Raw genomic sequence first — 72,089 nt, 5'->3', positions numbered from 1 at the left:
GCCAAGCCAGGCCATCCGTGAACCGAACACAAGCAACCCAGACCCAGTTTTGCTCTTGATATGGGCTCATGAGTCGGATTTATCTTGGTTCCAGTGACACAGTGTACACAGGACCCACGTCTTGGTTTACTGGACAGGGCTGATTCCCAGCCACAGTCTGCAGTGGTTCTGTGATAATTCCTAGCATAGAAATTATCCTCTCAAGGAGCTTTAGCAAAGAAGCTGTTTACATAATAAAACACTGTTCTTATCAACTGTGGCAGAGCTCGAAGCAGCTCATTTGAATATTTCCAGCTAAAATGAAGTGTCTCCGAACGAGCACAGAAAAGAAAGAAAACAGTGGCATTGTGTTCTTCGTGTATGTATAACCCTGGAACTACGTGGCTTATTTTTGAGAGCTCTGCATTACTTTTACACCATGTAAAGTGCTATATGCGTTATCATAAAGATTTATGAAGCCACGCAAGGCCACCTTGCATGGCTTTGAGCAGCCTCATAAATCAAGAGTAAGGCGATGCAGGGCAAATTGCTGCATTACTTTGCTCTGCAACTCAGAGGAATTCCATGGAGCTGCAGTGGCGTTTCCCATGCAACACCGATCAAATTTGACACTTCCCCAGATTTACAAATTTATGTATACCTGGGGAAGCTTTAAATCCATATGCCTCCCGAGGTGAGGCATAACAAAGAAGAAATAGGTTAATTTCTCCTTGCTTATTTTCTCTTTCAATGTGTGCTGCAGCACACTTGGAAATAGGAAAATACCTCATAGTATTGATTTTGTGCAGGAAGATGCCCATTCTTGCACAAAAACAACCCTGCCTGCAATAGAGGCAGCCTTACACCATGGTGCAAGGGTGCCTTCATTGGCGCTAGACTGCCAACATGGAGCCAGCCCAGGCAGAAAGGACAGGAATCCACTATATTGCTTAAGTGCAGTGCATTCCTGCCCTTTCACTTTGGTGTAGGCAGCAGGCCCGGACTATACAAACTAAAGGGGATCAGTGCCTTTCACAAATACACATACAGCACATTCACGTGTTAGCAGAAAGTAGCTGTAGGTATGAAAGTGTGGCAGAGGGCACCATGAGAAAGACATGTCAACTGAAGGAGCTGAATCTAGACTGGAGAATACATTCAAGCAATGCCACAGAGCCATACTCTACAGAGTTCACAAGTCTACATGTTCATTAGCACCACTGGCTATGGGAACAGTTGACAAGAATGTAGGATTGAAAATGTTTTTGCAAATCAGTGTGTAAATGTAAATGTCCAGTATTTGTAAAGCGCGAACAATTACCCAAAGGGGTCAAGGCGCTGGGGGCCGTCAAGAAGATTAAGCGAGCTATTGCCCAGAGTCACATGGTGCTGGGCAGACCCCTGCCGCCGGAGCCGGGAATCGAAGTGTGATCCCCAGCATTCAGAGTCAGTCGCCCTGGCCGCTGCGCTGCGCCACAACTCTTCTGTACATAATCTTCAATTTACAGCAAATACAACAGCAATAACTCCCAAAGCATCTAAAATGGGAACTGTCAGAGAATAATCATGTACAGTTAGAACAGGTAAAAAGGGCAAATATTAGTACAGATAGGAAGGGCTATCCTCTCTTTGTCCTTTTACAAATAGGGAGTTGAATGTTTTGTTCTGATTCACAAAGGCATAAGAGAATACACCTATAGTACTACTCCCATATTCATAAATTGCTTCGAAATTGGGGGCCAGTGTGTTCATAGTGTATTGATGCATTGTTTTGTACTTGCATATTCATCTTTGCTTGTTCTGAGCTCTTTGAGTAAAAGAAACTTAGAAATCTTAGTGAACAATATTGCATTGTGTTTGCAACTCCTCTGCTTGCATTCAGTTCTTCTCCTTTGTGATTAATATTCTCCAAGCCAGGCTCCTAATATACATTTTATGTGTATGTATTATTTTTGTAGCACAAACCAAGCTGCATAGAACTAGAGTGCTGTACTTTAATGAGGTTGTTAGGAGATTATACTCAATTGTGTAAATCAATTGAGAATTTCTACTTTACAATTATGCATTAATATTAGTTTTCACCTATGTAAACTACTTTGCGCTTCATATATTGGCAGACCCTATTTGGAGGAGGGGGGCCTTAGGTAAATATGGTCTACTGGGACTCTACCTTTCAGGGTTGAGGTCATTAGCCTCTGATGTCTCAGGGTCTGTTGAACTATGGCTCTGATAGCTGGGCCAAGTACAAACTCTTCAGCACTTGACTCTCAGGGGTAGCGATGGCTGGCAGTCACAGGCTTCTCAGAGGGGTAGTGTGTGAGGTGCTTGAGCTCAGAATTGAACAATCACATGAAGCATAAATGGAATGTCCAACCCAGTGCTTGTATTTTCAAGAAAGAATAGCATTTTAATAAGCACAAGAATTCAAAACTATTTATTAACAGGAACCAATTTAGGCCCAGATTTATCAATTTTATATTTACCAAGACATGGCACATGCCTGCTCTCTCACTGTGCTGGTGCACTATGTGCTGACCAGCACCAACACAGGCACCTTTGTGCCATTGTGCAAGAGTGCTCACATTGCAGGCAGGATTGCTTTTGTACAGGAAGGGATTCCTCCCTGCATAAGAACAATTTTTAGAGGCTGTCTCCTTTTTCCTTTTTTAAGTGCGCTGCAGATCGTAGCACACTTAGAAAGAGGAAACAACAATGAGAAATAAAGATATTTCTCCTCGTTCCACCTCTTTTGCTTTGAGAGTTTTAATGCATTCCCAGGTTTACTTCTCTTGTAAATCTGTGAATGCACCAAAATACATGGGTGGAAGTGTAGGAGCACCCACTCTCCAACTAAGTAATGTCTTCCCATTTTAGAATAATGCAAGGCAGCAACTTGCACTTCCGTGTGTTACTCCAGATTTACCAAGATGCGCAGGGCCTTGCAAGGTGGCCTTGCATGGTTTGGTAAACCTGACCTGAGGATTGTGTTGCTCGTGTCTTATCCTGTGTAATGCAAGAACAACACAATTATTATTTACAACTCTGAGCCTTAGTGTCTCTGGGCACTAATTAGGCAGTGGTGTGCCTCTTACCATTTCTTCCCCACTTTCCCCTGGTTCAGGCTCTCCCCAGTGTCGGGTGCCCCCACAACAGGGTATGCAGTAGTAACATTTAGTAAGTTCAGATGCAGTTTTTAATCACTTTGGAATATGAGTGCAGCCAGTGTCAGTTCAACTGTTTTTATCTTGTAATGGAAACAGTCAAGGTGGTGCAGATGTTCTGTGATTCTACCTAGGGCACTGGGGCCACCCACAAAAATGCGCCCACCCAGATTCTAAGGCGGCAGGAATATATACAGCAGTTCTGGTTGGATGCGCTTTGTAATGGACCAGAAAAGAGTATCACTGGTTTAGGGATCTCTGTGATGGGCTAATGGCAGAGCCACCAGGTACTTGCTGGGGCCTCAATTGGGACAGGTGACAATCTGGCAGGTGCAGCCTCTTTTGTCAGGTTATGTCTTTGGAAGTACAACTTTACATGGGAGAGGTACAATGACAACCACAGCCTGACTCATTCTACACTTGGACACTCCACCTGGCAGTTCCGACCATGCACTGGCCAGGTCAGGAACTTGGCAGCTGCAGCCACGCATAGTCCTACTCAAGCTCAGCATCACAGACTCAGCTCAGCATCGGTGGTCTTGGAGTCTGAGTTACTGCCAGGAACTGGGACAAGCTGCAGGTCTAGTTCCTGCCAGGATCCAGGACAGGTTGAAGGCCGGAAGATGCTTGGTTCCAGCATATTGTGCTTCTCTGTTGGGCACCCCAAACACAGAAGATGTACTTAGCTCCTCTTGAATAGGTATTTCTTCTGTATCATTTTTTGGCTCTCCTCTAAGCAGGCAAATGGGTTCCTAGATGTGTCAGGGCAGACATAACAGGCATACAGATCCTTTGGCAAGAACCCATTCCCCAACTAGCAGGGTTATTGAAGCTAAATCAGTAGTCCAGTAATAACCAAATGTTCTAATAAAATATTCAAAGGAGCCCTGTTTCCACTCCCTTCACTTCAGTGCCCAGGCTTCCTCCAGCCTGATTTAGAAATGTGAGCAATGCACTTCCATTTTCTGGAAAAACAACCTCATCTCTATCTTGTACAAAGTCAGACCAGGGTTATCCAAACTGGATTCCACAGACTCCTGGAAAACTCACTCACGCCATCTGTACACCATGCAGGCTACATATATCAATACACTTAACATGCAATCAGTACACTAGATTAGCCTGAATGCAAGGGCCAAAAGTCAAAAGTCGGGATACCAGATACACGCAGTTAGCCACTCAGGGCATGCCTGTACACCAATCAGGGGACATTCCTTCCTAACCTACATAGACATAATATTAGGAAGAGAGAGATTAAACTATTTGTGGAGAATTACATTATTTATAGTCAAGATTCAGAGATGAGATTAGACTTTAGGTTATCAGGTTCCAATGTGGCCCTCTTAGCAACTATACTAGATTTCTCCATTGTATCATATTGTTTGACATTGTTCTAGTTCTTAGTATCATATATTGCGCTGTTCATTTTTTCTTTTATCTCCTTCTGTTTACACTGTAAATATAGTTGTTAAATGAATGATTAATAAAAGTGTTATATGAACAACTGTTAGCTCGACATTCATAATATATTGTACTGTACTCAGCCTCTCCCTATACCATTTCTTGATTTAAGCCTGGGATTACTTACCTTCATCTATCCAGAGTGTCAAGGATGCCTAAGAGAACCCTACATCTGTTGCGAAGTGTGCATCTTGAGGGCTCATTCCTACTGACACTGAGCTTTCTCTCATTCTGTGTAGTCTGTGGCCCCTGTATTCATCCACTCCTAGGAATCAGGCACAACAAAGGCAGAGAACGTATAGATTGAGCTAAGAATGTGCTATATTTATACCATATGTATGATGTGGGATATGGACAGAAACATCTTCTCCCAATGAATATTATGATAAATCATATGAACTAGATAACACTTTCTGGGGTTCTAATATAAGATAAGGAGTCTCAAACAGCTTTGCCAACAGGCTTTTTCAAGGATCCACTGTCTTAAAGAGCCTAAGTTCGGACTCCATCTTGAGCAGGCCAAGAATTAATTTTCCCTATTTTGACAGAATTATCAACATGCCTGCCTTTGATGCAGATGTCTCTCCTTATTGTTCCAAGGAACTGTAAAAGTGTCAAGTCATTCAGACAATGGCATCAATAATGTTGCACATAGGTTATGTCAGACATACTTTTCTCAGATATTATTCAGTATAAAAAGCCCGCCAATCATCCACTTGTTAGGAGAGGTCCTTCCCCTCATATTATTGTGCAAGAAACTGCCAGAAGATCTTCAGACTGTTGTGATACTGCTGCATCCCATCTGCACTGAAAGCTCATACCACACCAAATCCAGGAGGAGAGAAGCTACAGCTGATGTGTGTTTTCCTCTTGAGGGAAAACTTGCTCCCCACTGCCGATAACGACAGCATTTTACTGTAAACAGGAGAGCATTGATTCTCCATAAGAAACTCTATACATCAGTTACACAAGTTACGCCAATTCATGCTCTCCCAGTGTAGCGCATAGAAGTAGGTTTTAGGATGGTATGTTGCTGGATGACATTTTAAGTACAATAGAAATGTTCATTTTATTTTCGCTGGTCGCAACTTGCATTTGTGCTGTTGTAATATTTTTATGTTTGGTTACTTTAAATGTGCTAGTCAACAGGCTGAGACTGTTGAAATAAACACATTTTAGTTTAAGTGTCTTACTCTTAGTGCAGTTATTGGATGTGATATTTTAAAAAAATGGCCGTCTAATTTACCACTTCATCCCTGGATCCCTGTTTAGGCACTGTTAGTAACCTAAAAACAAAGACACCACTTCAACTATGTATTGAGTGGGGTTGTACGGGGCTACAAAAACCTGTCTTTCACAGTCAATTGCTGGTACTTTGTTCACTCGTGACACCTTTGGGTGTGAAAGCAAACCTTGTAGAGCTATGCCAGACTTAGTTTATGCAACACCACAGTGCATTATGCATGAGAAAATAATTGGTTTATGCCACTGATAACTGAAATGAGCATGCTACGTATGAGAGCCATACTCAGTATAAATCTATATTTTAGTCATTTGCATGTGGATCAAAGGCACATATTTCATGGAGACATATGCCTTGTGGGTATATGTGGTGTCTTAAAGAATTATTTTCTTTGAACAATAGATGTCCTCTGGAATAAGCACTGGAAGCTAATGGACAATGTTTGGAGTTAGGACTATGTTTTTGGGATTGAGGCATTGTTATGTGGCTGGTTTAGGCCCATGTAACTTAGCTAGTAATACACAACAAAATGCCAATACTGCCAAATAATTCAAAACAAATATTTCATTCCGTGCATCTGAGCGAAACTATATGCAAGAGAGAGTCTTATCATTGGGTTAATCAATCTGAATTTGTATTTTATTTACAAATTTTTTCTTTTCTGTATTTTTCTCAGAATATTTTATGTTACAAAAGGATTTTTTATGAAGCACATTACAAAAGAACAATCCATAAACAATACACATGAAAAAGCTTGCTTTTATACTTCATTCATACTGGGGACATTACAATCATACTTCACATACATTCATACAACTACCAGTCTAAGAAGTCATACACTTTTTTACATTATAATACAATTCATAGATATGAAACCAAAGTTTCTTATTCGTGATATAACTCTCTGAGATCAAAAAGATTTGTTCACTTTTCTTATGGTTTCCACGTAAAAAACGTGATCTGGGAAGGTCTGCGCGTTTCAAACTCCTTGGTTCTGGAGTTCTCGTCAGGACCATAGACTGTGAATGAGAAAGGGGGGGAACCTATGTTAGTGTGGGATCTGGGTACATGTAAACTGCTTTTGGTTCAACACCCACTTCTCTGCCTCTTACCTCTCCAAATGTGAGCTAGATGTGCCTCGTCAATTCATCACTTTTCCGCGGAGCGGGACCACCTATACAACAAGTGTACACACCTGTTTTAATCAGATTATGATGACGACTTTCAGTGTCAAAACATACTTTCAGTGTCACACATACTTAAAACCATACTCACTATTGGAGATGTGTTTTTTCTCCTTTGTTTCTGCAATAAATGGGGAACCAAGTGTGAGCGGTATAAACTCACTTTGTGTTGGACTGGCTTTCAATGATGTTGGACGGCGATTCTTACCGGTTATGTAGTTTGCGCACGCCGAGAATTTGGGTTCCGTTTTAGATTCGGCGAGCGGTTCACAACGCGCCTGGGGGAATCAAAAGGAAAAGGACGTCTCAGTGGTTGTGTGCGGGTTTAGTCTCAGTCAGAGTATCTTTTTAGTGTCCGCTGGATCGTACCTTTGATTCACGATGTGTTCCGTGTGGGTCCCATCTCACGGTCTGGAAACCAGCTTCGGCGATGTATTTACTTCCTGATTTTTGAGTCACATGACTTACTCTCGTTTAGCGGTTGTCATCTTTGCCTAGTCAATGGTGGCTAGTTAAATGTGTGAGTGACGATTTTTGAAGTATAGGCGAGCAGTGGTCATGGGCTTGGTTTAACCTTGCTGTTCCTTTTTCCTATGTAGTGACCTGGTTTCGTTGGTTTTTTAGATCGGGGGTCATTTTGAATAGGGAACCTTTATTGTAACAGAAGTCATATGGATGGTGTTTATTGCTTGAACATCTCAGAAAGTTAATTTAGTCCATTGATGGCAGTATTAAACCTGACAATCATTGATGCCTCTTTTTTAGACAATTTTGCATCTATGTCTCCTCCTCTCGGATCTTGTTCCACTTTTGTGATTATAGTCCATCGCAGGTCTTTGTCCTCATGATTTTTCAGTTGCCAATGATTGACTAATGGGGCATTAGGTACCTTACGCTTAATCCTGGATCTGTGTTGTTGAATTCTTACGCGGACCTCTTGATTTGTTTTCCCAATGTATAGGAGGTTACATGGACACCTGATCCCATAAATAACACATTTCGTTTTACAATTTGTAAATGATTCGTGTTTCCATGTTGTTCCATTGTGTTTGAAAATCGATCCTTCCTCGGTGGATTTGCAGCAATTGCATCCTCCACATTTATGGTGTCCCATAACTGGTGGTAAGTGGTACTAGTTAAGGCAGGGTTAAGGCAGGGTTTGGCCTTACTGCTTGGGAACCCATACCCAGTGGTGATTAGTTATTCATGTAACTTAGCGGCACATTTTATTGCATTGCCCTCTTTCTACACAATAACATTATTTCTGTACCTTTTGCACATATTTGTGTGCGCAACAATGTGGGATTAGTTTCTCTGAAACTACTTCTGTTTATACATCTGTCTTCTAATTATCACAATGCCTCAAACACCAAGTACAAAGCCCTTACCACAATGTATAAATGTCGTTCTATCTTCATCCACGGGGCAACAAGGCTATCTTCATATCCATAACATTGCTAATCTATACATACATTGCAAGGATGCATTTTATTAAAAATAATAAGCATCTCATAGGATTAGCAGAAGTGGTACTTCAACTGACACTGTGGTTCTCTGCATGCTGAGACTTCACCACACATCAGTCTGACGTTTCCATTAGGGGTAACAGGATGTGGGAGTGCACCTCTGACCTCTCAGGCAAGGTACGCCCCTGGCATTCTGGTAAATGCAGTCTCTTGTAGCTTGCTCCGATATTTTTCGCCAAGGTTGGCGCAGATAGTGATGATCTCTAGACACATGTTTCTGCACCTACCTTGGAGAAATACTCGAAAATATTGTAGCCAGCTACAAGAGACTGCATTTACCAGAATGCCAGGGGCGAACCTTGCCTGAGAGGTCAGCGGTGTGCTCCCACATCCTGTTGTGTATTTAAAGTACTCCCATGAGTCATTGCACTGACGAGCTCATGGATGATGCACCTGCGCACCAGTGAGAGGTACCGGACCTGATATAATGTTTGACAGCCTAGTCAGCAAACCCTAAAATAAAGACTGTAGTCTCTACTGATGACGGTTAATAAACCCGAAACACGTGTCTAGAGATCAGCACTATCTGTGCCAACCTTGGCGAAATACTGGAAAATATTGGAGCAAGCTACAAGAGACTGTATTTACCAGAATGCCAGGGGCGAACCTTGCCTAAGAGGTCAGCGGTGTGCTCCCACATCCTTCTATTTAGAGTACTCCTGTGAGTCATTAAGCTGACGAGCTCGTGGTGAAGCACCTGCTCGCCAGTGAGAGGTACCGGACCTGATATAATGTTTGGCAGGTGCACCATCCACTGGAGGACTGCACCCACCCACCAGATTAGGAGTTAAATCCTGGTCTGGCGGGGGGTGCTGTGGCAGTCTGACAGCAGCGGTCTGTTAGGCTCATAGGAGAGCCTAACATGCAGACAGCCACGGTCAGAGCGCCAACTGTGCATTATTGCACAGCGTGGCATGCGCTATGTAATGCATGCAGGAAAGGGGGCTCACTTTCAGGTGGAAAGCATGTGCCCTCCCGCATGTACCCTCAGGACCAGAGGTGGCAGGGAGCACTCTTAGGGCTTCCTTAGTGGCGTCTTTGACACCCTTTTCATGGTGGGCACCATGAAAGGGCAGTGGGGAGGCCACTCGGAATATGCTTAGTGGGGACCTCCGGCGGATTGATTCCATACGGCCGGTGAACTCAGATGGAGTTGTACACATCTCGTTGTCTCTTGAAATTCATATAAACGATGCTATCTGGGTTCCAATTGATAAGGACATAAGTGAGAATATAAGTAGTGAATATTGAAAACGAGTATGGACTGCGTGAGGTTTGCCCTAGCAGAGTTGGGGTGATAATTACCCCACTTCCTGGGATTTTCTGGAATGATTCAATTCTAGATTTTATTACATCCTTACTTAAGGATCTCCTGGTATTACTCAGACGACCTTTGTTCTGAGTAAACCCCGTGATTGTATAAGTGTCGAAACGTCGACATATGTTTTCACTTGGTTTCTAAGAGCAAAGATTGCCTCACATGTTGTAATGGAATATACACATGTTAATGCTTTGTAAAAAACATAACAAGTGAACTTTTTATAGCTTTTCGTGTTTGTGTATCTCGATATATGTTAGTCACACTTGAGTACTGCGTTGCATGCACTTGCACTGTACATTAGAATTTTACCTGCATAAAAAACGTGGTTGAAATAACATCAATAATTTCTACAGAAACCTTTTGTCAGTCTCTCTTTATATAGAATTTGTCAACATTTTTGTTGTATTACCAGAGTGTGTAAGTACCACTTGGATTATGAAACTATACATTGAATTATGGGCTTCCCTGAATTTATGTAAGAGGGTGCTGATTTTTTTCTGAAAAGAGTCCCACGGTGGACATTGTTTTTCAATACTTGGTGGGCCGCTGTGGCACCACCAGCATATTCCAAATCAAATCAAATCAATTTTTTTATTTTGTTTCGGTACTCTTTTGAGGACCACAAAATTGTTTTAAAAATATACATTTAGTTTTACATACAAATTAATACATTTTCAGTGAAATTTTCATAAACTTAAAAATTCTATAGCAAACATATTCGTTAGGTGGCTTAACACATAAAGAAATAAAATCTTTTGCATTATCAATCCTATAAGACCGATAGATGGGCTCTAAACATGTTAACCTTGCATTAACAACATTGTTGTTTGGGCATATAAAGAGCAGGTGCTCAAGATTCTGTTTGCCCCCCTGACAAAGGTTACATTGCGAGGGACTGTCTTGTCTCCAGGAAGAGGTAAAGGATAATACGGGAAGTATACCCAAGCGCAACATCATGATTGTGCGCCTTGCGCCGTGTGTAAGAGTATATTCCAAATACGGCTGTTTTTGCTTATATTCTTGAGAGTCAGCATAAGTCTTGTACATAGATAGTTTAGTACAGTGGGAATGATCAAGCTCATAACTCAATTTGGGGGAAAAGTTTTTTAGAAAGAGTTTAAGTTGTACAGGTGTCCATGATGACAGCAATTCTAAACTGATTTTTGCTAACTGAAAAGCCTCTCCCATATTTTTGGAGAAAATAAAATGAGTGGAGTCATTATTGAATGTCTCGACTTTTAACAGATATCGTAGAGTACCTTCTTTTGAATGGAGAAGGTTATAGGCCCACCTGATGATGCTTGCTACTGCTGTCGCATATGCGCTTGTGATCGTACATTCCAGTCTTAGCGCCTGTACAGGTGTAGAGTTAGAAACTTTCAGTAATTTTTTTAGTATTTTGCCTTCATTTAAGTCCATATAACTCCATTGTTTTAAGGGAATATATTCAGAGGCATATGACAGAACCGGGGGAATCTTAGCTCTGTAGATTTTTATTAATGCCGAAAAATGCCTGTTTCCAGTGGCCGTGTACAGGCGTGACATGGCCCCAGCATGTAGATCACTTTTCCTTTTTAAGTGGTTAATTTGTTTGTTGTTACTCATATTATGTGAGAAAATTCAACCAAGATAGGTATATTCCTTTGTCTGCTCCAGCGTCTCTCCCCCCAGTTTCCATTGGTACCTCACACCTTTTTTCTTTTTTGAAAATGCAACTACTTTAGTTTGATTTATATTTGGAATTAAAAAATGTTCCCTAGAGTAGTTGTATAAAATATCTAGAAGACTTTGAAGTCCAAAAGGCGTTAAATCGAACATAACTATATCGTCCGCATACAGCAGGGCATGAATGCGCTGAGTGGCAATCTTCGGAGGAGTACATAGCCCTTGTTGTAAATGGGACGGTAGGTCGCTTAAGTACAGAGAGAATAAGATCGGGGCCAAGAGACACCCTTGTTTTAAGCCGTTGGATGACCGTATTATCTTTGACAAGCCCTTATCACTCCCCATTTGAACTCGGCACCAGGTGTTACTATGCAGGTTCACTATTAGTTGTAATAGAGGCTCCGGTATACCCATCTTTCTTAATTTTGTCCACAGGGTCGGTCTATCCACTCGGTCAAAGGCAGTAGAGTAATCTATAAACGCTGCATATATTGATTGTGATTTGCCAGTTACATATTTATCTAGGATTGTTTGAAAGGTTGCTATATTGTCCGTAACTGAATGATTCGGTCGGAATCCAGCCTGAAACATGGGAATTAGTCCCAGCATGAATGCCCAAGATTTCAACCTGTCCAATATTTCTGCAGCGAAGATCTTACCGGCAGCATCCATAAGAGCTATTTGTCTGTAGTTTCCGGCTATACTCCTTTTTCCTTTTTTATATATTGGAATTATTATGCTTCCTTTCCAGGAGTTTGGAATTTTCCCAGAATCAAATATATAGTTAAATAGTGGCGAGAACATCTGGCCCCATGCTTTATGGTCAGCTTGGTAGACCTTGATAGGAATCTGATCAGGGCCGGATGCGCCCGTACTTCTTGCCTTTTTGATGTTCGTGGCAATAGACAATGCCGAAGTCTTGGTGAGTTTAGTGTCATTGATTTCCATATCTCGTTCAACGTCCTTTCTCACCATTGTATTCAGATTAGATTTATATAAGTCGCTTAAGTAGATGCCCCAGTCTTCCTCTGAAACAGGGATTGCTTCTAACTTCTTTTTGGTTCCGGTCATTTTCGCAATCAAAGACCAATATTTGCGTTGGTTACATTGCTTGACTGCTAGTTGGATGTCAATCCAATTAAAGTCCTGCTTCAATTTTTCCTGTTTAGTTTTTTCTCTTCGTATTTGGTTCTTTAGTCTGTTAATTTCCACTCTATTTACTGACGAGTAACTCAAATACTGGGCTCGAATCAACCTATTGAGTTTTTTTTATAGTTGGTTGATTCCAGTTTTTGTTCCTACTGGCACATTTTCTTTGTATTGGTCTATCCTGTTTTAATTTACTTTGTAAAGCATGCTTAAGTTCATACATTATATATTCGAAGTTCTTTATGGGGTCGTCTGAGTAGATAGTAGTTAACAGTTGAGTTTGTGAAATTAGAATATTCAAATAGTCCAGATTTTCTGCACCCCAGTAAATCCGACGCTGGACTATATTTACTTCCATTTTGGGTTTGTTGAATATTGGCTCGTTCTGAAAAGTAGTCTGTGCCAACCAGAGGGTTGTTAAATGTAGGAGTGCATGATCACTTTCCTCATTAAATTTAATGGACAGTTGAGTGATTTGTTCCTTTTCTTCATTCCCACATATGAAGTAGTCAAGAATAGAAGGAATTCCATTACCCTGCCTAGTGTATGATGCTGGTTTATCTCCGTTGGTATTTCCATTTAGTATTGTCCCATTTATACTAGGAAGGAATGATAATAATGAGCTTCCTCTTTTGTCTGATTTAGCTCCTTTTGGAAATTGCGGGAGTGACATTTCCAAAGATTCCTCCTTAAATAATAGAGCCCATTTCCTAATTTCACTGTTTGAGATTTTAGCGTTTAAGTCACCCATTATGATATATGGCAAATGAAGTTGATCTTCGAGGATGTGAGTAATGATCTCCAATAGGTGGTCAAATAATGGGTCATATTTTTTACTGGGCGGAGCATAAATGTTAAAAAGTAGTATTTTCTTATGAATAGCTGATGATTGTGTTTTAAATAATACTTTGATACATTGCAGGTTATCTGAATGTGTGTCAATTATTTCTTGCGCTCAAGAATATTCTTCTTTCAACAAGATTGCCAAACCTCCCTTCGCATGACCCCTTTTGGATTTATTTGCTGAAGTTTCATAGACATAATATCCTTTTTGTGTAAAGGGAGCGGTTGACCATGTTTCCTGCAGGGCAAGAATATCTGGAAGATCTTTAGTTGCATCTTTCATTTTTTTGGCGGTTTTCCCGGCCAAATTCCATGACAATAGCTTCAAGCCTTTGCTAAACCAGATGTTTTTGAGGTTTATCCATTTTTTTGCTGTTTAAAGCTTCTGATAGCCATGCCCAAGATTTTAGAGAATTCACTGTGTTACTTAGACCTGTGTCCCGGGACCATACTGACCTTTCACCATGCATTACTTGTATTTTTAGTGTGTCTTTTCTCATAGTGTTTGATACAGATTCTCCCCATTTTGAACTGAAATTGTCATTTGTATGAGATTGTCTAATTGCAGCGTTATTTTGTAAATTTATTTTGCGTTCTGATATTGAGATTACGTCATAGCCATTCTTGTGTAGAATTTCCTTCTCTCTTATAATTATTCCAGGGAGAACTGGGGAAAAGAATGACACTTGTACTAATTTGTCATTTTCTTTTTTCGGAAAGCGTACTAGGTCAATTTCTTTACTTGTCAGAGAGTTCAGGGATGGTATTTCTTGTAATAGATTAATTATTCTACCACGGTTGAACGGCATATTGTCTGTGGGAAAGAGTTCTTCTATTATTATGTGTTTTGATAGAGTTCCATCCCACTGCTGTAGTTTATAGTCTTGTAGTTCTTTTGTATCCTTGGTTTTTTGCACTGTTGTTCTTTTTACTATGGTCGGACAGTATTCTTCTGCTTTTGGGTTCAAAGATTTCACCAGCGGTGTTATTTGAGTTGCTGGAGAGTTCACAAAGTTTGAGAAAGTATGTTTTTGAAATTTAAGCTTATTCCCTTTTTTCTTCTGAATTCTTCTCAGAGGCTTTCTTCTCTTTTGCTTTCCCCTTTTTTCTTCCTGGTCGTTATTATTTTTGGTCTTTCCCGTTTGATTTGGTTCCTGTCCATCGATAACTCTCGTTAAATCTACTTTATTGTCACGAGCTATCGGACCTGGACCAGTGTCGATTTCTTTATTTGAAAAAATGGGATAGTGTTTAATGTTATTTTCGGTGATGTTTTCTATGTCTTCTCTGAACAGTTTCTTGAGAGAGTAGGTTATAGGAGATTTTTCCTTTTTTCTTAATTCCTTAGTTTTAGTCTCAATTATTATCACGTCAGATGTTTGTGAACTTGCATCTTGTTTTTTTGGAGACCTAGTTCCTTTTTTTCGGCCATCTTCAGTTTGTGACATGTTGGCTGTTACGGGTTTTTTTGTTGTAACATTAGTGAGGTCTTTTTTCTTTTTTTCTTCCACCAAGAATTTGAGAATACCTATTTGGACATCAAGGGTGTCATCAGAATTAGCTAGAATTTGACCCATGTGGGTAAGAACTGATTCCAGAATGTCCTGTAAGGAAAAAAGTGCTTTTGACAGGGGGGAAACAGTGATTGCCGGAGTTAAATTGGAAAAATAGGGGTCAGTGAGGTTAGTTTGATTAGAATACAGATTGGGTGATTTTTCTGGGGAACTGGTAAGTGGCTGCTTTTGACTTAACGGAATTTCTAATTTTTCTTCTTCCATCTTCGTGATGTTACTTGCAGAGACCTCCAGACTTAGTACGCTATCCTGGTGTTTTATAGGTGTTATTTGTGACGTCTCTAAGATCGATTTATGGTGCTCTTCAGAGAAGGAGATCTTTGCCAAGTTGCTCTCTATATTAGTTGATCCTTGGTTATAAATGCTTAGTTCAGAGGGTAATAGCAACTGATGTTCCGTCTTATTTATTGAGAGATTTAACTTTTTTTCTTCTTCTGATGTAAAAAGAAATGAATGCTTTTTCGTAGAAAGGGTAGAAAAATATTTAGTTATTGCCGGAGTACAGGAAATTTGTCCGGGTTTCATCGATTTGTCTGTGGATTTTCTGATAGCTGCGTCAGTACCCATGCGCTTCATATAGATTGTTCGTGAGCGTAGTTTTTTTAAGGCCATCATAAGGAGGCTAGAGATCAGTGGATGATATTAGTGATTACTACTGATTCTATGTAGATTTTGTTTTTAGTTCTGTATCTTATTTGAAAGATGTTTAGTATTATTTAAATTGTTCTTAGGTGAAATGTGAAGGATATAAATGGACAGGGTCTTCGGCTTTAGTCAACTCCTAGAGAAATGCGTAAATTAGTATACAGTCTCACCTGAACAGAGTAACGGCCGTTTCTTTTTTCCAAGTAGACCGGTACTCCTAGGTGAGGTGAAAGTGGGGAGGCCCGTCCCGTCCTCGGTCGTCCCCGGATGGCCACAGACGGCCCGCCCTTTGCCCGGGCTTAGCTCCGCGCTTGGTCCCGCGCGCGTCCCGCGTCGCGGGGGGCTAGATGTTATTTATATACGTTTCGCCGGTGGGCGTGTCCGTGGGCGTGTCGCCTGGGGGAAGAGGAACCAGCTGATCCAAGCTGGGATTGCTGGTCCTCGCAGTCCCCCGGGCTGAGTGTGTTGTTGTTGCGCCCTGGCCTCGACCCTAAGGACTCAAGCTGGGAGCGTGGGACAGAGCGTGCCGACTGCAGCTCTCGCTCACACCAGCGAGTCCAGGGGAGGCGGCACCACGGAGCGCTGAGAGATGATCGATTGCACAGGACTAGCAGCGCAGGAGACAATCAGCATAGGGCAGTTCCCTCGCACAACAAAGCTTAGAACAGAACAGCAAGTCCAGGTGAGTGGCGCCCGCGAAGCGGGTGTCACGAAGTTGAATGCCTGCTTTGCCGGTGGGCGTGTCTGTGGGCGTGTCGCCTGGGGGAAGAGGAACCAGCTGATCCAAGCTGGGATTGCTGGTCCTCGCAGTCCCCCGGGCTGAGTGTGTTGTTGTTGCGCCCTGGCCTCGACCCTAAGGACTCAAGCTGGGAGCGTGGGACAGAGCGTGCCGACTGCAGCTCTCGCTCACACCAGCGAGTCCAGGGGAGGCGGCACCACGGAGCGCTGAGAGATGATCGATTGCACAGGACTAGCAGCGCAGGAAACAATCAGCATAGGGCAGTTCCCTCGCACAACAAAGCTTAGAACAGAACAGCAAGTCCAGGTGAGTGGCATATTCCTGCCTCTGACCGCTGCTCGACCACCGCAGGATCCTGGATCCCCAGTGGGTACAGCAGTTCAGAAATGGTCTGACCACTGCACTCAGAATACTGCGAGCAGGCTAGCAGTGTGGTGGTGGCTCAACCATCATTGTGAGCACAGTGTACCATAGGACCGCCGTACTTGTAAAAGGGCCCTTCGATTTTGCTTTCTGAGTTCATCCACCTGACTGACAACGCAGACAAGAATAGGACATGATGCTCTTAAAATAACGTTAGTTTATTTGTTCAAAACAAATTGTTACCTGAAATGCATCTCAGTCAGATATTACTCTGTAGGTTGTGGTCCAAATGGCTTTCTCCCTTGGGTTGGCACATTGATAAATTCCTCATTGTATAGATGGTCTAGAAAGCCTGTGTTTTGGAATACTGATCTAGAAAATGTATCATAATGACCATGTACCACGAGTGAAACTATGATCAATCTTCGTCCTGATGTAAAATTAGATACGTAATATTACACCATCATGGTGTATACTATAGGTGAGAGAACTGTTCATAGGGGTGGAAGCGGAAGTGGTTGCTACAAGACATGATGCTCACATGAGCATTCACATACCTTCACATTTGTGGGTATTCACAAATCTTTGTAAGGCTCATTTCTATCATATACATAATCAGACATTTACTGCTTCCAAGGGCATGAGTACATCTATTACTGGGTAGGAATTGAGAGGGAACACTTCATGAACGCAGGATTCTCTGGAAGAAAATGTTTTTATTATGGTGTTTTAAAAAAAGTTTTATTGTGCAAACGTACAAATTTGAAGAGCTTCCTCATGTGTAAATGTACACCTGTTAGATTTATGTATGTGAAAAAGTTTGCGTGAGAGGAATTTGCACTTCACTAAGAAATCCACAACTACTACTGGGAATTAGTGACTGCTAAAACATCCTAGGAGTACAAATCTAAGAGTTATCTTACAAGAGTAAATTTTCGACAAATTTTAGAATGTAACCTAAAATATGTAGTAATAATTCTCTGCATCTTGTTGGCGAACACCAATCTGTGTACTTTCTCCTTAAGTGCCTAATGATCTATACAAGAAAAAAAGAGGGAGATCCCCTATATGCCAATGTGGGACAGGGTAGGATAATGGTAAAACACAAAAAGTCCCTAATTGTCTGGGAGTGTCCTCTGTCGTGGCCCTTTGTTCCTAAAAGGACCTAGCGTAACTCCAACACAATTGTTGTGTCACACCTGGTCCTGTCCTTCGACCTGGACCCCACTGACAGTTATGAGAACAAGACTTAACTACTCGAGGTCCTATAAACACATTAAAACTTGCAAAAAGACAGATATATTTCATGTGGCATTCAAAAAAAGTCTAACTGTATTTGTGTCATTAAAAATAAAAATTTATTAAAATCTCATTACTTTACAGTACATCACAGTTTGCATCATTATACGAAAACATTACAATAAAAACCAAAGAGTCGACGCAGTGTTTCGGTGTCTTGACCTGTGTGTCACACCTTCTTCAGGACCGGTTTAAAATTCACTAGAAAGAGAATGCCACAATTATACACTGTTTATAACAAGACCTCGAGCTATGTCAATAGACATTGCACCCTTTTACATAAGACATTTAAAAAACCTTACACATTTTAACAAAACTAGTTATAACATTAGTAAATTACCCTATAGTTATACTTTACACTTTTCCATTGGTGTAATCTTAGATTACACCAATGGAAAAGTGTAAAGTATAACTATAGAGGTCTTGTTATAAACAGTGTATAATTGTGGCATTCTCTTTCTAGTGAATTTTAAACCGGTCCTGAAGAAGGTGTGACACACAGGTCAAGACACCGAAACGCTGCGTCGACTCTTTGGTTTTTATTGTAATGTTTTCGTATAATGATGCAAACTGTGATGTACTGTAAAGTAATGAGATTTTAATAAATTTTTATTTTTAATGACACAAATACAGTTAGACTTTTTTTGAATGCCACATGAAATATATCTGTCTTTTTGCAAGTTTTAATGTGTTTATAGGACCTCGAGTAGTTAAGTCTTGTTCTCATAACTGTCAGTGGGGTCCAGGTCGAAGGACAGGACCAGGTGTGACACAACAATTGTGTTGGAGTTACGCTAGGTCCTTTTAGGAACAAAGGGCCACGACAGAGGACACTCCCAGACAATTAGGGACTTTTTGTGTTTTACCATTATCCTAATGATCTATAGCCATACTTAGGGCCTAATTACATTGAAAGTCGGAAAGCCTCAGACCACCAGTCGGAGGCCTTTCGAGTCTCATTGCGATTTCAGTTTTGTCTGCTGCATTACAATGCAGGTGGTCGAAAGTGAAACCGGACTGTCATTCTGGCTGGATTCCGACGGGTGCCAGTCGGAGGCCTTCCCGTAATCCCTATGAACAGCGTTTCTGCCAAAGGGATTACAATGTCTGTTTCCGACAGACTTTCCATGTTGGGCTTTCAGAAAGTGACAACCCTGTGGCCTCCGGTTGGAGCCAAAAAGACACCTATGGTGCTCCTCTATTAATCCCTGCACCGAGTGACAGGCACACTGACTAGCCTGCCACCTGGTGCAGGGATCACCAGGTTCTCCAATTTGTCTATGATGGCTTTCACTATGGCCGGTTTAAAGCCGCAGGGCCAACTACCATAGACAAATGGAAGTATTTTTCTATTTTATTAGAGGTTTTAAAGATATTAATTTATTTAATCGTTTATTGCAATAATTAAAATATTTATATAATAATACCTTATTTATAATTTTACATTGCTTGTAAAGATAATGCTACTATTTTTTTTCTTTTAAGAAATTATTATAGGTTTTACCTTATTGTAGCATTTTATATTGTTATATAGTCATTTATAGATCTGCATATTTTTATAATTAAGACAATTATAATTTGAGGAATATGTTGATATTATGCAGTAAACTGTATTATATTTGAATTTCTTAATATTTTTTTATCATTTAATTCGTCACATATGTAAGCATTATTGTTTTATAATTATCGTATTATGATTTTCATGTTTGTTATCACATTTTAAATATTTTCATTAAATGTATTTATTATTTTGAAATATGCAATGCATAAGTAGGTAAGCTGAGAAGAAAATAAAAAAGAAAGAAAGGAAAGACTCAATTATATCATATTTAACAACAAGGGGTGGTGATGGACAGAGTTTCTGAATTAAGCAGAATACTCTCACCCAGTCAAGAGATCAGGGCTAGATCCAACACCGTTTTTTAGCTCACTGCACCATCCCAGCTCAGAACCTGGCTATATGCAAATTAGTCTGTTCCTGTCCCAGTGCATGATGGGAACAGGACAAACCAAACTACCAAGCCAATTCTTACACTGGGAAGGAAACAAGCTTCCGGGGACCGGTTTCTGGCATTTCAGCCGTCATCGGCCCGGCTTGCTTGAATCCTGATGGTGCAATGAGCAAGGGACTCACATCTGAGTATACCCTTCCACGCTTATGGTGGACAAAATATTTAACAACAAGGGGTGGTGATGGACAGAGTTTCTGAATTAAGCAGAATACTCTCACCCAGTCAAGAGATCAGGGCTAGATCCAACACCGTTTTTTAGCTCACTGCACCATCCCAGCTCAAAACCTGCCTATATTCATCACCACCCCCTTTTCTGAATCAATTATATCATGGCATTATATCTTGTAGGAGAGCAGTTCCCTATTTGCATTGTGACTTTATAATCTGTGATAGGGGGGTTTATCAAGAATTTACTCAGCTCACAGTTGAGGGCTTGTAACAAATACCTAGTATAGGAGTATGAGATGGAGACCATGTAGCTACAGCTTGGTAGTTTTTGTTGGATGGACTTTAGATCATTCATGTGTGAGGGGAGTAATAATGACTGGATGTAACATGCCATGTCTATAGGCAGCAGGCAGAATATTCGGCTATTTGTACAATAAGATAATACAGCTTTATAGTTCATGTTGTTATCATAAGCAAGTAGTGTTTCAAGGAACTCCGAATAGCTGTTGTTCTGGATGGAGTCTGCATAGGTTCTGCATGTAGATCTTGCCACTTGTGGCAGAATACAATAGAGTCTATCCATTATCTGAACTTCAGTCATCTCCTTCTATGCCAATACCAAGCCACCATTCTCTTGGCAAACAAGAGTGCAAGCACAATCCATTTTTTATGAGTCCCAGGAATTCCCCTCAAGTAGTCTAGAAGCACAATTGTTGGGTATGACTGTGTCTCACATTTTGCCATGAGCGATAGTGTGGACAACAACTCTAGCCAATATTATAAAACCCTCTTACACGACAAGACCAAATGAAGGAAATTATCCTCCAGCTTCCCACATCAGGGGAAGTTCAAATAATGTTTTAACACCTTGACTGCTGCAGCAATTTTTCTTGGATGCTGAACTCCTTGAATACCCATTGTTCATGACGAGCTCAGCTCGTCATAAGCCCAGCTCCACTGTGCCTCATGACGAGCTGAGCTTGTCATGAGCATTGAAGGGGTTAATATGAAAACAACGTTTTCAAATAGAGTTGAATATTTTTTTATTAATTAAATATAAATATATTAGAAAAACCTGCCTAATAAATTATTGAATAATATATCCACAGTATTCATTAATAAATAGAAATTAGGACAATGTTATTCATATTATAATGTGAACTACAGCCTATAAAATGATAATGTAAAGTTTTGAAAATGTACATATAATTATATTTAAAATATTAAAACTAGCATTGGAAAATTATATGATATATTTTATGTTTTTATTTATGCTAGAATATGTATTAAAACATATTTATTGTTCTTTAAAATGAATATGTTAAATTAATCTGATACCTTCCATAGAGTTACTAGAGTCATTGGGTTTGGTTTTCTAGACCCTTCAGGTGCTAAATACTCAGTCAATGTGCCAACCTGAATCAGAAAACGAGTTGGAATGAAACCTTTACTTATCACACTGAGCAGTATTTGCATTAGATATGCTTCAGGCAAGGTCAATCCCATGAGACATGACAGAGACACTAAGGGCCTGATTACAAGTTTGGAGGTGTGGGTGCGGGCTACCGCACCCCTGCCTCGCTCCCACACCGCCAAACAGGACTGTCACCCAACCTCCAGATTACAAGTAATTTCATATGTTTCATATGTGAGCCGTAGAACTGCACAGCCACAGGATTGCCAATGCACATTCCTGCATGTCATAGACTGTGAACTCTATGCCATGCAGGAACATGGGTGCATGCATAGAGGTAGGCACAACATGTACCCCCGTGCATGCAACCCCATGCACAAGGGCAAGAGGGGGCCCTATAGCACTCCATTTGTTTCCTCACCACCAGCAGTTTCATGGCAAGAGAACAGCCATGAGACCTCTGCCGCGAGAAAACTCGTAAGCAGATTTGCACCCTCAAGACTGCCGCACCACCAGAAGGGATCGGGGATCCCTACCGTTTGCAGCGGTTCTTTGGAGGTTCGACTGCCGTAATCTTTATACGGTGGTTGGACCGCTGGTGAGGAGGTCCCCGATCACCACTGCACCTCCACCTTGAGTTTGGCAGTCCCATGGACGGACAAACTCACAATTAGGCCCTAAATCTCCTTTCCTAAATGAATAGCAAACTCAAGGATCAGTAGAAAATAGAATATACATTTTAAAGAATCTATTTAAAAACTAAAACACTTATCGTTTAGACACAAACCGCAAAGAAGATAAAATTTACGGCAGCAAGAAACTTTATGAGGACTGTAAACAGCAAATAGTACTCCAACATTATTTCTATCTATTCCGTAGCATTAACACCCTAATTTATTACTTCTAAGGTCTAGAATAGTTCTAGAACATCAGTTCTTAATCTGAGGCCAGGGACCCCTGGTGGGCCAGACACTTACTCAAGGGTTCCGCAACTGTTGCGAAAATTAAATAATATTAACAAATTAACAATGTGTATTTAAATAAAGATGCAAAGTTGAAAATGTAGAAGTTTAAAAAAGTTATGTATATGTGAAGGAATTTAAAATTGGAGACAAAATATTAAATAGGTATCTTCAGACTGACTTGTGGAAGCAGTGTAAGTGCATCATGAGAATATAGTATGGACAACAGGTAGACACAAATTAATTTAGGAAAGCTTCAACCTTCCCATTAAACTTCAAATTTTGATTTTGTTTTTAAATATTGGTTTATGAATTAAAAAAATATTTTAGCATTTGTTTGACGAATGCTTGCTTCCATATTTTTCCATATTGCTTCGTGGTTAAAATTATCAAAATGGCACAGGCCTTGTACCCTGGTTTCCTATAATGGCTCAGTTGAGGGGCTAGAAAAAGAAGGTGGGGGGGTCAACAGGGGAAAGTTTAATGACCACGGTAGCTCAAACCCCTTTATCAACTGAAGAAACAAACAGGAGGTACCTGGTCAGATCACTTATCTACGTGCTGTGTCATGCCCAAAAGGCCACTACACCAACATGTCCTCACAGTGATAATACTGGGTTAGAAAAATTCCCATCAGCCCACCGTTATTGGTGGAGTGTCGTCATGTGGGATGTAGACCATGAACCATAATTTCTCCCAATGCACCTGATAATGATGCGGAGATAGGTTCTGGAAGGTGTAATTCTTAACCACAGTATTTCAGAGGTAGGACCAATGGAGTGCAGTGCTTGTGAAAAGGAAAACAAAAGTGATTGTAAAATTGGCTCCTGGGACAAAAAATATGTTTATTCAGTATTGTCCAGGGTCAAGAATAAAAACAACGCCTCATAGTCTTAAAGAATGGCTATGTCATGGCGTAGTGCATAGTGGTCGACATGTTTCAGCTGGGAGGACAACTAGTCCAAGCTTTCTTCAGGACCGTCAGATGTTATGCATCTGCACTATATGAAACAAAAAGTGTAGTTAACATTTTGGATTAATCCTACCGGATCTTTGAGCCCAAAGTATTCCCTGGTAGTCATCCAACTGGTCGTGATTTTCCTGAATAGGAAAAAAGGAGGGTGTGAGAGGCAATTGTGATATAATGGCACTTAGAAAACACAACACAACAAGAGTAAGCAGGGCGGCAGAAAATTGTTCTCCGCCTTTCAGAAGCTGCATAAGTCTCCTGATTTACAACTCAATTAGTTACACAATGTTTATTGATCTATATTCTACTCACCCAACAATCTGTGGGAGAACACCTCACCTCACCCGGCACCCACTCGGGAAGAAGGAGGCCCCGCTCTGTTAGAGATGGAAAAGTATGGTGACCTCTAATGAGAATTCTATTGAGGTTCAGAGTGAATATGCTCTACTTATCCATATATATCTGTACACACTAACAAAAACTAGTTGATTAAAAAGAGACTCAACCCAGACAAAAAAACATGGTTATGACTAGGCTAGGGGATGATACTGGTTGTAAAGTTGGTTCTATAGGTGGGCTATGGATACTAGCTGGACCCACATATTGGAGTTCCTAGAGAGCAGAGTGTAGAAGAGACCAAAGAGTCTAAATTGGTGCAAATGGGACAACAAAACTAAAGTTAAGTGAACAACAAGACTAAAGTTAAGTTAATTTATTTAAAAAACGCATGGATGAAACCAACAAAGCCAACAAAGAATATAAAGATAACATACTTACAAGCAAGATGGACAAATTCAAAAAGGATTTAGAACGCTTCTCCCTAACTAAAGTCTACCCCTATACTAGCGACAATTATGAAGCCCCTGGATTTAACAACAAAGGTAAACGATATGGGTCAAACTACTCTACCTCTGGATCCGAGTCAAGCGACTCAGACACATCTAACCGAGCAAGTACATCTGCCGGCATAGATGGGCAACAACAGCGACCGTTTAGAAGAGGCGGTAGACAGAGAGGAGGTATATATAATCAATACCCAGGCAATTATCAGCACCCAGGACCTTGGTGGCATCCAGGGCCGTGGGGCTTTCAACCTCCACCACCATTCCCGCAACAAATGAATCCATTTGGACAACCCCCCCAGTTTTTTCCTAACCAGTCTTTTTTAGGACGTGGCCGAGGACAGAACCGGGGCAAAAGAAGAGGACAGCAAACGGTCCAATGGGACCCCGACATCTCAGTTCCCAACACACGGAGCAGGAAGGCAGCTCAACAGAGCAGCAGTGCAGAGACGACCGGGATCTAATAGTGAACTTAAGCTCCCGTATTTTGACACTGGCTGAACAGACAGTCTTGGGAAAAGGCCTTGGCTTTGTGCCCACCAACAAAGGGGACCCCTTCTTGATGAGGACTGAACTAGAGAAATTCTTTCGCAAGGTGCGCTTGCATTTCTTTTTCAAAGATAGAACTGAATCTCCTGACAGTAGCAGTGATGAACCCAGGAATACCGGGTTGCGACCAAAATCCACCTTCACCCCCCTGAGTCATCAAGTGCCATCGCTTGTAACTACATTCGAACAAGCAGTCAGATATGATGTTGCACAAATACAAGATATGGAGTCCGCTACCTTCCAAAACTTTTCAAAAGCAGAAAGACAGGCTGTCACCAGTCTTACTAAAGATTCGACAATCATTATAAAACCGGCGGATAAAGGGGGTGCGACGGTAGTTCTAGACGTGGCCCAATACCGACAAGAATGTCTCAGACAACTGGACAACCAGCACTTCTACCGCCGTCTGTCTGAAGACCCCACCCCTCGTCTACTGTCACTGATTAAAAATCTGGTAGATGAAGGACTGAATGAAGGGTGGATCACATCTCAGGAGGCAAGATTTTTGGTAACAGAGAACCCCGTCACCCCTGGTTTCTACTGTCTACCGAAGATCCACAAGGCCACCAGACCACTGCCGGGACGTCCCATCATTTCCGGGATAGGCTCTTTACTGGAGCCTTTGTCTACCTTCGTAGATGTCTTTCTCAGACCTCTTGTTAAGAAAATGCCCACGTATTTGGAAGACACTGCTGATGTACTACGATTACTACCTGATATCGAGTTTAATGTAGAGACCGACATATTAGCCAGCTTTGATGTCGAGTCCCTCTACACCTGCATACCCCAGCAGGACACTCTTGACAGCATCAGACACCTTCTATCATTGGAAGAGTTGGACAGCATCACCCCCGTGAACTTCATTCTTGCATGTGCAGAAATAGCGATGAAAGAGAATTTTTTCAAATTTGAGGAACAACTATTCCTGCAAGTCTCAGGAACATCGATGGGGAGTGTTTTTGCCCCTAGCCTCGCCAACCTCTATGTCCATCAATTTGAGCAAGATCTTGTTCTCCACCATAGTAATCCCTTCTTCCATCAAGTGGTACTATGGAGTAGATATATAGATGACCTCCTGATGGTATGGCGAGGTACTGAGAATGAGATCGAGTCCTTCCACCTATGGCTGAACGAACGAAATCAGTTCCTTAAATTCACACTAGAACATAGTCGCGTCAGACTCTCGTTCCTAGACCTGTCCATCTTTCCCGAGGCTGGCAGTTTACAAAGTGAATTATACACCAAACCTATGGCGAGAAATTCTCTGCTGCTCTTTAACAGCCACCACCCACGCTCCTTGAAGGAGAACCTCCCCGTGGGACAATTCCTCAGAGTGAGGAGGAATTGCTCATCTCAAGCACTATTTAACAAACACGCTAAGACCCTTGCCAACCAATTACAGGAACGAGAATATCCACGTCATCTTGTAAAAAGAGCATGGAAAAGGGCCTCTAACAACAATCGTGAGGCACTGTTGGATAGACATCCTCCTAAACCACCTCTTGAGAGACTAACATTTGTGAGTACTTTCAACGCACAATCCAACAGACTTCAGAAAGCAGTGCGAAAACACTGGGGGATTCTCAATACTACAAATGCCGACATCCCCTTACCGCTCTTTTCATTTAAAAGAGCGCCCAGCTTACGTGACACGTTGGTCCACACGAGACCCAGGATACAAAACACCATAGGACCAACCACTCTATGGGATCTCCCACCGGTCACTGGCCATCACCCATGTGGATCTTGTAGTGTCTGTCCTCAGACTAGTAAAACCAATACCATTGATTTGGGTTCGGGGAGGACTTGGGTCCTTAAGAAACACACAAATTGTAATACAGAGAATGTGATCTACATGATCACTTGCCCTTGTTCTCTCAGATATATTGGTTACACAACCCGCAAAATCAAAATCAGGATTGGAGAGCACAAGAGCACTATTAGGTGTCACAAGCAGGCAACCAAACTTACAAATCACTTCCTGACCTGCAAACACACAGCAGAAGATATGAGATGGGTGGTTCTAGAACATCCATACATCCCCACTCATATAAATGATGTCTCTAAATTTCTATTTAGAAAAGAGCAGAAATGGGTTTTCAAGCTACAAAGCGACTCCAAGGGGCTCAATGATGATATACCATGGGCATCTTTATAACTAACCATGGCTGCGCTAACAACAACCTGTCTGCCTAACTAAACATATAAGTGTCTATGAATTTGTGACTATATACAATTACTGTCAGATATAAGTATATAGGTCCCTTTGTAATACATCTTCTCCCGGCATTTGGCAATGTTTTCCAGTTAATATTGCCCTATATAACGGGTATATACACTGTAGGATCAATCACAGACACATATTACAGTTATATATGTATGACATACACCTACCTTTGAGTCCCCTGTGTGTGTATCGGCACCCTATTATTACCTTCCCTTTATGCATAATAGGCTCGCTTATATACACCCCTATATGGCTGTGGAACACAGATTACGATCACTGTCATGATGTTCTGTGTTTACAACTCTTTTCAAAAGGCATAAATTAAGCGCTGGGTACATATCAAAATACATCACGAGCAATCCACCCGCTTCGCGCATGTGCAATTGTAATCTTTCTACTGCAGCCGCCACCGTTGCTATACGCGAGCGATGTCTTTTCCTCGCGCATGCGCACTGCGCTCCTGCACGGCGCATGCGCGATTCAATCCATCTAGTGTAGCCACTACCGCTGCTACACGCGAGCGGAGTCTTCGCGCATGCGCATTTCGGACCTACACGGCGCATGCGCGTTTCAACTTTCGCTGCTGACACACTACATGCGCCAGAGCGCCAGTGTTTCATAAGGATTCTAGCCTGTAGCGCAAGCGCGTTTACCGTTCGCTGCTATTAATTACAAGAGTCAGGCAATTAACCAATGGACAGACTCGTTCCATAGAAAAAGCGCTGTTTTTCGCGCTTTTTTCCCGAAATTGACCAATCAGACTGTGTATTTAAGACAGAGCTTTACACAGCTGAGATCACCTCCACTCCCACTTGGACGCTGGCCATTGGGGTACCGACGGACAGGTATGGCTCCATCTGAACCTAAGTTCTGGTAACTAGGAATACTAACCTTAAGCCCTGTTTACTTAACTTTAGCCTTGTTGTTCACTTAACTTTAGTTTTGTTGTCCCATTTGCACCAATTTAGACTCTTTGGTCTCTTCTACACTCTGCTCTCTAGGAACTCCAATATGTGGGTCCAGCTAGTATCCATAGCCCACCTATAGAACCAACTTTACAACCAGTATCATCCCCTAGCCTAGTCATAACCATGTTTTTTTGTCTGGGTTGAGTCTCTTTTTAATCAACTAGTTTTTGTTAGTGTGTACAGATATATATGGATAAGTAGAGCATATTCACTCTGAACCTCAATAGAATTCTCATTAGAGGTCACCATACTTTTCCATCTCTAACAGAGCGGGGCCTCCTTCTTCCCGAGTGGGTGCCGGGTGAGGTGAGGTGTTCTCCCACAGATTGTTGGGTGAGTAGAATATAGATCAATAAACATTGTGTAACTAATTGAGTTGTAAATCAGGAGACTTATGCAGCTTCTGAAAGGCGGAGAACAATTTTCTGCCGCCCTGCTTACACTTGTTGTGTTGTGTTTTCTAAGTGCCATTATATCACAATTGCCTCTCACACCCTCCTTTTTTCCTATTCAGGAAAATCACGACCAGTTGGATGACTACCAGGGAATACTTTGGGCTCAAAGATCCGGTAGGATTAATCCAAAATGTTAACTACACTTTTTGTTTCATATAGTGCAGATGCATAACATCTGACGGTCCTGAAGAAAGCTTGGACTAGTTGTCCTCCCAGCTGAAACATCGACCACTATGCACTACGCCATGACATAGCCATTCTTTAAGACTATGAGGCGTTGTTTTTATTCTTGACCCTGGACAATACTGAATAAACATATTTTTTGTCCCAGGAGCCAATTTTACAATCACTTTTGTTTTCCTTTTCACAAGCACTGCACTCCATTGGTCCTACCTCTGAAATACTGTGGTTAAGAATTACACCTTCCAGAACCTATCTCCGCATCATTATCAGGTGCATTGGGAGAAATTATGGTTCATGGTCTACATCCCACATGACGAGACTCCACCAATAACGGTGGGCTGATGGGAATTTTTCTAACCCAGTATTATCACTGTGAGGACATGTTGGTGTAGTGGCCTTTTGGGCATGACACAGCACGTAGATAAGTGATCTGACCAGGTACCTCCTGTTTGTTTCTTCAGTTGAGGGGCTTCCTGAATTCTAATAATGATTTAGGGTCCCTGGATTCCAGCAATGATTAAGCGGGGTTCCATAGAAGTCAAGCGATTAAGAAGTACTGTTCGAGCCCATTAGTAAGTAAAAAGCCTATTTTGTGTTTCAAGGATGGTTCACACCCACAAATCCATTTCAGAGCAGGAAGTACTGTTTTGGGCTTACAAATGCATCTATATTTTCCTGCCCTACTGTAGCTTTGCCTGAAGGTCCTCTCTAATTCTGTGTACCCTATGGGTAGTTTTTATGAGATTATTCGGAAACTTGTTAGACATTAGTGATAAACAATCAACATTTAGGGGGTCATTAGGATAGCGGGCAGACTTAGTCTGCCTGCCATCCTATCGGTCATTTGGACTGCCCGCCATAAGGGCGAGGGTCCTGTGGGGGGTATTAGGATGCGCCCGCCACTGTGGCGGTCGCATCCTGCATTTTTAGCATTGTGGAGGGCGGTGCTCCCAGCACCGCCCGCCACAATGCTAAAAATGCACGAATGCATTTGCATAAACAAAGCGTCAGGCACCGTGCGGTGCCTGCCGCTTTGTTTATGCAAATGCAGGGGGGCACCACAGGTACCCCCCGTGTGCACCCCCCACCTCTCCTGAAGACCGCAGGCCTTTCTGTGGCAGCATCGCCACCACGCAAAGGCATCGTAAAAAGCCCATGTTAATATGGCTGGCAGTGTCTATTAGACACCGCCACCATATTGGACCTTTTCCGTCCCGGTCGGCAGGCAACCGGGGTGGAAAAGCGGCGGACGGTCTTACCGTCCTAATATTGCGGGGGTCATTTAGGTGAGGATGGCGGGAGGATTGCCCCCGCCAGGCCGGCGGTGGCTACCGCCAGCCTGGCGGGGGCAATCCGCCCACCATCCTAATGGGCCCCTTAGTGGCTTAATGCCCTTTCAGCTATTTTCACCCTATTAGACAGTCTTCTTTTCAAGAGATAACAAAATAAAACCTGCATGTTATCAACCTTCTAGAAACTTTGTGATTTCATATTAATGATTACAAATTAAATGAGCAGCTTCAGTTTATAAATACCATATATACATTCATGTACGTTTTATTATCATATTTACATAAGCATTACAACATAAAAAGAGTGTGGACTCGATTTAATCAAATATTTTCACTTAAATTTTTCAGTAACAAATGTCATTTAAATAAGGGAAAGTAGAAGGGAGAGACCGTAAAAGTAAAGAACATAATATTTACCTCAAATGTGCTAAAATAATGCGTGTCACATGAATTATAAGTGTATATATATACTTAAACATTTTTCTTAAAAATCTATCTTCAAGCATACTTTATATTTTTATATTTTAAGCTATTATTTCAATATAATATTAATTGCAACTTTTTGAAATATATATATTTAAATTAATGTTTAAAATAAAAAAAATAAAAAAAAAATTTGAATCTTTAGACTTATCATTAAGAAAAAGTAATAATAATATATTACTTGATAAATTCATATCTTCACTAAATAAAAGGTATACTGATGCTATGTTTAACGTATATATTTCAAACAAAACTTACTACGTTTTTAAATGTAAACAAAGTAAAAAAATCAAAAATTACATCTCATAAAAATAAACACATTCATATTTTGATCCCAAACACACACACATACACACACTGGCTAAATATTTAATTTACTATTTTAACCATTAGCAATTAACCATTAGAGAAAGCTTGTGATTTTGAGGAATTCATATTTATGATTCTAACTCCAACCTAACTAAAATTGAGCAAAGTGTTCAGTTATGAGGATTACATCTTTTAATGGTCTAATTCTAATTTAAAAACTACTGGGGAAAGTGTTTGATTTCAGGGAGTGCAGGTTTACTATTCTCAGTCCAAAGCAACTAACATTAGGGACAGTGTATTCTATCTCTATCTCAGCTACTGATGGGATAGTGTTTCCTTTTGGGGAATTCAGATTAACTATTCTAACTCCAACCACACCAGGGCAGGAAATGAGCTAATATTGAGCAAGAACCGAGATCTGGGCTGGACCCGGTGAAATATAATGAATATGTATTTGCAGACATCGGGACCTATTCAGCAGTGACTGCACATTATCTCCCTTCCACTCCAAGCAGCAAAATGTTACTGTTTTGGGTGAGGCTGCGGAGGACTGAGGAGCTTGCCAAGTATGCTGCCGTTCTGGATGAACTAATATTGTTAGACACTGGCAACAAGATCAGGTGGCTTTATAACTTGAGGCAGCTGATGATGCATTTAGGCTTAAGGGACTTATGGGAGAGCCAAAAGCCACCTCCCAAATCAGTGATTAAAAAGATATATTGGGAGTGGGCACAGGCTGAATTAATACGCAGTGGAGCTGGGGGTCCACTTACCGAGCAGTTTTTAAAGACTAAATGGTCTAGGAAGTTAGAACCCTTCCTTGACCTCATAACTAAGCCTTTAGATAGAACCCTCTATTTAAAGTCAAGGTACGGGACCCTCCCGGTAAATGATTATACATCGAGGTGGTCTATTGTTGACGGTCCTGCACGCAAATGCCCGGGGTGCGCGGCCCCGAAGGAGACTGTGGCGCACCTACTGATTGCCTGCCCCGCATATAAAATTGCTAGGAAGGTGTGGCTTAAACCAGTATGCAAGAGGTTGGGTTTGAGGTGCCATCGTATGGCTTTAAGAGTTCTTTCCTCTGACCCAACTTCAACTGTTATGGTGTGTGGGGTGGCTAAATTTTTGGGCAGCGCTTGGCTGACCCATATCAGGAGGTTAAAACAGCAAACCCCACCCTGAATAATAGACCACAATCCGCTGTCCCTGGGCCCGATGTAAACCTGGGCTAGCTCTAGCCTGTTGTATTCTCAGCACATCTGCTAACACTGTACTGTTGAGGAATTTGATTATTAGTAACATCTGATGCATAGTGACTATGTAATGGTTCCATTTTTATCTTGATATATATCTGTGTAGGTTTTAATTAGTGTTTTATTTTTTAATGGATTGTATGTAAAAATGTCGGAAATGTAACTCTTTTATGGTGAATTTTTTACCGAATAAAGATATTCGATCAATCAATCAATCACTATTCTAACTCCAACCACACCAGGGCAGGAAATGAGCTAATATTGAGCAAGAACCGAGATCTGGGCTGGACCCGGTGAAATATAATGAATATGTATTTGCAGACATCGGGACATATTCAGCAGTGACTGCACATTATCTCCCTTCCATTCCAAGCAGCAAAATGTAGGCAGTAAATGGTCTTTCTTATTTTCAATTCTAGTAGCGCCCAAAACAAGGGAATTTAAGGTGCCACCAGCTCTCCTTTTGTTTAAGTGTGATTGTGGCTGTGACCTATCTGGAGCCTATCACCTAGATGCCAAAGCAATTGAGGAAAACAAAGGAATTCAGATTGTTATCACTTTACAAGTGCTTGAAACACCGAAGGCAGGTATTTGATTCTTTAACCTTTGTATGTACGGGAAATTTGCTGGATCCTGTCACCCCCACCCAAGCTGCAAGATTGGTTAATGTTAATAAGAGGGTGTACTCAATGGATTCAGGTAATCAAAGGTGTAAGAATAAAGGCCATTTAATGTTCCCTGTGGTCAAATGGTTTTGTGTCAGGCACAGAGAGGTCCTATGATTAAGAACAGCAATTGAGCACTCTTCTTCCTTGAGCGTGGATCATAACAATTCCCTAAGACCTTTCTGAAAAGAATGGCCTGCCTCCTGTGCCCTGGTGGGTAGGGATGTATGTGGTTGGCTATTGTTGATGAGTGGGCGAAGTGGGTTTGGTGATGAGGGCTAAAAAAAAGGGGAAAAAAGTGATATGCATGCACTGCAAGAATGTCAGATGTATGGGTCAGTCTGAGCACACAAATAACAATTCAAATTGCACGTAACCATTTATTTCTGTGGTTACTAGTCATTTTGGATCACGTGGTCACTCTGGGTTGCAAAGAATCTCAACTTACAGATGTAATAGTTGGTACATCCACTGTATCATAAGTGCCTAGTATGCTTTGTCACTTATATAGTGTCACAATTCGCTCCCTGCACTCTCGTGCCCTCCACCAGGGGGCCTGCTTTCAGGACTTTCCACTCTTATAATAAGCTGCTGGACCCTCACCTTCATGCACTTACTGACTTCCAGCCATTTGGACTCAACTTGTAAATGGCCATCCATTCCCAATCCATGCCGGGTTTTGTGGAAGCCAGCCTGCTCATGATTGAAGCCAGTCTGCTCATGCCTGAAACTCCATTACCTAGAAATCCCTGCTCACTGCTCCGTCTCCACCCCTGCAGGCCAAGGATGGGTGGATGAATCTAGTTCACCTGTGGATGGCTGCTGCTAGCCTGCTCACACCAGATACAAATGATTACTGTGAGCTCTTTTTAAGCCCCAGGTCCCTTCAGTGCAGTGTTGGTCATTATAGCTGTGTACTGGTGAGACCGACCTTTGTTTCCAGGGTTTCCTGAGCTTTTCATATCCTTGTTTCCAGTGTTTCCTGAGTTTTAGTTATTCCTTATTCCTGAGCTGCTGCGGCTTTACTTGACTCCTGAGCCTTAGCATTCCTTGTTCCTGAGCAGCAGCAGTTTTCCTTGGTCCAGAACTAGTACTGCCTGTAGTGTCACCTTGGCACTTGTGCTTTTGCTCAACTCTAGTTCCTTGTCCAGCACAGCCTTCAGTGCTACCTTGTTTTCTTAACTCCTGATTTAACACTATTCTAGTATATCCTTGTAGCCATCCCTTCTGTATATAATTTTCCAGTCCCTGCCTTTCTTCCCATTTCCTAGGTTCCAGTTCCTAGTTTGCTGTCTTTCTATTCTGCTCTCTTGCTTTTGTTACCTTGTATGTTTGTTACCTGCTTTCTGCCAAGTGTGCCCTGTGATCTTCTTCCTTTCCTGTTAAGCACTACTCCTTGCTAGCTCCTTGCCTACTGTGCTTGTGTTTTTTTCTACCCTCTTGCTGTTAATGCCTTGTATGTTCCTGTTTGATCGCCAGGATCCGTGGGCACAGCTGACTACCTAGGTGGGGTTTCTTGGTCACTGTGAGTATTGTCTTTGAGTTACATTTATAACATCACCATAGGTATATGCTCCACAGACCCTGCATTTGCATGCATATCCTATATGTGGGTATTTTCAGTCAGTATCTGTAACTGCAATTGTGGGTAAGGAACTTACTGAGCTTCAGTCTTACTGTGTGGAGCTCCTTAGTGCTTTACCCTACATTCCCCTTTATTGTTAATGTTGTTTCATATATATGTCTTGCACATTCGTCCTGGGTGTAGTTATTCTGAATGCTAAATCACCTCATGAGTGCCTGTCCTTTCCGAGTCTTAGCCATCTTGTTCCTTCGTGCTGGCTTCCCCTTTGGATCTCTTTTCTCTTCTGACTTCCTGTATGATCCTTGTCAGCACTGTACTCCTCTTTCTGTGTATGTTTTCTACTCAGTTCTCAGTCCTTGCCCAAACCCCAGACTGTGTCCCAGACAGTCCCGGACAGTCCCTGACATATAGGGATACTATTGCATAATCCACATCATTGAAGGAGCATTGCACCTTGCACAATAAAGACCAATTGCCTATTTGGTATAACTGTCCCTCATGACAGCAAACAGCATGATGCATTTATGGAGTTTAGGAAGCCATGTGTCTGCTTAGAACAGTCAATTGGTTGTGGAGAGGAATCAGGTGGGATCATAAGAAAAATAAACAATAGACAAAGCACATCATCATACACCTTGTACAAAACTTACACCTTCAAGAACTCTCCAAAAACATTGGCCATGGACCACCCTGAATGTTGATGGCCAAAATCCTGGCTGTACCAAAAAGTGGCTCATTTAACATGTGTAAATCTGATAAGAATTGCACAATCACACATTAAAGTTTTAACCTCATGCCAAATTCAGTGCATTTACAGAAATCATTTTCTGGATTGAAGAGCGAAGACTGCTTCGGAAATGCCCCCATTTTCCTGGCTCAAATTCTGGTGAGAGCCAGTGTCTGGTTATGGTTAGATCAGAGTTCCTATGGACACCATTTTTTTTAGCTTTCCTAATACTCACCAAACTTGACATGAAAGTAGACATTTACTTAATGAACAAGGAAATGTCCGTGCTTGATTTGGAGTAATACCATGTAGTAGTTGTCCAGAAATTAGTGTCACGAAATGAATCTGTTGGGCTTTTGAATGTTAAAGAGTTAGAGATATCTGGACCATTAATCCATGGGTAGACTGCAACCTTGGTTCGAGGTCAATGCATGAACCCAAATTATAAAACTAATATACCTTTTATTGGATGAAGGAACTTTTTTCCCTTTGTGAAGTTGGGTCTGTGAACCTGAATCTGGTCACACAGGACCAAATCCTCTGTTTGGCAGTGAAATATCTGTTGTGACCTCCATTACAGGACATGGGTCTTTGTCCCCATGTTTTGAAATAAATGAAAAGAGCAATAAGGAAGTAGGGAGCTGCCATTGAACCTATAGTTCAATCAAGGTCCCCAAAGGGATTCCACCAATGACAAAATAAAGACCCGACCCGGATTTAGACACAAAGAGCCCATGTCAGTAAACCCAAGAGCCCTTCAAGAGAGACCCTTTGGCCATTCCCTAGTATCAATAGTAAAAGGCTATTTACAGCGATTATTGTCCCACCAAGGTGGGTTTGATGCAAAGGCGTGGCTTAAGGTCAACCCCAGCTGCACATGGCCAAAATTCTTGTGCTGCAAGTGTTTAGCACCCTCCATCCACAGACCTTTAGGAATGTCTAGCAAGGGGACAAGAGCCCATAAACATTTGCAACCCCTCTTTGGAGCCTGCAAACCTCCCCCAATATTAAAAATTAATGAATACTTTAAAAAATAATAGCATTGACCAGTGGGACTCGGGTGCATGCGGCAGGTTGGCCACATGACCTGGGCATCGGTCTGGTGCTGCACCCAGTATGCTCCACGTAAGAGAAGGCTTTTCCCAAGGGAAGAGAAAAGTTTCAAAGAAAAAGACAGTAGCAGTTCTTTACACAAGGTGTAGGCTGAGAACTACGAATCCAAAATATTTTCAGGGCATAATATCATGACTACATGATCAAGGGACAAAATAACAAAACGTAAATTGAATAGATTTTCATTTCCTTTCTCTTCATATATGTTCCTTGATGATTTATATATCTTCAAGTTACGGAGATATGGAGTTAAGAATAGTAAATCCATACCTTCCTCTGTGCAGTTACCTGTTTGTTATTGTGGTCACTTTATTGTGACATATCAGTATTTTGGATTCGATATTCCCTACTGCAATCTTCAAAAAAGCGCCTGAATTTCACTGAAAAACTACAGTTAAAGTGATGCAATGGTTTATATTGTTACAACACCTTGATGTATGTTTTGAAAAAAAAACTGAAATTCCCTTGAATAAACACAAATAAAGAAAAGTCATCAATACCATACAAAACCTAAAAAAACACTGAGATTGACCAGTAATGGTGAGCTCTGCAATCCATTAACCTGAACAACAGCCATGCAGTGTGTATAACTCGCGCACCAAATAGTGTGCTTATGACGTGCAAACTATGAGAGGCATTCACATTTAGCTGAGTCAAAAAGGCTGTATGTGAAAAAGAACTACAGAGGTACTACTTCGCATACAGAGCTACGTTGCCTTTGGCTCGGTTTGTGCTATAGAAATACCATATTCATACATACTCCCATTTAATTCCCATTTTAGATATTTTGGGCTGAAGTCACAAAGGCATTTTAGGCTACTTGAAATAGTACTCCTACATAGGTCCTATTTCACATACTCATAAATGCCTTTGTGAATGGGCCCCACAGTAATTGACGGTAGCCTCTTACTGATTTCTTGATACTGCCTCCTTCTCATAGAGGTTACCCCACGCAAAGATCACTAAATAAGTGTACATTGTGCATAGCAATCTTTAAATCTCAGCCCTAATTAAAGTAACCCAGACAAAACGAGTCACGCCTTTGTTTTGTCTAGAGGTTAGCTTCCCCTTCTTGCAGGGTCATTAAAAGTGCCTGTAGGGGCAATAAGTGCACAGGTTAAAATTGCACCCGGACCTATCATGCTTTACATATGTTTTGACTGTGTTTTACCTAACATATCCACGTTTGATGCATCTCTACAATATTCTGTTCTATGTATGTTATGTTGTACTTTAATATAGTTTTGTATGATTTTACGCTTTATGTGTTATGTTCTGTTATTTGCTTATACGATTCTGTCTGCAGCCCTCAGGCCACCTCAAAGCGTTGGAAGTTATGTTGTTAAATTATCTGAAGAGCTAGTTGGTGAAAAGCTTGTTGTGTAATTGAGATATGCGCTATATCCCTCTTGCACCTTTCTCACAAATTAATATTCATGTTCACAGCTTAACCTTGGTTAGTGTCAAAACACGGAAACAAGGAACTTTCTGGTCAATTCGGAAATTGTTTTGTTTTTTTGGAAACCCCTTAACATCAGTGTTTTCTGTTTGGACATAACCTATTTTTCATGTCAATCTCGTGATTAAAAGTTTTACAGATCATGCAGTCGGCTGAAAATAAGCCAGGCTGATGGCAGAAAGCGTGGAATCTTCAAATGAAGGCAGTTAATGAATTATTTATCTTTGGGCATTCCATATTCCAAAGCTGTAGTGACGGACTAGCAAGTAACACAATTTGAGTAATTGGAAAAAGGGCAATTCAAATGTCTGATCTTTGAAAATATGCACCGAAAGTGCAAATTATAATGTAAATTGCGCGAGTGAATGTTGCTTTCATATAGCGCTTCTAGATTCACAGGGCTGCATGCTGAAGTAGTTTGAAGGCTGAAAATAACAATTCAAGAAGATAGAAGCTGAAAATTACATCCACAGCTTAGACCAGAATTATAAGTCAAGGAAACTGAAGGGCTTGAGGTTTTCTGTGGCATCAAACAGGAACGATTTTAGTCACAAATATGCTGCAGAGCAGGACACAGAAGTGGGATCGAGTTGTGTTTTTCTAAAGAAGCCTAAAAGCTTGGTGGAATGAAAAATGATACTGAGACTTTAAGAGAGTACTTGGAGAAAGTAAATTGAAAAGTTAAATAGAAGCATACTAAACATATTCATGAACACATTGTTAGAAGTCTAACAAATATTGTTATCATAGTCCTTAAAACACGTCAAATGAGGGGAGACTAGTGGATATGCATTTTCCCCCTTTTTTTACACTTGATTTAAATCACAGATAAGTAGAATCTATCTATCTATCTATCTATCTATCTATCTATCTATCTATCTATCTATCTATCTATCTATCTATCTATCTATCTATCTATCTATCTATCTATCTATCCATCCATCTATCTATATCCAACAATTACATCTAGGAATTGGTTTAAACTTAATGTTCCGGCCTTGAACTTACAACTTCTGAGCATTAAACCTGCTCTAGAGCAAAGAGTTGATTCTGATCAGGGGCTGATAGATAGCTGGATCTCTAAATCTCTGGAGCCAATTCTACTAGCCTCATATATTCACTCAGCTAGATTCCACCCGCTGGCTCCCTGGTACACTTTGGCTTGAAAAAAATAAATTTAAGGGCCTTGAAAGTCTCTGGTGGAAGTCTAATGACGAAGAATCCAAACATAACTATATAACTGCAATAAAAAACGATCATGTGCTCTGTAGAACAGCACGAGCACTACTGTATTCCGACAAAATCGCTAATGCTCAAAACTGTCCTAAGACGCTCTTCAAAGGGGTAAAATAACTCTCCAACTTTCACAAAACATTTCCAGCATCCTCGCTTTCTCAGGCGTTTGCTCTTTTTTTCATTAAAAAAAGGTGGCAGATATCCATTTTCATTTGACCAAGGACCTTAAGGGTGGAACAGTCTGTTGAGTCTGCTGTCATCAGCTGCACTTTGAATTACATCCTGCAAGAGCTTAACAATAGCATGAATAGATCTGATCTTATCTGTAATTTTAAATTGTGGCCCCCGTTGGATATCTCTACTTTCTCTGCTATCTTACAGTCAATTAAATCAGGCCCTCCTCTGGATCCCCTACCACCTTCTAAGCTCTGGATCTAGAATTTTTGCAGGTAGGGATGAATCTCCTCTGCCGTTCTCTATCAGAAGGTTTTGTTCCTCAAAGCTGGAAGCATGCTATGGTTCTTCTGCTCTTCAAAAAACTCAATCTTGATCTGCCTAATTGGTTGAATTTCTTATCAATTTCTTGGCCGCCGAGTTTCTCCAAAATTTTGGAGAAACATGTAAACGCACTGCTTACAAGTGACGTGGAGGCTCAAAATCTTTTACATCCTTTGTAGCTGGGTTTTAGGGGCGGACACTGTACTCAATCCACCCTGCTAGGAGTCACTAATCATCTTAGACGTCTCCTGGTTGGGGGGGACTGCTGTGCTTATTGTATTAGATCTTATCACAGCCTTTGACACTGTGTCCGAAAAGATTGGCAACATTGTGTCTGGTTAAAATCATTCCTAAAGCAAAGTCTTTTCCGCCAATGCCAGATCAAAGACACAGGTTCTAACTTCTGGAGTACCTCGGCGGTCAGTGCTAAGTCCAATGTTATTCAATATCTACGTCAGTCCAGTGGCAGATGTAGTGGAGAGTTGTGGGCTGACCGTATTTTCTTATGCAGTTGACACTCAAATCATTTTTCTTTGTTATCTGCACAGGCTCATGGACCCTCCGATCATAACTTGGACTTGAGTCAAATCGCCATTTGGATGAATAATGACTATCTCAAACTTAATGGTGATAAGATGGTGGTCATGATCCTGGGTAAGAACCCCCAACCCTGGGGCCCACAAAATTGGCCGGAATCTCTAGGGACTCTCCCTGACTTGTACTCCAAGGTTAAGAATCTGGGCTTTTGTTTTGGACGAGAATCTCCCCATGAAAACTCAGATGGTCAAGGGTACTTCCATTTCTTTCACTTCACTCAAGTGGGTGAAAAAGATCATCTGGGTGATTCCCTAGTCAGCCCAAAGGATAGTGATCCAAGCTCTAATTTTATCAAGACTGTGCTATAGTAACACCTGTACTTGGGAATAGACCAAGCATCCATACGACGTCTACAGATTGTCTTGAACTTAGCAGCTGGACTTCTGTTTCAGCTCCTGAAGCACATTTAAGTATCACTCCTTTTCCAAGAGCTTCATTGGCTTACAGTTACAAAACACATTCAGTTCAAGGCTCTGTGCTACATGTTCAAGGCCAGACCTGCATCTACGGCACTACTCCTGAGGCGGAAGCCGGGAGGGGCGAGGTGCACGCATTGAGATTTTAAGAATTGACACTGTGTTACTACCTTTGCTTCGTTGTTTTTATTGGCACTGTACCTCTACCTTTACTTTGTTTTCTAACCTGCACCGCATCTCTGCCTTTCTCTCCATTTCTCTCCTGAGGCAGAACCCGGGAGATGTTTCTTTGCGCCAGATTTAAAAAATTGTAAATTTTACTTTTGGCATTGTATCACCTACCTGCCACCTCTGATTGCCGCGACGCTTCTTTGCCACCCTTTGCCGCATTTTGCCTTGTTGCCCCCTCTCAGCCGATTAGGAGCTGAGGGGCATTGTGAAACTAGGAGGCTGCGCGCAAGTTCGGCGGCCATCTTAGGAGAGGCAGGCTTGCTAGTCGGCGGACAAGGCTTGCTGCCTCATGGGCGGACACTATAAATCAAGAAGGTGATGGCTCCGCGCAGCGGACGCGAACAGCGGTCGCGCCTCTCCCGTGCCAAAGGAGCGCCTATAGAAAGCCCGTCTGCGCCCGTTAGCGTCCCGGAGGCGGCTGGTGGCGGACGGGTGGGAGTTGCCTCGATGCACTCTCCGGATAAAATACTTAGGTACACTTCGGCACAACTCCTAGGATTAAGAGGAAACATTGATGGTCGCTGTTCAGTTCTGCGCCTCCGCTTGAGGGCAACTTTTGCTGCCCCAGTTGTGGATGGACACTGAATAGGGGCTTAACTAAGAGGGCCCCCCTGGAGTTGGAGAACCATTGTAATCTGAGGCCGGGCATGGGAGTTTCGGTAAGAAACGCCACTTGTGTTCTTCTTAATACTCGGTCTTTGAGTAAGCATGCTCTGGATCTTTTTAATCTACTTTCAGAATGCAAACCCTCATGTCTTTTTCTGACTGAGACTTGGCTAGGTGAGTCTTCCGGTCCGGATATTGCCAAAGCACTTCCCCCTAATTATTTTATGATCAGGAAAGACCGGGGAACCGGTAAGGGAGGCGGGGTTGCATTGGTGATTGATAAACATTTTGAGTGCTCCATTGTCCAGACGGAAGACATTCATGGGGCAGAGGCGCTAGGCTTCTGCTTGAAACTTTCACCTTACCAATCCTGTGCTGGGCTGTTGGTTTATGGACCCCCAGGCCCAATTGGTTCTTTTCATGAGGAGCTTTATACAGTGATGTCTTCCCTGTGTGTGAAATTTAAACACTGCCTACTTTTAGGCGATTTTAACATCCATATGGATTTGGCTGATGTGGCTGATGCCATCAAGCTCCTAGATACCACCAAGCCATTGGGCTAGTTGCCCTATCTTGCGTCCCCCACTCACAATAAAGGCCACACATTGGATCAAATATTTTCTACTATTCCGATTGTAGTAGCTGCACCTAAACCAGTGTTGTGGTCTGACCACATGCTGGTGAATTTTGATATTCTGTATAAATCCAGGTCCACCACCAGGGGTCCTGGTCATCAATTCCAGGTCCCTCGTGCTTTCCACAGGGTGTCATCAGATTCGATAGAACAGTACCTGACGGTACACCCTTGCTCGTTCACTGGCGATCTAGAGGAAGATATAGAGCTCTTTCAAATGTGGCTAGAGCAGTGTCTTGATAAGCTAGTACCTCCCCAGTCGGTTCATAAAAACTCCACTCGTGCCTCGGCATCCTGGTTCACTCCGGTGCTTAACATCAGCCGCAGGCATTGTAAGAAGGCTGAAAGAGCATGGCGATTGAACTACGAGCAACCAAGGAAGGAAGCCTATAGATTGTGCGTTAAGGCTTATCATAAAGAAATCTATTTGGAAAAGAAATCCTACTTTGCTAGGAGGATTGATGAGGCTACTAACACCAGCAAGGAAATCTTTATAATTGTGAAGGAATTCACATCGCCTGCCTCCATTACACCTAAGTGCTCTTTCTCTGAACCATGGGTCACTCAATTGGCGTGTTTTTTTCCCAACAAAATCCAGAGCATTCAGGCGTCTTTTTCGCCTGTCGCACCTGTGGGAGCCTCCAATCCCGTGTTCCGTCACTTCTGCCCGCCTCTGGGTGGCCTTCACTGTCTAACTTTCTGCCTCTCTGGCCTAAAGCTTCGTTGGATTTCTTATCCAAAATGAAATCGGGTTCCCTGCTGGACCCCTGTCCCGCTAAGTTTTTAGCCAAAATTGCTCATGTCATCAACCCCATCATTAATCCGATTTTAAATCACTCCCTTGAGTTGGGTGTGGTGCCGCAGGCCTGGAAACAGGCGCTGGTTCTGCCCCTCTCGAAAAAGCTGACCCTTGACTCTAGTATTTATGCTAACTATTGGCCTATCTCCTTGCTCCCGGTCCTGGCGAAGGTCGTGGAAAAGCACGTGCAGTCCGTTCTCTCGGATTTTGTGGAGACACACGGTGTCCTCCATTGCACCCAGTCCGGGTTTCGGGCGAATATGAGTACGAAACGGCATTGCTGGAGGTGTTGGAGACCATCAAAGAGGTCCAGGATTTTGAAGGAAAAGCATTGCTGGCGTTGTTGGATCTCTCGGCGGCGTTTGACACTGTCCCCCACAACCGCCTCCTTGTAAGACTCTCGGAGATCAGGAGAGAGGGGACGGTGTTCAGATGGTTTGAGTCTTTTCTTTCTGACCGCCAACAGACAGTCTGGCCCCTCCGTACTCAGCTGTAGTGCCGCCATTGGAGGTGGGAGTTCCCCAGGGGTCTATTTTGAGCCCCACCCTCTTTAACATCTATATGTCCCCTCTGGTGGCGCTGGCTGAGTCTTATGGTGCCCAGATTGTCTCATACGCCGATGACACACAGCTTCTCTTCATGTGCGGAAAGAACATGGACTTCAATGGAGAGCGTGTTAAGAGTTGCCTGGGGGCTGTCTTTGCATGGTTCCAACTGAACCAGTTGAAGTGCAACTCAGACAAATCGGAGGTTCTCTTCCTTGGATGTCCGCCAGTCCCCTGCTGGAAGTCCTGGTGGCCGGCAGCCATGTTTCCACCTTCCGCTGACACTATGGTGGCTAAGAATCTTGAAGTGAAGATGGACACTTGTCTCACTTTTAAACCACAGATTCTGGGCCTGGTAGGACAGTGTTTCGGTCTTTTAAAATGTTGAGAAAATTCCTTCCACTCCTATCCATTGCCCACAGGAGGACTACGGTTCAAGCCTGGATAGGTTCAAGGATAGACTATGCAAACGTGCTATATTTAGGCCTCCCTGAATATCTTCTGTCGCGCTTACAGGTGGTGCAGAATTCTGCGGCGCGAGCAATTTTTGGCCTGAGCCGGAGATCTGGCGCCGCGGGACTTCTGAAATCTCTTCATTGGTTGCCTATACGGAAACGCATTGCCTTCAAAGCTCTTACAATAGCTTTCAAGGCCCTGCATGGCACTGGTGCCTGCTACCTTCAGAATAGGATTGGCTTTCATTGTCCGTCCAGAGCTTTCCACTCTACATCATTGTCGCTGGCCATGGTCCCGGCAATTAGGCATGCTCGCAGCGGGGGTCGCTCCTTTAAACACCTTGCGCCCGGTCTTGGAACGCACTGCCGTTGTCATTAAGGCAGGCTGATAACTTGCTGTCATTCAGAAAAGATCTCAAAACGTGGCTGTTTGGCCAATAATTCCATCTTCTTCCTTGTACTGTGCCTTGCTGGGTCTGATAGCGCCGGGACACTCTGCTTGAGTAGCTGAGCGCTCTACAAAACTCCGGATAACATAACATAACAGGGCACTTGCTTGGTAAATTCAAGATTTGGTGGCACTTTATTAGTCCACACGTACACTGAGGTCTTTGAAAGAGCCTTATGCACTGTTCATATATTTCATTTGGCCCGTATGGGAGGATGCTCTTTTGAGGTCCTTGGTCTGAAACTGTGCAACTCCCTTATGAGCCATCTCCTTACATTTTGTAAAGGTCTAAAGACCTAGCTGTTTTAATGCTGTTAATTTAGATTTCCTTACCTTTGTTTAGCACCAGGAAAGCTTTTTGGGTGGCTGGGTGCTTTATTAGTTTATATAATAATAATATTAATGGCATGTATCAAGGGTCAATTACAAGAATGGCGAAAAAGATAAACAGTTCATCCTTTACAACATTACTATATGATTATACTCCAACCTAACACTACCCAAACTATGGAGAGCATAGTGGGAGTACCTTTTGCCAGATTCATTGGGATATCCTAACCCCCATATTTGAGCATGATGTGCCAGAAAGCCAGCCTGTGTAGAACAAGCTATAGTCTTTTGCAGGATAGAGATCAGAGTCATCAGGACTGATTCTCAGTCACCGTGCATCATGTTCCAGGACAATCCCAGCAGAAGGGCTTTTCTTCCAAATGTAGCACAGAGGCCGTTTATATAATAAAAGCACTGTTCTAATCAAACTTTGTAAAAGGTGCGGAGCTGATGCAATCGTTTACCTGGAGCCTTAGAGCTGCTTCCAGCCAGACATCCAAATACAAGGGCATCATGTTCTATGTGCCTAGCCTTGGGCAGAGTGTACAAATAACATAATAATACTTACTAACAAATAACTGCATGTATAGTAGTTTCTTGGTACATTATGGTGTGAGTGTAAAACATGTAAAAAGTCACCATTAGAAAATGATGTCAAGCTAAAACATGAAAATAAAATGAAGTCTCAGAGCGGGCCTTGTTGTACTTTACAAAAGACTTGACTTTGAGATCATGTTACAAAGCAGGAAGGCCAGAGGTAACCTTCAATACAATCTTTCATTCACTCAGGTTAACACAGTACTCAGTTTTGTAAATCAAAAAATGTTCAAAGAAATCCTTGAGAGGAACTAGGAAGTGCTCTGGCTTGATTATTTTAACGTGGCCTATAAAGGGGGGTCCCAAATAAGCTCATAGCATGTGGCAAAATCTTCATAATCAATCAGTCAGACTCTGTCTCAATCTCCAAAAATATGAGTAGGTGAAACCAGCATTGAAGCCCCTCCATTTTCTTCCTCTGGCATCTAGGTTGAATTCATCTGCACCATCCACAACGTTTACTGGAGCAAAGTTTTCAGCTACTTTCAAATCCTAGCCTAACCTTACAATCCAACGTGGGCCTTTCATTTAAAAACACACGCCTTGTCCAGCAACGTTCCATCAAATGACAAACGAAAGGAGAAAGGTCTCTGGGCCTCCACAGCCCAAACTTTGGAAAACATTGAAACCCATGTTAAGAGGAGACAGCAGTGACCACGAGGTCAGACATTTTCTAAAAACAACTTTTCAGAGAGTCATGCTTCAACATAAGTTAGTGTAAAGTAATACCATATAAAATGAATCTTAACTTACATATCTTTGGACTCTTGTTGTGTTCAAAGGTCTGTAGTGGCTGGAAAACCGCGAAGTTTGGTGCTTTTTTTCTTTAATAAATACATACAAATATTTCCAAACGATTCTTTAAAATGCTACTTTCCAATAATGTACTTTTGGAAACAATGTAACAAGTTGAAGTGCTCTCAGAAGCCAAGTAAAATGGATGGTGAAAAGTAGGTTTGCAGAGAACAAATATGTTGTTGATAATGGTGCAACATTCAATAAAGATCAAGGGATGTGCAGAAATTCTGAAAAATACAAGGCTAAACCAAAGCAGAGCAGTGTTGATCTCAAGGTATCAGTCGGTAATTTGTAAGTGCTCGTCAGCAGGCAGCTTGCAGAAGCCCATTTCTTCTATTAGCGCCTCCAAAAACAGAACCAACAGCTCACCATGACAGTGGGGTGAGGATGTAGTGTAATGGCCAGAGCTTTCACCTTTGGAGCTGGGAAACCAGGTTTGTGTCTCGCTTGGACACAAATCACTTAATCTCCTAATAAATCAATTTGTCCTTAACTGGTGCTCATGAACATCACAGGTGTTGGCAAAGCATGTAAGGCATGTTTGCCTTACATGCTTTGTTAGTTTACTAAAGAAATTGTCAAAAGTAATTGTGTTGCAGGTGTCTTGCAAGTCATTCAGGGCTTGATTCACAAAGGTAAGTGAATGAGTTTATCTAAGTTTACTATTTTGCATTAGCCATAAAACTGCATTTTAATAGTAAGTTCCTGAGTGCGGAGACTCCACAGTGGGGTTGGAGAACTCTGCACATAAAAAGATAGGACAGGATAGGATAGGAGTCTCTGCACTCGTTAACTTACAATTAAAGTGCAATTTAGTTTGTGAATACTGAAAAAGAGTACACTTACACAAATGTGTATGTTTACCTTTGAGAATCAGGACCTCCGTTCACATGTATGGTAAATAATCAACATGCTTTGAGTATTCACACGCCTATCATTTACATTTACCAGTGTCGTGAATATGTCTCTGCAGTATTCTGTACATTTTGCCATGTAAGTAAAATAATCCAGCCCATCCCCATATCAAGGTCCATGCATTATCCAAATTTTGTTTTAAGAACATGTGAAAATGGCCCTCCAGGTATGCCGTATGGTTTCTGTGGCTAATTGAGACATACAGCGCGAAAGATGCTGGGGCCTTTTCAAGCCTTTCCAAATGCTTGCTTTGTGGCCTTTCCCCAATGCTTTCCTTGTGGCCTGCTATGAGAAAAACATAAAGCTGGGCATGCAGCACTTTTCTGAATATTTATAGTTTTGTGACATGTAGATACTAGCCAGCATTTACATAGTTAAGGTTACAACCAAGGTTCTATGTAAATTTCCTTGTCTTGTATAAGTAGTACATATGAACCAATATATCCTCCAAGTGTTGCGAATTTAACAGGATTGCTAAATGCCCTTAGACATTTACATTTACTGAAAGTTAATTAAGCCATTCAAAATATAGAGGAATTCCTAAAAAACATGTTTTTTACTTATCTTCCCTTCATTATTGTACTCAGCCGCACCTTGCAAATGACTGGACCTTTTAACACTAATGTTAACAGGCACAGAGTCTCCAGGGGGTGCTAGTGCCTCTGATTAGTTTTATGCAAATCAATTTAGCTGATTTTGAGGTATCTGGCCTGAAATAATGCACTGTCGTATGTACAATACAGCACTACATTTATCAGTATCAGTAATTTATTTATATGCAGATCATTTGAACGGGATGACAGTGAAATATAGCAATGTCCCTGATTGATGTAGCAGATGCCTAAGCTATGTTTAATATCATGGTACTGTGCATAAAGGCTACGTTAATGTTAAATATCGTTAAGCATTCACAAAGCAGTATCAATGACTACTGTTCAACAAATACAAGAGCTATCTTAATGACTGTATATACAAATACTTTTCTTCAAGTTTAGATATATTATCACAGCAATGAAACAAAATAAACATACATAACGATGCTTTCATACAAACAACATTATAACTTTGGCTCACTGTTTTCAGTTTTTACTGTTCCTTACAGATAAAACCATTTATGTTCTTGTCTGCATTTATTTTTAAATGTGGATAAAAACGGAAATTGGGTACTTTTTGAGTTATTCTAAATACACTTTGCCATGACTGCCAGGCTAATAACTGTGTGTATTGATAGGTAAGGAGTTTAAAAAATAAAGGAATTTAAGTAAGGAGGCTTAAACAGCAGAAGATATGCACAAGGCTGACACTGAAATGTGCATATTTTCATAAAAGTGCATTGAGTTATCTTCTGCAGGTATTCATATCACTGAAACCTGGCAGGCATTCAAGCATGAATACATATTTATTGGTTAAATAAATGTGGAAATATAACAGTTTCAGCTTTACTTTTTTCACAAAACCCATAATAAATATGGATAAATACAGATAAAGTTGACAAAACATAAATGCAGACGGAAATGCCCAAAAAATAAATACCATAAAACTGGGAGCCCTAATTATAACATGGCATACATACTCAAACCAGAAGGATGGAAGATGAACCTAAGCCCTATGGATTGCCTCTTCATTCTTGCATTCACTAATCCAGCTATGTAATGTAATATTGCAATATACATACCTTTTGTAATTTTAATGTAAGCTTGACTTCTGGAGTCGATGCTGGACCTCCCATCCCTCTCAGGGAAGACCCAGGGACGAGACTCCTAAATCAAGCACTGTCCCAAAGGGGAAGTGTAGTAGGGACAAAATAAGAAAAGAGACATTTGTGGTACTGGATCTGCTCTGCGGATATGCACACAGCTGAACAGGATGTGTCACTCCTGAGATCTTCTGAGTTTGCAATGGAAGAGTGCATGGTTTTGTGAAGATGCACTACACTGGAAACCACAAGAAAAGGCAATTGCCATCAGTACACTAGCAGGCCTTTTTAAACATCGTCACTGCATTAATTTTAGTAACATTAACTTACATGCTTCTTCTACAAAACAGCATGAAAGTAGGATAACTAGGTTCATGGATAGGAATATCAAACACCCTCGAGGATAAACTCAAATTACTGATTGGAGCCTCTGACACTCCCAGGATAAAACTCAGAACATGCGTTGGAGTTTTACTGGCACTCCCAAAGTTACACTCGAAACATGGGTTGGAGTTTCTGGCACTCCCAAGTATACACTCGAAACATGGGTTGGAGTTTCTGGCACTCCCAAGGTGAACTAGGAACACAGATTGGAGTATGCCATTCCCAAGATAAAACTAGGAACACAGATTAGAGTATGACACTCCCAATGTATACTAGGAACATTGAGCTCAGTACAAAGATCACACATGAATCAAACGCTCTGAGGAGAATTCTCTAGGCACTACTATTCATCAGAGCAACACAGAGCAATGTCTCTAGTACTTATATAAACACAGTTCAAAGACCGAGGTTGCAGGAAGGTTCCAAATCAAGAACAATAAAGGTGAACTGGAGGGAAGGCACTGGAAGGAAACTTGAAGCCAAATCTATAGTCTTGAAGATGCTGATACTCCGGCCTTTTAACTAGGTCTCATGGCCTTTGATTTAGGAAGTTGCAGAGGAACTGGAGCAGCTGAACAGGAGGCAGAGATAAGGATGTGCAAAGGGAGCTGGAGCCAAGGGAATCACTGGAGGAGCTTTGAACTGCAGCCGGGAAGTGTACTGCTGAGGTCCGTTCGAATCTTCAGGTGAGTGGGTAGACAGGAAGCTTGTTTCGCAGGAAGCGTAGGTCAAGCGTAGGTCAAGCAAGGCGCTTGGGTCCAATGGAAACAATGTAATCATGTGTGGCACATGGCGCACGTGACAGTCTGGAAGGTTCTCCAAAACTCCTGAAGGAAACACATGTTAATACGTGCTAGTAACAGTGGGTGCAAGGCAAGCCATTGGTTCAAGTGTTCAGGGAATACTTCCTACCTCAGGTGTAATTAAATCAGGGGGATTGGGTAAAGCCTAGGCATGACATCATGGTACTCCATAATGTGCCACAAGGTTAAATCAACACAGAGTGAAGGGTAAAGGACACTTGTGGTTTGAGGAATAACACTACTCTGAATCAAGGGTAATGGAATCAATGGTCTAGGGGAATATCGGGCATGTTATTGTAGTTCTGTTAAACCAAGAGGAGCACTAGAGGAAAAAGGAAGCTCACAATCAGAAACACAATGAAAACTCTTGTTATGCATCACACATCAGGTATATACTTAAAGGGTACCCTCTTCTTAATTTTAAAAGGGAGGGAAGGTTCTAGTACATATCTATGACCTGTCCCATAATGTGTATTTGAATTAAAACCCAACCAGGTCTCAAGCCTCATGGTGAATCCCACATGTAAGGAAAAAGTGTATATATAAGAGGTGCATCACGTAAGCTACCATCAAAGAGCAGTTGGCAGGTTCTTGTCAATTTGCTCAATCTTTCACCATCTGAAACTTTCCTATGTAGGGAATGAGACCAACACCCAAACAAGTCCAGACAAATGTTGTGTGTGTGTGTGTGTGTGTGTGTGTGTGTTTGTGTAACCTAAGAACCTCTATCATGTGTGGTACACACCTCAAAACCTCTCTATGGAGAAACTTCTTCCTCGCAAGCGAAAAAAAGGTTACAAATGAGTTGTGAAAAGCATACGTCTTTATTTTGTTGTGCCCGCACTCATGGTTAGAAAGCACATAGCCTGCTTAGACCATTTTAAGAAGAATAGCCGACATGTGTCATTGCCATTTTACTTTCTGGCAAATTCTTCAGGGCACAAGGACTCAATTCCACTATTGAAGTGCACTGGACCATGTGGCTACCAGGTGGGAGCCTGCCAGTAGGCCACAGGCAGGAGACAAGAACAAGTTAGGGAACAATACACAATTGCTGCTGGGCTTGCATAAAGCGCCACAGGGGTATTGCAACATGAGCCTTGCACGCTAAGCCTACTAAACAGAGGGAGCATGATGAGGTCATGACAGACAACCCCAACCATCACTTCTTAGAAGTACCAAACATTTAATTCCAGAATTACATTTAAAAATGTGGCAAGTCACTAGTCACCTCCAGACACAGCTATGATAATGCACTACTCACTGGAATCCTTAAAATACACCACGCTCCAGGGAAGGGAACCCTCAGTAGTGCAGTGAGACTGCACTACACACAGAGCCCTACATTGTGGCACTCTAAATCATGTGGGTCAAAAACTCACTCTATTTGGGAGGAGCTGTTTTCTTCATAGTGCTGAATCCTTACTTCTAGAACCAACCATGTTGAAGAAACAAAGGGCATGATTATGATTATGGTCATACGAGCGTCCGACTGCCATCGAAGCAGGATTGGGACCAACCAGTAAGTTGTTGGCGGTCCACCAACCAAATTAGGATGCAACCACCATGTAGGCAGTTGGAATCATGGCTTTTTCTACTGTGGATTGTGCTGCATCCCGAAAAGGGCTGCAGCACATGCACAAAAGAAAAAGCCATTCTTTGAAACATCCATTCCCCCTTATGCCATGCATCGTGAGACAGGTGCCCCCCAGGCCTTGGCCCTAGTAGGGCCAAGGATAAAGGCCCTACTAGGGCCTCCAAAGTCCCTTTCCAACATCCTTTCCATGGCGGTTGGACCACCATGGAAAGACTGTTGGAAAGGGACATCGTAATCTCTATGCTGGTGTCTGAGCACCACCTCTTTTGTAGGGAATACAATCTGACCGATGGTCGACAGGTTCCTTGAGCCCAGAGGGAGCATTGGTCGGTCCCTCCGACCGATGCGGTCTGAATAAAATGCTTCATTATGCAGCAGTCAGACCGCTCTGCTGGATGTCGATTGGATCGCCACTGACGGCTGGTCGGTGGGGTTCCAACTGACATCCTAATGAGGCCCAAAGTACAATCTCCCGATCTTTCTCTGAAAGTGATCCCAGAATACGGAATTCTGCCCCTTCAGAGGTATCCATAAATCCTTCACTTGTTGCTTTGAAGAAGAATTTAACCTCCTACAGATCCCAAAGGGCGGGCTTTGGATTATGATGCACAGTTTCCGACATGGCTTCGATGCCAGCCTGTCCGACATGGATACCATGTCAGAAAACATGTTTGGGGGCCCACAGCAGGGCCCCCTTTGGTGCGCAACCTCCGGTAGGTGGCCCCCTGCTGATCGCTGTACCCCGTGGCAGGCACATCAGATCCCTGCAGGGATGACCAGGGATGAACAGCAACTGTCATTTCCCTACAGGAGCATGTATTACGTCCGGTTTACGGTGGTAATGCATGCTCCTATATGGAAATGCAGGAATGTGAATGAACAGTGTTTGTTCACAACCTAATGAGGTGGTCGGGAGTTTCATGTATGCACATATAATACACCCACTTCACACATATACAAAATATGCACACAAAAATTCTTCTTTCAGTCTCAAAGTCCACACACTCATGCAAACTCGTACTTCACTGAGAATCACTACATCTGGAAACAATGCAATCTCATAAAATAACTCTTTAGTAACATAGAGTTTTGAAATTTACTCACGTACTCAAAGTCTCTCATTCAGTGTCCATGAAACAACCACTCTTTAATTTTTCTTTCTGTCCAACTTTATGCAGGGAGGGCCTAGAAAGAGAGTGAGTGAACTATTTAGCATAATCAAGGCTCAATAACATCACATGGAGAGACATCAGGGAAGGTGATGTCACACTTCCTAACTCTCACCTCACTTTAAAGGGAAGGTAAGTGTTTTATATTCAAAATTGAGATAAATTGTTTATCACAAATGCTATATAAATCCATCTATCTATCTATCTATCTATTTAGCTATCTATCTATCTATCTATCTATCTGTTAGAAATGGGGATTTCTAGTTGGCTAAGGCTTGCGCCAAAGCCAGGCAGGAACCACCACTCTAGTCTGGGCAAGGAAGGTACACGCTCACCCCCTTGGTAGCTTGGCATGAGCAGTCAGGCTTATCCCAGAGCGATGTGTAAAGCGTTTTCGGGTGCACCCAGCAACAACACCCAAGGCCCACCACAAAGGAAGCTCCACACAAGGTTATATATAAAAATAGCCTTTGTATTATACCAAGCACATTAGATAATAAACACACAATTTACACTGTGCCAACTGGCAGTGGCAGAATTTACAGGGGATTATTTACACATAAATCCTTTGTCTCAGGCTGCAGGGTTAAGGGAAAACCAGACGCAGCTGGTTTTGGAGCACTCTGTTGTGCTCAGCCCCTCTCCCCATTCACAGGACAGGCTAGGGACATGAGACGCACCACAGGGGGTGGAGCCAGCATTGTGTAGGGAAGGCCCAGCCCTATTCAGGTCCCAGTTGCACTGCTCCCTGCCATCAACATGCAGATCTCTCCATTTATCGCCAATCTCACCACATGCACGCACTTTACACTGGGACACAGTGTTAAAGTGCCCAGAAGCCAGAAATCACTAACACCAGGTCACAACTGAAAGCAAAAAGTTTAGGGGTGAACCTGCCAGAAGGGGCAAGTCCAACACAACCCCCTTCCAGCCAAAACGCAGGGTAGACCAATCACCACCGTGATGGGCTTCCCTACTTTGGGCGATAGAACATGGACGCGGGCCCACAACTGCAGGGACACCCTCCTGTTTTACGCCACGTGAACCCACAGGGTTCCTTTTAAAAATGCTGTCTGGACTAACTGGGCTACCCCACTGGTACTTCCAAGCTGTTTGTGGCTAGGACAAGGCCCTAGGCAAACCAGGTGCCACTGGTCCTTGCCTATTCACAGAGTGGGGGGGTAGTAACCCCTGGTACATAGTAGCCATTCTCCACTCTTCCTCTCCTCAGGGCAGTTCTAGACGGCCACTGATCCTCCAGCCTAGGGTCTGCACCCTCAGGTTGACTAGAAGTCATGGGTGAGGCTCTCCTCCACCTACCTCTCCTTCTAGGGTTCCACCCTCTCCTCCTTGGAGGGGTACCCATAGAACACCACTCTCCTAACCTAGGGTTTAACCCCTCAGGTTGCACCGGGGTCAGAGGCAAGGGCTCCCTCCCTCTGCACCCCCTTCCAGAGTTCTGCACCCTCCCAACTGGAGTGGTACCCCTGGAAGATGAACCGGTCAGGGCACTGGTTACAGACGTCCTTCCCTCCAGGTCAGGCGGATCCTGAACCTGGCCTCCCAACTTCTGGTCTAAAACCTTTGACGGAATACTTGCCTGGCACTCCAGGACTTCTGGGGACTTACACACCACCCCCCTGAGGCTAACACATGACTCATATGTTGTGTGACTGTCTGTCTGGCGCAGATCTCCCGACCCCTGTCCATCTGACAGTGTGCAAAGATCCCCCAGAACAGAGGTGGTGTCACTCGAGTCCCTCCAAGGTCACATAGCTCAACTGGCTAGTCCCTGGTCCACTGATTCTTCCACTGGGGAACACATCCCCCATTCACTCCTCACTTCGGACTTCTTTGCCCTGCCAACTGGAGTGGCACTGCCGAACACTAGAACCACTTGAGCTCTATTTACAGATGCTCCAGGTTCTGAATACACTAGGTGATCCTCCTCAAATGGACTAACAGGACAGCCTTGGTCCCCAACCTGGTGTTCCCTCAAGAAACCATCCAGGCGCTGAGACAGGGCTTCAGGCGTCTGGGGACTCTCGGTCACACACTCACTCCTACTCCACTGAGACAGGTCGTGAGCCCCTATACCCCACTCTCTACCCTGGGACCTAGCTGGGCTACTCTGGGGACTTACACACCACACCCCTGAGGCTAACACATGACTCATATGTTGTGTGACTGTCTGTCTGGCGCAGATCTCCCGACCCCTGTCCATCTGACAGTGTGCAAAGATCCCCCAGAACAGAGGTGGTGTCACTCGAGTCCCTCCAAGGTCACATAGCTCAACTGGCTAGTCCCTGGTCCACTGATTCTTCCACTGGGGAACACATCCCCCATGCACTCCTCACTTCGGACTTCTTTGCCCTGCCAACTGGAGTGGCACTGCCGAACACTAGAACCACTGGAGCTCTATTTACAGATGCTCCAGGTTCTGAATACACTAGGTGATCCTCCTCAAATGGACTAACAGGACAGCCTTGGTCCCCAACCTGGTGTTCCCTCAAGAAACCATCCAGGCGCTGAGACAGGGCTTCAGGCGTCTGGGGACTCTCGGTCACACACTCACTCCTACTCCATTGAGACAGGTCGTGAGCCCCTATACCCCACTCGCTACCCTGGGACCTAGCTGGGCTACTCTGAACCTCTTCCACCACACTGGACTGGAAGATACCTGAACCACTACTTTTGGAATCACTCGCCAATGACTCTTCAGAACCTGTGGCCCTTTCCCAGTGATCTGCTTCCTTGGCAAGCTCCCAAGGGTCAAAAATTTCATTCTTCAACAGGTGCAGGCGTAACTCTGGCCAACAACGACTGAACAACTACTCTTTGAGAACTAGATCAAATAGTCTGTCAAAATCTGGTCGAGTGCGAACCTCTAACCACTCAACCAGTGCCCCCTGACAGTCCTCTGCGAAGTCCTCCCAAGACTGGTGAGACAGTTTCCTACCGTCCCTGAATTTCAACCTATACTCCTCTTCTTGGGAAACGGGTACCACACTCCTGGAACTGGGAATGGGACTTCCTGCACTGGACTCTATATCGCTGCCACCACTGGACTCAACCCTCCCTGGGGAATCCAGAAAACTATAACTGCGCGCAGGGGATAATCTACCCTCCAGAGCTAGTTTCTCTCTGGTGAAGGCCCTCTCAGCCTCCTCTATCCTCTCCTGTGCTAAGACCCTCTCAGTCTCTAGCTTTTTCTTCTCAACACCCAGCTGCACCATCTCCTTGGCATGCTCTAACCTGAGCTGTTCCAACGCCAGCTGGTGCTCCCTTTCTTCCCTCCTATCTACCCACTCCTCTGGGGACAGGGAAAGGGATGTGGCACTGCCTCCAACACTGGACCCAGCAAGGGACTCCCTATCTCTGGGGTCTTCACTATCTACTGGCATCCATGCAGTGTCATTCTCTTCCTCCTCTTCCTCCTCTTCAGGGCTCCCCTCAGACCCACCACCCTCATGGCGTGAGGCCCGGGCCCTCTCCTCACTGTGCTCACGTTTCCAGTCATCCTTCTGCCATTGGGTTAGGTTATCCCTAAATTTGGGCTGGGTGTCTGACTCATTCACTGCGATGTCTCTCTCTAAACAAAACTCTAACAACTCATGCATAAACAGACCCCAGAAATTAAAGCAGATTCCATCTTGGCAGGATGCTCACAGACACGTGCACCACAGGGGACTTAACTGTCTGAGCTGAAGCAAGAGTACACAATCTTAGGCAGGGGTGTAACACAGGCCCCCACAGCCCACGCTGTGCGGGGGGCCCAAAGTTCCAGGGGGCCCCCTCGGCACTGCACTCTGTCCGGAGAGCTCCTAATTGAGCCCGGAGAGGGCCCCTCTATATACCTTGCAGGGAGGCCCCCTCAATTTTCGCTACGCCAGTGCTCTTAGGAGAAACAATAAAGTAATACTCAAAAACAATAATCCCAAAAATGTGATTATCTAAAATGCAGAGTTTTGTAGTGCAGCCTGTTGTCGCTGTGGTACAGCACAAACACAAGTCCAATTCCCACAGCTGATCACCAATGTTAGAAATGGAGATTTCTGGGTGGCTAACGCTTGCGCCAAAGCCAGGCAGAAACTACCACTCTAGTCAGGGCGAGGAAGTTAATCGCCAAAGATAACCCCTGCTCACCCCCTTGGTAGCTTTGCATGAGCAGTCAGGCTTATCCCGGAGTGATGTGTAAAGCGTTTGCACACGCATCCAGCAACAACACCCAAGGCCCACCACAAAGGAAGCTCCACACAAGGTTATATATAAAAATAGCCTTTGTATTATACCAAACACATTAGATAATAAACACACAATTTACACTGTGCCAACTGGCACGGGCAGAATTTACAGGGGATTATTTACACATAAATCCTTTGTCTCAGGCTGCAAGGTTAAGGGAAAACCAGACGCAGCTGGTTTTCTTTTGTGCTCAGCACCTATCCCCATTCACAGGACAGGCTAGGGACATCAAACGCACTACAGGGGGCAGACCCATTCTGACTCCTGGAGCCAGGCTCACCAGCCAGCTCCAGCCAATCACAAGCCAGACAGTCACTTCACATTTATTGCACAGACATGCCAACTTCTAGAAGTGGCACTTCCACAATAGACATATTAACGCTGCACACATCATCGCGCAGCATTCAATCTCACAAGTTCGCACATACCAAACTCGACCCTGCACTCCCCACGTATCAGGAACTACCATGGACACTCACATTCCCCATGCATTCCTATGGGAGGGCAGGCCAATTTCACCACATGCACGCACTTTACACTGGGACACAGTGTTAAAGTGTGCAGAAGCCAGAAATCACTAACACCAGCTCACAACTAAAAGCAAAATATTTACGGGTGAACCTTCCAGAAGGGACAAGTCAAACTCTATCTATCTATCTATCTATCTATCTATCTATCTATCTATCTATCTATCTATCTATCTATCTATCTATCTATCTATCTATCTATCTATCTATCTATCTATCTATCTATCTATCTATCTATCACAAATGCTATATAAATCCATCTATCTATCTATCTATCTATCTATCTATCTATCTATCTATCTATCTATCTATCTATCTATCTATCTATCTATCTATCTATCTATCTATCTATCTATCTATCTATCTATCTATCTATCTATCTGTATATATATCTGTATATATATATATATATATATATATTCATATCTAAAATAACATCTACTTCTTTATCTAATTTGTCTGTGACTACAAAATGGTGAATGTTTTTCTGGAAATACTCAAAGCTGCATTTAAAGAATATTGTAGCCATACTACACATTTTATTATTTGTACAGTATTAAAGGATCAACATATCTTCCGTGCAATTAAACATAAACTATGTAAATCACAAATATCTTAAGAAGCTCTGTGCTCGAAAAATTATCATTTATACTTTTAACTCACCTAGTTGATACAAGGGATTTTACATGAAGTCAAAAGCAAAAGATACATTGGAATGATTGATGAGCATTTGAAAACTGCTTCAGTGATATTAATCATCTCCTAACTGCAGGTTTACTTTTAGAAAAACAAAAACAACAAGGTGATGGGTGGAATGCTTGAATTAATTTCAGCCAATTGCAATTGCTCGGGCCACATCCCAACCCATTGTTTTCAACCACCATGCCACCTCAGTTTCAGTTTAGAGACAGCCATATGCAAGCCAGTCTTGACCTGCTCCTTGGGGGAACAGTCCAGCCCGAACTGTAAGGCCAGGTTCTCCCTTAACCGGAACATCAGCAATCCAAGACTAGTTTCGCCCATATTACGGCTCTTCAGCCAGGTATATGCAGTGGTGTATAATGCTACCACTGCCAAACAGCTTTGCCAGAGCACAAGTTAGGTGACAAAAGGGACAAGTCTAAACTTCCCTTGTGCTCAGGCAAGGGAAGACAGGCAGGTCCTTCCTGAAATTAGTGAGAGACTCAAGTCAAGTCAATACAAAGTTTATTGTGTAGATTACTTAAAACCATGACAATAGAAAAGATTTAAAATTTTAAAAAATCATAATTGTACAGAAGCAAAAATAAAATGCTAGTTACATGTCAAAACCGTATAATATGAATGGCTTTTGTTCCCAAGGAAGGCAGGCACTTGGTATACAGGCTTTCTCTCTACCATCTTCCTTTTCACATATCTATTATGAAGGTAATGGGTAAAGGTAAGTAAAAAAAATTAGTGAGAGACTCCGTACATGCGTCCACCTGGTGATCTGTGGATAGGAGACCCATGCCAAATGTGATTAATGATTATCTGGCAGATGCATCAACGAAAATACCTCCCGGTAAAACTGCGAATCGGTAAAACAGGCCGATACCGAACGCAAATCCAGAAAATGCTATGCATCAAACAATTAATCGCTAAAAAATAAAGAATCGCTAATAACCCCCCCGCGGTAAAATACCGAATCGCTAAACAGACAATCGGAATTACCGACCCCCAAAGCGGCCATCGGAAATACCGAATCGGTAATAACGAATCGCAATGGTATGCATGAAAACTCGCTAATACCGAAAACCCCAAAAATCGCTATTTAGCCTGAGCAAAATAAGGGGAATCACAATCAGGAGGTAAAGTAAACGGAAGGACAGAAAAAAAAATTACAACCCCCTACTGCAGGTGCACACAATCAGTAACCCTTCAAAAAGGCCTGGAAACCCCACATGTCTTCCAAAATGGCTGCCCTGTACGTGCTTGCTAGGAGGAGGAGGATCAACGCCCAGGGCCAGCGCAGGAGGATGATCCAGGACAGGATCTTCAGGGTGCGCATCACTTTGCTGGGGCAGACCGAGGAACAGGTCTACGACAAGTATAGACTGAACCGTGCCATGATAATGCGCCTAATAGCAGACCTGGTCCCATTACTGCAGCACGAGACCCGTAGGACCCACGCCATACCAGCCCATATGCAGGTCCTATGCTGCCTGCACCTGCTTGCATCTGGAAGCTTCCAGGGGGTAATAGCTGAGACTGGAGGCGTGTCGCAAAGCGCTTTATCACGCTTCTTCCACCGGTTCCTAGAGGCCATGCTGACATTAATTAATCGCCACATCACCTTCCCCACAACCCCCCAGCAGCTGACCCGCACCAAACGGGAATTCTACCAGGTGGCACAATTCCCCCATGTCATAGGGTGTGTTGACTGCACTCATGTCCCCATCTGTCCTCCATCAGCCACCGAATACATTTTCCGCAACCGGAAGTCATATCACTCTCTAAATGTGCAGGTGGTGTGCAATGCCAAGTACATAATTACGGACCTTGTTGCCCAATTCCCCGGGAGCACACACGACGCCTATATATTCCGTCACTGTGGCCTCCACAGGCGCCTGATCAACGGTGAATTTGGAGAGGGACACCTACTAGGTACATATTGATGCATCATCGTACTCTCCACCCACTCCATCCCCACATGTATATGTACAATCATGCTGATGTCCATTCTCTCCCCATCCTGCAGGTGACAGCGCATACGCATTGCGTGAATATCTACTCACTCCCTACCTGAACCCAGCAACACCACAAGAGCAGCACTACAACAGAGCACACATCAGCACAAGGAATGTGGTTGAGCGTACATTCGGCATCCTCAAGAGCCGCTTCCGTATACTGCACAAGACTGGAGGTGCCTTGCAGTACGACCCAGTGACCTGCTGCCAGATCATTGCTGTGTGTGCCATCCTGCACAACATCGCCACACGCAGGGGGATACCCATAGAGGTGTACGGAGAGGATGAACTGCGTGCACAGCAACCACCCCCCCAACACCGACAGGCGCATGTGCCCAACACAGCTGAAGGGCAACGGAGGCGGACATACATCACACGGAATCATTTCTGAGACAGGTAAGAGAGAGACTTGACAACAGGGCTCGATTTGCAAGGGTTTAATGGGCATGGACACCTGAGTGGTGCAGAGAAACAAAACTAAAACATGCTGCTGCTGCAGTAAAAGTCAAAATCAAATAGCACGTCCCCAGTACGGGTGATGCGTGCGGCACTTTGGTCTGGCCATGGTTACGTCACCAAGGACAGTGTAACTCAGTCACATGTTCACTTGCGTTTGCCGCGTACCCCCAGTCTCTTGTCCTGTGACTCCTCGACTTCTACTCAATGGAAGTCTGTGGCAGTTGCATTGCGGCCACTGCGCCTCCTCCCGCTGGTGTCTGATAGGGAGACGCTGCTGACACTGGAGGCTGCCTCACTCCCCTCTTCCGCCCCCAGCATGCTGACACTGGCTGACCCAGGCTGCATTTGCTCCACTGCGGTGGTCACCCTCTCAAGGGCCTTTTCCACATCCCCACAGTAATGACCTAGGTCCACTTGCAGGGACACAGACCTGCGGGACAGCACAGCCGTGGTGTTGCAGAGCTTTTCGATGGCCTTGTTGGTTGAAGTCACTGCCAGCATGATCTGCCTGTGGCGACGCCGCTCACTCTGTTGGCCTGCCACTACGGCACGTGTGAGTTCTTGCAGGCACAGCTTTAGGTCATTGTTGCCGGCAGCTACGGCAGTGGTGTGCTCACGCATAGCGTCTGTCATCTTGCTAAGTTTGTTGCATAGCTTGGTCATGGAGAGTTTCATGGCACCCATGTGTCTCCCCTGCAGGCGCTGGACACGCAGCATCCAGGCCTCCACAACTCCGTACCCTCCGGACAGATTGACTGGTCTTGCAGCACCACGAGCCGGGTTCACATGATGTCGTGATGATGTTTGGCTGGTTGGAGTCACGACAGCCTGGCGTGGAACATTTGGGGGTGCTGAACTGTGATCAGATTCCATCAGGGGCAGGGAGGGAACTACAGCTCTGCGGCTCTGCGGAGTGGCCCGCACTGGTGGTGGTGGTGTCTTGGACTTCGAGGTTGGTGGTGGTGGTGGTGTCTTGGCCTGCAAGGTTGGTGCTGGTGGTGGTGGTGGTGCCTTGGACTGCAGGGATGGTGGAGGTGTCGACCGCCGTGGTGGTGAAGGGGAGGACATGTCTTCAGCTCTATGTGAGCACTCGGCTTCAGACAACACTGGCGTCTCTGAGATGACGAGGCGGGCACTGTCGTCTGAATCGTAGGGGGATGCATCTGTGTGTGAAACAGTGCATAGTTATAATCATGGTCTATTATGTTGAAATAGCAGTGGCATCTCACAATAAATTACATTTTCTGTCTGACAATTGGCCCTTAGCTGCAGTATTAATCTCCGTGCTCTGGCATGCACCCATTCATGTATGTACTACAACTCCCATGGTGCAACACTTTGGTGAGGGTATGTGTTTCGGGCAACACTACATGGGCACTGGGTCTGGCATGGGGGATTGGGCAGGGACTTACTACACGCTGCATTGTTACGCTGCCATGCTTCTTACCTTGTCCTCCTTCCGCAGCACCAGAGGTGTCCAGATGTGTGACCCCCACAACAGCTTCCCGTTCTATGGTGGACTCCACTAGATCCTCCAGGACAGTGTTTGGCGTCACGTTTGATGTGCCCCCTCCTGTGCCATCAGCATCCTTGACCCTCTGCGCAATCTTCTCCTTGGCCCTCTTCCTTAGGTCATACCACCGTTTTTTTAGGTCGTCGATGCTGCGGTGGGTGACTCCGCAGGCATTTACCTTGTCCTTGATGCGCAGCCACATCTTGCGCTTTTCAGCCTCTGGCACCTTCAGGGACAATTTGCCAAACAGCCTGTCATTGTTGCTGGTGACACACTCGATGAGGATTTCCAGCTCCTTATCGGAGAACTTCCTCTTGCGCTTTCGGTGTGTGTCCTTTCCCTGCTGGGGGGCCTCCTTCTCCATCCTCTCCACACTGCCTTGTCCTGCTCGCTACAGGTTCACTCTTGGTCCTCAGTTCCTGTGCTCTGCCTCCTCCTCAGTGCAAATCCGAACACAGAATGCAGCGTGGCTGTCCTACTTCCTGGTTGTGATGTCATCGGGCTGCATCCGATGCGTCGCGTAAATTGCCCGTTTTCGCTATTACCGAAATCGCTAATACCGGATTCACTAATACCGAATCGGTATTAGCTAACTCGGTATTTGCTACTCATGCGGGTGTACTTTCGCTATTTAATAGTGATTTTTACCGATTCGGTAAATTTTACAGATTTGTTTGATGCATCGCGGTTTGCATGTCCTTAATAGCGATTCGTTATTTTTCGCTATTACCGACGTGTATTACCGAATGTTGATGCATATGCCTGATAGTTGCTAAATTTGATTTCCATTACAGGACCCTCAAATGCTTTAAGAAAGCTCATTCCACAGTTTCTTCTTCATCACATCTCACGACATCTCTTCTCTGGTCTTTTCCTCTCCTTTCTCTCTCTTTTTACGTACTTTGTATTTTTGCTTACACCAGAACAGTACTAGCACCGTCTCCAATCAAATACTCTCCCACCAACAATGCATGAACCACAACCACAAGCAGGGAAACTTAAGAAGAAAAAATGCTTTCCGATACTGGTGTATGCTGACGGGTGCAATCACCAAGTCCAATAATGCCAGACCTAGTCACCCTCAATATTCCCCTAACTTGTTCAGTGCCTCATCCTGCACGCAAAGTAGGCCTCTGCTGATGGACACAAATGTAAGTTTAGACTACAACCCACCTTCCTCTACCTCATTTCAACCTCTTCTTATTACCATCATTCACTCTTCCTCTCAGCTACTGTATCTTACAGCCTTTTCTCTGACCTCCTTCCTCACTCTTAACTCTTATGGCCAGTTCCACCCTCATTTGTACTCATATCCGTCTGACACCTACCACATAAATGATAAAGTATTTCTTATATGCTTCCTCCTTTTGTGAAAAACACCCATCACTTGTCACCGCTAGTGAACATCCACAGATAAAATCACTAGCTCTAGACAATAGTCTAATACTCAAATCACACTCATATAAATCTGCACACAGACTCCAAACACCATTTGAATATTCTAGAACAACCCCACTGCATGCAACAAATCGGACAGAGAATGCTCAGCATTTAATCTTAAGTTCTTACCAGAAAATTGTTGCACTTCTCTAGATATTTGTTTCTTACACCTACTCACCTTCACATGGTGGACATTTTGACCAAACTTGAAATTTGTATCAAGATACAACTGATGTCCAGCGCCTTTATCACCAACACCTAGACTCAATGTGGAGCTATCACCAACCCTGAACCAAAAGAACTTCTCAAACACTAACCTATTAGGATATCAATGAAGAGTGACAAGGATATTTTGTGACATGGGGTTGCCCATGTGAACAAACTGGTGTTTGTCCAAAGGGTAGAAGAAGTACCAGTGAATGACATTGCCAGTAAATCCCATTCAAAGCTCAATGGTGCCTATGAGGGTGAGACTGTCAATTTTGTTGAAGGCAGTGGTGAGGTCCAGCAATATCAGGGGGCAAGGGTCATCGTCATCTGTGGTCAAGAGGGCATCATCTATGATGTGTATTATCACCCCCTCATGCTGCATAGTGGTCTGTAGCCAGATTGGTTGTAGTGTATGTCACTGTGGTAAATGGAAGCAGTATTATCCATAGAACAGTTGATAATTATGTAGATTTGAACCAAGTAATTCAAGGTCTGCACGCTTAATCGCTATTCCAGGGAAAACAATTCATAATTGCATGGTGTAGGTGTGTCCTTCTGGTGGGATTCAAGGATTCCAGACCAGGTAATTTCAGCACTCCTGTACCTTGCAACTCGAAATGAGGGCCAGTGTGTAGTACCTCCTTGCTCTCATCTGATCACTTCTTAAATGGGGCCTATGCTGTTTGTTGTACTAATATCCTTTCGACTTTTGATCAGTTTAATATATTCCCTAAAAAAAGGGAATGAAGGTGTGATGTGTCCTGGAGTTTCTATGTCCTGTTGTCCAGAAAAGCTGGAGGTATTTTTGTGGGAGGGTTAGGGCTGCTGGGACGACACTTTAGCTGTCAGTGTTTTTTTCTGTGCTGCTTTTGGTGAAGGTGGTACAAAAGGGGGTGGTGATGGACAGAGCATCTGAATCAATCAAACACTCACACCCAGTCAAAAGATCTGGGTTTAATCCATCACCGTTCTTTAGCCCACTCTGCCACCCCAGTTCAGACATGGCTATATGCAAATCTGTCTGACCCGGTGCCTCATGGGAACAGTCCAGCCCGAACTGCCAAGCCATGTCTTCCCCGGACCGGAAACAAGCTTCCGAGGACCGGTTTTTGGCATTCCAGTCGTCTTCAGCCCGGCTTGCTTGAATCCAGTGGCAAAGTGAGCAAGGGACTCACGTCTGAGCATACCCTGCCACACTTATGGCGGCCAAAAGTGGTACAAAAGGGGGTGGTGATGGCTTTTGGTGAAGGTGTCACTTTCTGATGGAGTCATGTATGTTTTATACAGTTCTTCACCAAAAACATCAAATGCATTTCTCCAGCAACAATCGTATGGAGAAAATACATGAAGAATAAGTGTTATATAGAATTTCGAATGCCATAATCACCCTCGAATACCGGTAAACTATTTTAAAAAATGCACAAAAAAGGACATTGAGCTTACAGAGATAAAAAAAAGAATGTCTTAAGGGAAAATGTACCACCAAGCAAGCATATAATAATTTGGTATTTTCCACTCCCTAGCTGCACGCCTTCATCAGGTATACACTTGGTAGTTTGCTCCAAGGCAGGTGTATTAATTATGACTGTTTGCTCATTCACCTACCTAGCCTAGACATGAGTATCTGGTGTAATTTGCAACAATTGATTATGTATGTGTAAATGGTATAGCTATTACTATGTGCCACCTGTACAGCTTGCAGCAGCCACAGATGTGCATTTAAGTTTAGCCATTTTGTTGATGACAAGAGGTTGCATGGTTGTAAGCTAGAGAGAGAGAGTGTGTGTGTGTGTGTGAGAAACAGAGAGAGTGAGAAAGCTAGGAGATGTACATTTTCACGCACCTTAATGTTGAGGACGGTGACTAGCATCCACAAGGCCCTAATGGATGGGTCTCAGGCCCTGAGGTCTACTTTTGTGCATGCTTCCACCCGCCGCCTCCCCCACCACAAGAAGCATGGGGCTGGCTACTCACACCTGCTTGGGTTGATAGTCTTGTTTTAATAGAGTAGGAAGCTAGGGTAGTTCCAGTACAGCAACACATTCAAAATATGTAAGCGTTAGCTTAAGCAACGTCAGGCATCTTCACAGTTGCTGGCTTTTAGGTCTCGTAGCGAAAACACAGCGCGTCAGCGCTGTGTCTCGCTAGAGATCTATTGTTGGCGACTGTGCTTCCCAGGAGACAGTGCCGGCCGCGCGCATCGCCTTGGAGGCGAGTTGAAACTGGAGCGCGCGCTGTGGCCAGGCGCGTCTCCTGGGAAGCTCAAGCACCACACACGCATGCGCATACACACACACAAGCGCCCATGCACGCACGCACATACATACATACAGAGACACCCCCCCCTCACACATACACACACGCGCGCACACACACACAAGTGCACCGAGGCCCCCCCTCCCCCGCCGTCACCGTCGCACACATACATACACACACGAGCATACACACACACACGTGCACCAAGTTCCCCCAGCCTTTTGGAACTTACCTGGCCAATGTCGGGGACTCTGCTGTCAGCACCCAGCGCCCAACCTCCTGCTAGCGCGGCCCCGGGGCTCTACACCGCTCACAGGAGCCCCGGGCCGCGAGACGCATCGACTCCGCCTGCCTCCTCTTCCGGTCTGGATGTGGCCCGCCCCGTCACAGGTGACCGTGCCTGACTTCCGGGGCGGCCGCGGGGGGATTCCGGGGGCATAGATTGGTTTCAAACATTATTAAAACTAATGCTCTTCAAATAAACCGCACAATTAAATTGCGATGTTCAGGGTGGTTATAGTCCGCTAGATTGGACACAGTTCTGAGCTACATACAATGTTATACAATGGAACTCATGGAGAGCGACAGGTGTTTCCTCAATCTTAGAGAAAGGAAGAGAAACATACTCAGGAAGAGGCACAGGATGAAACATCAGCCAGCTCAAACATGGGGAAAAATCATCAGAACACAAGGGCCAGCCCAGAGCCGCATGACAAGTATTACACACACGTAACGCTTTACACATCTTTAGAGAGGGCACTGCTGATATGTTACAAGTCTGCAAATTTATAGCAGCATGAATCATACTTTGTAATAACCATAAAATATGGCGGAAGGCGCGATACTAAAGAATCGTACAGTGCAGCAAAACAATCTAAAATTGCATTGCCAGGTCATTCACTGCTTTGGTTCATCAAAAACAGTGCTACCATTTATTAAGCACACTTTAGTCACCTGACCTTTGGTGCATCACACATAAAATACAGAAATCACACAAACAAAACATTATATATAAAATGTTATAAATTGGCATTTGCGACACATTTTCCAAAATTAACATAGGCTTTTAAAGGTGTTATTCTAAGGGTTGAAACATTACCATATGCTTGAGGGAGAGATGAGGAGTGGAGATAAGAAGGGTGATAGATGTTCCTCTGCCTTTTTATATGAGGTAGAGTTTTGCTCTTAAAAGGCAATATGAAAGGTAGTGACTAACTATCACACTCTCACAGACTCTCCCTTTCTCACACTCCCTCTAACAATCTCACAAACTCTCACTCTTTCACTGACACTCTTACTTACACTAACTCTCACTCTCACTGACTCATTACACTAACTCTCTCACTCACACTGACTCACTCACACTGACTCACTCACACTGACTCACTCACACTGACTCACTCACACTGACTCTCACTCGCACTGATTCTCTCACTATCACTGACAGACTCTCCCACTCTCTCACTCACTGTCACTAGCAGACTCTCACTGACTGACTCTCCCACTCACTAACTCACTTACTCACTGTCCAGACTCACTGACCAACTCACCCACTCTCTCTCACTCACTAACTTACTCTCTCACTCACTAACTAACTCGCCCACTCATTCTCACTCACCACTCATTCTCACTCACCACTCATTCTCACTCACTGACTCACTGACTCACTGACTCACTCACTCACTCACTCACTCACTCACGCACGCACTCACTCACTCACTCACTCACTCACTCACTCACTCACTCACTCACTCACTCTCAACACATATTGCAGTCCAAATGCAATAGGTGTCACATTTACGAAAGTTATAACTATTGGCATTGTCATACACAATGCCAATAACTCAAACTTTAATGCTGCGAGACCTATTGCATTGTAAATGCTTGTTCCTTCCGTTTTCATTTTTTCCAACGCATGCCCACCACGGCGTGCGAACATTCTGTTGTTTCAGGGCTGGACTGGTATTGTGCACTTTGTGCTTTTTTTGCTATTCCTATATCAGGTCCGTTCAGATATAAGTTATGCAATAGAGTGAATGACTGTACAAAACACTCACAAAATTTCCTTTACAATGTGTTTGACATTGGAGCTTCTAATGTGAATGACATAAAACAGCAGCAAACTGTGATTGTGACAGGCTTAAACTATCATGACCATGACCAGCCCACTTTAACCTTTTCAATGAGCACCCAGGCATGCGTGTAGGCAATGTTAATGGGGGTGGTCATTTCGTTTGTGGTGTTTGATTGGCGCAGTCGCTGTGCACTGTTCTTTCAGCCCCAGATGCGAACGGGCTGTTTTAGGCTTGCTAATTTTGTGTGTGCCATCACCAGTCAGAAGTCACCGACTAACAAGGATTATTAAAGCAAACTGTCTTCTCAAGAATGTAAACAAAAATCAGCAATTTAGTCAATAAATTCAAATTACTCAGCAATTTATGCAAACAGATGTTACGAGTGTTTTTTTTCAACAGGAGACATTAAGTATGAAAGTGTCTAGTCGGAAGCTACTTATGCCAATTAGTGTTACACATTTGAACTAATGTGCCCTCAGAGAGCTGCTGCTTGTCTTTTGAAGAAAGTTATGCTGTGTGTTGGGATCCTTGTATAGCAGATAGGAGCAGTGTAGACTGAATGCACTGAAGCTTGGGCTATTTTCCCGCAGAAGGTTGTTTGAGACTCTGGGACCTTTTCAGTAAGGCATTTTTGAAAATGTAAAATAGTACTCCTCATTTTACGTAGTCTTTGTCAATTAGCCCGCAGTCACATAAAATGGGGCTAAATGCAAATATTCAAGCAGTGTTAAAATATAGATAGTACAAATTGAGGGGGCATTCCCCTCTTAGGATATTTAAAATTAGGAATTTGTGTGTTTGAGGGCTAATTTACATAGACATGTAAGAGTACTTAAAATGGTCCTCCATTGGTAATACTTCTGGACTCTTAAAGGCTTTTACGAATCCTCTTCAGAGTGATGCGCAGTTCATCTAAATATGTGCACGTATCTTGCCGTCATTAGCACATTCACTCAGTGACCCACATTTCTCAGAGGCGCCTGTAAGTTACATGTAAAATATTCAAAGGAATCAGAAATTCAGGTTTTCGTACTAATATACATTTTTTAGTTTAGAGTTGCATGTTGTTACTTTGTATGTATACATTCATATATGTGTACTGATGGAGCACAGACATGGATGCAAAGGAACAAGCGCTGTGGAAGAGATGAGTGAAATACAATAGTGACAGGGGTTGCTTCTGGGTAGGAAGGACCTTCTGGGTAGAAGGGGTCTGCTGATGTCTCTGAGAGGGATGCAATACAAGTTTTTTTTTAATTTAAACATTTATGTAGTGCAGGTGAGACCAATGCGTGTATGGTAACTTTATACTGAAACTAGAATGAACATTGGCCTTCATCAGAAAGAGAAAAGGGCAGTAAACATCATCAATTAAAACGTTAAATCCAAAAGTAAAGTCTAAAGTCACGAAGGTGAGGGAAATGGGAACAAGTGATCATTGGGCCAGCTTCGCTCTTGCCTCTCTTTTCTCCTTTTACTCTCCCACCTATAGCTCCTCAAAAATGTATAAAATTCTATACTTCATGTTTAATAGAGTACTAAGCCTTTTTAACATGTTAGAAATATCTTGTGTTACATCTTTTGTACATTTCCAGACTACATATATCCTCTTTTTGTACCCCGTTAGTTTATACCAGGCTGTTATATCTTGTCTCACTTGAATTTGATTGAATAAAGCATTTATAAACAAGAGTGTGTGAGAAAGCTTACTGCTACTTTCCTTCTGTCTTCTACAGAATGGAGCACAGAAGGCCATCTCCCTCATAGCTGTCTCTTTAGCAATCCAGGTACACGTCTATTAACCGCAAACATGACATGACTCTTTGGCCTGCTCTCTGCTTCTAGGCCTTTCGCTTGTATCTAATATGTTCAGCATTTGAATGTGAAAGACAATGTTAAGTGTGCATGTACTACATGCAACCAGGCCTGTCTTGCATGTAACAATATAAACGCGTAAACAACTTGCACACAAGTCAGTTTGGCTCAACAAGACGAGCTTGCAGGACAAGCCTATCTTCAATGTTCTTTGTTGACTGTGTCATTGTTCAGGAATCAGCAGAGCAGTATCTGAGGGCTTGTCTTTTTTCTGTACTCCCTGTCTATCTATGTGGCACACATGACTAGTTTGTCAAGCCGTAACAGAGCCCAGGTTGGACTGTCTTCCGGTGCTTACACCGTTCTTCTCTGCAAGGCCTCAGGGCAGTCGCTTACATGGACACTGCACACTGGCACAGTCTCGGCCTCAACAATTGGCAGCAATGCTCTCTCTGCTTCCTGTCTGAATGATGCACCCATAACCTTTGGGCCACCTTGCAGACTGCTTTGTTCAAAGCAAGGAAAGCCAGTCATGGTTCCTCGCAGGTGTAAATTAGAGGAAACAAGCACTTAATTAGGATCCTCACAGTGAGCTAACTGAGAGAACAGCCACTCACTTCTCAGCTCTCATCCAACTGTCAATACTAACATTTAGCATTCTAGCGTGGCAAGTTGCCCTTATCTGAACCTACCACATGGCATTCTACATAATAAGACACAACATACACCCCCTCCACCCCTGCACTCTGCAGAAGAGCGTTATCCCTTTTCAATGATTAAGTGTCTCTTTGCTCATATCATCCAGGGGCCATGGAGGAAAATTCACTACCAGGAAAGGAAGAGAAAAACAAGTATTTCTATCAGTCTCTGTCAATCTAGTGTAGCCCAATTCAATTGTTCTCAGACCGATGAATTGTTCCTAATCCAGAATTTATTACAGAGCATCTAATCTGCCATTTTTGTGAAAACAGTGCCAGCTTCTACACTGTGATATGCATATGATTATGCTATATAATTTCTTCTCAAATGCATGACTATGTATAAATGTTGGTAGGTATTTATAGCTCACAAAAATGGAACAGATTTCCGGGACAAGTAATATCTGAAATTTGTTCTACATGCTATGTTGAAGCATACCTGCCAGAAACTTTTAATTTCCTGCTACAGGACACCCTTGGTGGAACATATCAGAGCAGAAAATGGAAGAGGGAAATGTGTCATTCTGCAACCTTCCACAATGATGATACGTGGAAAAAGGCAGTGCAATTGTGGAGTGTGGACTTGCTGAGTTGAGGAGGCACCATTTAGAATAGTTGGCTCATAATTAGGGCGGGGGAGGTATGCAGCAGGGACTGAGTAGGGTAGATTCTCTTTTTGTGGGTGGGATCCCTAGGGTCTGATTATCCTGCTTGGTGATTACAGGCCTTCCGTGAAGGGCTATAAAACAACATTACTCTCTCTCCTTATCCCAAAGTGGCACCCCTCCCATATGTATTTTCTTTCTAATTTTAAACTTTTTAAAACTCCCGTATTTAAATACTTGAAGTTGCAGGCTGTGAGGCTAAGCTGCGTTGAATGTCACTACTCAAATGACCTAGGAAAGACACCCACCCATCTCATCCTCCAAATGGACATAGAAAACAAAAAGCCCTTTGATAGCTTTTTCTGACTTGGGTTGGTAATAAGCTTTCAGTGTTGATTTGGGTTGCTTTAGCAACCAAACTCCACAGACTCATGAGAATGGCATAGCAGCTGGTGCTGCTTCTTGGTATAAAGTTAAGATCTCCTGCATCTTGGAGCGAGGAAACATCAGCTGTAGTACTCGGTATACTCAGGACATTATTTGGCCTAGCCATTATGCTATTCTGGAATGAGATGAGAACCAGACTTTTTAACAAACTGATGACCATCTTCGACTTAACAGGTGGTGGGTTAATAGGTCCAATCACAGATATTTGGTTGAACAAGAAAATTACAAATTGTCTCACAAATTAGGTAGTCAAACTAGCAGGAATCCATAAATGGCAATAGCTACATACATGTTAAATGCTTGACTAGATCTGTCACAAACTATTTGCTAGGCCAATATTGCATGCACCTCTACCTGCACAAAGGCATCAAAACCAACATTTCTGATACAGCTTTAAACAGACCCAACTCTTCATTGGACATTATGGATATTGGCCACACCACTGAAGTTACTCAAGCAATTATCCAACACAAATAAATCCTCTTTGATAGTTGGGTATTTTTGGTGATGTTTGAATTTTATACACAACATTTCTAATAAAGTCTT

Source organism: Lissotriton vulgaris, chromosome 10 (assembly GCF_964263255.1).
Source record: "Lissotriton vulgaris chromosome 10, aLisVul1.2, whole genome shotgun sequence".
In the NCBI taxonomy this organism is placed as follows: Eukaryota; Metazoa; Chordata; class Amphibia; order Caudata; family Salamandridae; genus Lissotriton; species Lissotriton vulgaris.
The sequence above is the reverse complement of the archived record's forward strand: the minus strand, read 5'-3'. Positions refer to the sequence as shown.